General features: G+C 46.9%; 1 protein-coding gene across 4 annotated transcripts; it reads left to right on the top strand.

The window, feature by feature from the left end:
* Positions 1-10,020: 10,020 nt before the first annotated feature.
* Positions 10,021-46,739, top strand: XPNPEP1 (X-prolyl aminopeptidase 1). Of its 4 annotated transcripts, XM_054204580.1 has the most exons (21): positions 10,021-10,094; positions 11,470-11,565; positions 14,211-14,341; positions 20,048-20,115; positions 21,844-21,944; positions 22,257-22,349; positions 23,771-23,914; positions 24,310-24,405; positions 26,669-26,750; positions 27,687-27,897; positions 31,285-31,374; positions 32,675-32,725; positions 33,851-33,909; positions 34,603-34,680; positions 35,204-35,275; positions 37,061-37,121; positions 37,955-38,024; positions 39,182-39,355; positions 40,236-40,312; positions 41,042-41,140; positions 42,236-46,517. In XM_054204580.1, exons 3-21 carry the CDS (start codon positions 14,225-14,227, stop codon positions 42,359-42,361), a joined length of 1,869 nt encoding a protein of 622 aa, XP_054060555.1. In that variant the 5' UTR covers positions 10,021-10,094; positions 11,470-11,565; positions 14,211-14,224; the 3' UTR covers positions 42,362-46,517. The 4 variants fall into 4 exon arrangements, with proteins under 4 accessions (XP_054060555.1, XP_054060557.1, XP_054060556.1 ...); XM_054204582.1 differs by lacking the exon at positions 32,675-32,725 and having other exon boundaries at positions 42,236-46,739; XM_054204581.1 differs by lacking the exon at positions 11,470-11,565 and having other exon boundaries at positions 10,050-10,094; positions 42,236-46,522.
* The last annotated feature ends 23,833 nt before the right edge of the window (positions 46,740-70,572 follow it).

Below are 70,572 nucleotides of genomic sequence, written 5' to 3'. Positions count from 1 at the left end.
GAGCTACTTTATGGTTTTTACTCTAGCAGCAATAATACCCACCTTGCAGAACAAATGTACTGAGAAAACAATTTTTGCTGTCAACACTATTGGGAAAAAGCCAAAGTTCCCAGTCAAGTTACACCAGTACTGCCCAAGTTAAACAAATGTAAAAAATGAGAATTTTGTGATTTACTTTTTTTTTTAACTCCCTCCAAAAATGTGGTGTCTTTCTTGCATTACAGGCTAAGACATCCTATTCAGCCACATTGCTTTCTAATCAAACACTTTCCTTTACCTGTTGCTTGACATTAACCCACTGCTCCTCCTCCGGATCCTCTCCTCCATCGCCGTGCTCCCCTACACTTCTGCTGCTGCTGCGCTGTTTAAGTTAACATGACTTTCAAAAGTTCCGTTTTAATCAGACCGAGCCTGCTGGCACGAGCTGTCAGCAGTATTCATTTCTCTAGGCTCTTGCCTTATGTTGCATTGCCTTGGCAACAAGATTTAGCAGCAAGGCAACAGCCTTGAACTTGTCAGAGTCTGTTGCAACGCGCTGAGCATGTATTACTCTCCGGCACCTCAGGTTGCTATAACAACTACTAACAATAAAACTCATCTCCCAGCTTTAAATGCAGGAACTTTTACAGTCTGGTTCCTGGCAGAGCTGCGGCAACATTATGTGAATCCTGGCTGTGCTTGTTTTGTCTTCTTCTTCCTTTTTGCACGATGGCAGCCTCCGGGAGCCAGGCGCCGAGGCGCGGGAAGGAGCTCGGCCATGAGCGAGCGTGGGCGCTGCCGGTGCCGAGAGCGGGACTGGGTGAACAAAAGGCTGAGTGACCGCAGGGACAATGCGGGGCACAGAGCCCCAGCAGCAAACCCCACACGCTCTGGACTGCAGGCTGCGCCTGGCGATGTGCAGCGCCCATCCACACCAGGCTTTCAGCTGCGGCATTTTGATTTTTCCCCTGCTACAGCAAAATACACCCTGCACGGCTGGTTAACAGCATCCTGGGGAGGAGGCTGCAGCCACCAGAGAGGCACTTTAGGTCTCTCTCAGCACAAGTGTTTTCTCCCACTCCTGCTAATAGTCAGCTGGCATTACTGACGAGAATAAAGTAGCAGTGCTAGCGTGGAGAGACGTGCAAGGGACCAATGACTGTTCCCATGTCATCCAGCCCTGCTCAGAACAGGACGTCACGACACAAATGTCACAAACATGTCTGAATTACTGGTGTTAGGTATTAAAAAAAATAAATCTCTTAGCAGAGACAAGAAGGAGCCCTTTAATTAATGAGGAACATTTTCAGTCAATGGAAATGCAGGGGGGTGATGATGTAAATCAAGCCAGTGCAGCACCAGGAACTGTGGAAGTTTCCCAGCAGCTTGCCCCTGCCCTGTCACACCTCCTTCCTGTGCCTTCATTCATGTGGACAGTGCAAAGCACTCATCCTTTTCCTGTATGTCACGGCCATGAGTATCTCGTGCAGACTTAACATCATTCTCACTTTTCCATAGCACGGGTCGTATTTCTTCAAAGGGACAGAATTCGTAACCAGCGAGTCGAACAATAGGAAGGCTTGTTTAAGAATAACTCAGGATACAGCACATTTCAAGCGCGGTGAGGGATGCAAACAGGAACAGGAAAGAAGCAGCAGATCTTTCCTCCTTTATGAGTGAAGCTCAGCTCCGGCAGCCAGGAAGCACTTGTGGTGATACTGCACTTGGGGAGATGCAAGAGGAGGCAGAGCTCTGCCTGAGCAAAGGGCTGTTTGTTTAGACACATTTTAAAATGTAAAAATGGTCCTTTTCATTTCTCACCATTGCTGCCAGCTGAAGGACAGTGGTTGCAGGTGGCAGGAACAGTGGGTTAAACCAGGGGTATTTAGCTGGAGGTCTGGTCTCACTCTGCTTCCCAGTGACCTGCCACGCTGGGGGCCAGGGGCTGCGATCCCCCAAGGACCATGAGCACAGAGCGCTGCACAGACCCCCAGGTCATTTAGAGATGACGAAACAGGACCCTTGTGGGTAATGATTTCCAGCTGATGGTAACAGAATTAGTGCATGGCAGAAAAGTTGCAGGCAAGGAGCATCCCTGGATATGCACCATCTTTCTACAGGAACCCTTTGCATTGCTTCGTTTGCTTTTTCAGGCTCGTGCTTTCTCCTGCACTGAGTTTTGAGTAAACTTTACCCGAACTGAGTTGCTATGAGCCAAGGAGCTGACCTGACAGGGATGCCCCAGCCCACAAACTTCTCTGAAGCTCCTCACATTTCATGTTTCATTTGGAAAAAAATTCAGCCTGTTTTTTCTGACTCCTAATCTAGAATTCTGGTTTCACATATAAAAACAACCAATCAAACATAATGAGCCTTTGTTTTAAGGAAAACAGCTCATTTGAAAAGCCCAGGGCTCAGTTCTGCAGTTAGATCTTGGGGTGGCAGTGCCTGTAGACCTGAAATATCATAAATGGGGTCTCAGATGGCCTCAAACCTCTCATGGACATGGGCTACAGACCACCTTCCCTTGGGAATGGGAGTTAAAAAATGTGGCCAGGCACCGAACTGAAGCACTCAAACAGCCTGAGATTTCAGTGTAACATGCCAGGCACGCTGCAGCCTGGGACAGCCACGCGGAGACTGTGGGGTTCGCTCCCATAAGGCCAGTGCAGGATCTGGGCTACATTTTTAAGGTTTACAGTTTCTACGTGGGACATATGTAGAGTGTTTAATCCCAACTTTTCTGCTTTGTCCCGTTATCTGAGACAGACAGTAACCCAATACTTTGTGTCTGGACTCCTGTACCCACTGGAATAAACATCTGTTTCTTGTACTGTGATTCGTTTATTATATTGCGCAGCATGGGACGTCAAATTGTTTCAACACATTCAGGCCCAAGGGATTTTTGGGCAGGTGAGCGGGCCTCGCTTACAGGGGCGGTGACTTCGGGTGGGAGTTGGGGCTTGTAAAGTGTGGCCTTTATATATATATGTATATATATGTATTTACAAATAAATCTCTGCTATACTGCAAATGTTAATTAGAAAAAAAATCCACATCTGGTCCCTCACTGGCAATGCCAGATGCATCTCAAAGGTGTGGCGATGCAAAATTAACTATATGGCTGGGTGGTAATGGGCTTCCTAAGGAAATGAGGTTGTGCGCGTTACCCATATCCATTTGTCCATCACCACTTCCACAGAGACTCCTGAGCCCCTGAAACAGCCCCAGCCAAGCCTGGCAGCAGGACCGACAATGAAGAGAGACTCGGGTCAGTGTTTCCCAGAGGAGACGTGCTACTAACCCAAGCCCTGGCAGGAGCTCGCAGGGTTCCCGCTTGCCCCCCGAGGGGACGGGGAGAGCAGTGGGACCCAGCAGCGAGTTGGAAAGCGGAGGCCCTGGATCCAGGCCATGTGTGTGAAGACACCTGGCTCCATTAGTTTTATTGCCGGAGCAGATAAGGAAACCTTGTGTAATAGAAATGCTTCCCAGGTGTCAGGCCAAAGCACAGGTTAACAGGCCACTGCACGCTGTTAACGTTTGTGCTAGTGAAGACTTTGAGGAAGAATGGCATCATATGAACTGAATAAAAGCCTGTGTTGTGCAAGAAGCATGATTTTCATATTTAAATAGCCATAAATATATCCAATTCATCAGGTTATACTTCCTTAGCAGCACGAATTTTTATGCAAGCTGAACAAATGATCTCCTAAAGCACCTAACAGGGCACCAGTGACAACTGTGGTCTCTTTTCCATCCATGAGAGCTGGCTTTTCCCATATTTTTTCCTGCTAGAGCAGACAAGGGAAAGCTAAGAAGTCTTGGAAACTGCCGCAAGGCTCACGTTTCACTTGCAAACAGGCGAGTGCAGGTGAGCAGGGATGTGTGTGCATTGTTTAGTGTGAAACAGAGCCAGGCAGGGAACTCAGCAAACATTTCATTTTCATCCTTGTCATTAAAGGTTTACAAGCAAAGTCCTAACATCTGGTATTTAACTGAAAAGAGCAGACGTGGAAGTACTCCGATATCTACCTGGCCTGCTGCTGCCTCCCTTTCCTTTCCAAATGCAGCTGCTGGGAACCACCCAACCATGATCAACTTCCAGTGCTGGCTGGATAAATTGTCCTCCCAAGAAAAACTAAGATAAGATCTCAAGATATGCTTGTTCCTTCTTTCCCTGCTATCTTTTCCCCCAAACACACCATTTGTTGTTGCAGTTTCTAGTTTCAGTGTTTCCAAACACACAAAATTTATTTAAAATGTGATCCAAAAGGACTTGTGCCACGTGTTTGAAACCTCCATTTAACTCGGAGCTGAGAGCTTAAAATAAAAGCAATTTTCTGCTGAACTGTTCTCAGACCCTTTCCTTGCCTTGGCAAGTTACAGCGCTGCTGTTATATACTACCAAAATGCTGGCATTAGCTGTTAGGTAATTTTCTAAGGTGGAAATAGGAAGAAAACCGTAGTTAAAAGACTTGCTCTCTCCCACGTGGACACAGGCGTGCCTCCGGGCTGGGAGGATGTGACCTTGACGAGCCAGCGCAGAGGCATGACCGCCACCAAACTCACTGCCGGGCTTTTGTGAGTAAAATAACGTGAACGTGACAAGTTGCAGGACAGCCCGTGCCAAACACAAATACAAGTGGTTGTCTGGGTGATCCCGGCACTGTCACATGGATGGACAGGGCAGTTTGGCCAGGTGTGCAACCTTGTAAAAGCGTGTTTTCCCTCTGCTCCAGGGAAAGTGATCCCCCTCCCTGACTCTAACTCCCCATGGGTTTCCTAAAGGTGTTCCCTGGCTTGTAAGCAGTGCTGGGGCTGCTGTGAGACCATGGCAATGGGAGAGCCCAACAGTGCTGGCATCCCCAGTCCCTGTGGTGGGAAAGTGGGGCTGAGAGCATCCTTTCACCTGTCCGGTGTCCAGAAGATGTACCAAGCCACTGGCAGGATGCTGTGGTCCAAAAGTTGAGCCACAGCATCCCGTGTCCTCGGTGAGAGCTGTGCAGAGGCTCAGCCCCCTGCTACAAATCCCTGTTTCCTATTGCTGTCTCTCACAGCACCCTGCACCGTGAACAATGCTCTGGGGGGAAGAAAGATGCGTCCCGGTTGCAGATTGCTCCCTGGGTTGGCCTCCAACGCCGTGTTCTCACCGAGGCACCGAACAGCTCCTGCCATGAAAAGGCTGTGGGCTTGCCCTGCGGGCAGGGGGCATCTCGGGAGATTAGATTGCAAAACAGGAGTCTAAATTTCAGAGGTGCCCAACAAGAGAAGGTGAACAAAATGCAAGTTACAACTGCAATAAAGGTATCATGGGTAGAGGGAGGCTGATAAGATAACAGGTGTTCTTTTATGGCTTATTTCCTGGCCTTGATCGCTTGATACGGATCAAGATTACGACGAAGTTAATGGCTCTGTCACTTGGTGAGGATGGTCTCAGGCAATTTTGGTTGCTACTTGTCTCCTCTCTCTTTTGTAATCTGATGCAAATACAGCACTATAAGAATATAAAAGATAGCCCAATTAGGACAATTTAATTAAAAGCAAGGTATATTTAAGTGCTTTCATAAAACATCTTTGCAACAGAACTTGCACCATTTTAGTTGAGATCAAAAGGTGCTTAGAAAGGACAGTTTCATCTCTTTAAGCATTTCAGATTATATATCATAGACAGCACTGCCTGCTAAATTAATTATTAAAGTATTTTACATTATCTACATTGGCAAGTTCATTAGGGCCACTTCAAAGCTTCTCAGAGACCCAAAATACCCAGGAAACATGCATCAAACATTTTGGCTTAACCGGAAAGCTCATTCCACTTTCTCTTATTTAACTTATTAGTCATGTATTATTCAAATGAAATAAATAGTACTGCCTCCTGTGCTCATCCGGGCAAAGCCTATAGCAGCAATCCTCCGCTGGCTCGTTCAGCCTGGGCATCCACCAGCCTCCACATGGACCACGTCTCAGCACCAGTCCCCCATGCAACCCAGACCCCCCCAGGGCTCATCCACGGGCTTGACACGGTCCTGCTGGGTCAGGCCACTGGTGGTACTGGGATGCTCGCAGTGTTTAGATCTAGGTCTCTGCAGACAGACGGGACACCAGCCCATATGGCACTGTCACACCTCTACCTGTAAGGTGGCTGTTTACTGCAGAGGACTTGTCACGAGCATAACCAGGAGATGTGTGCAAAATACTTTCTGGCCCAAATACACCTTTTCTTACAAGACCATTCCTCTTCTGGAATGAGGTTCCTATGCAGAATACCCATCAGTTTGTTGTTATTAATTTTACCAGGAAGGAAAGGAAATTAGTCTAAATTTTAGTGCTGAATGAGTCAAAACCAGTTAGAAGTCACCTCTGGGTACAGAAGCCCTCACAACATGGCTCTGAAATACCAGGCACTCAATAGCAACTAAGATCTTGCAAACATCAATATTTACCCTTCTATTTTCTGCCTCCTTTAGCACATTTTTGGGAGATGGGAATGCAGACTTTTTTTTTTAACCTTTAATCTGTCTTCCTGATCTTGATCTTGATTGGGAAGACAGAATGGGGACACATTTTGGTCACCAAAATAGTAGTACGGTGTTTTCAGTGGTGTCTTAATTTATTTCATTTTAAAGTACAGAGAGACGTCAATATCACATTGATAGTCTGTCCGGAGCAGCGCTTGTTATTTCTGCTCTGAGCTGGGACTGAATTAGAGAAAGTTAATCAAATTCAATCCTCCTGGTTTGCTCCCCTCTTGCTCTGGGGCTGTAGGGTAACAAGAGGAGGCAGGACAGATCTGTTCTCACGCTGTAGATGGTCTCCCTGGACCGGCTCCTGACAGGCAGGATGGCATCTCCAGACCTGGAGCAATTAATGAGGCAAGTTTGATGGAGATGCTGAGCTTTCCCCTGCCCTGTCCTTCCCCTGGTATGCTGGGCTCTGTGAGCAGCCTGGTAATTTCATGCTGTGGACACTCCCCAAGTCATACTCCCACATAGGAGATGTATTTTCTTTCCTCCCTGTATTTGATGGCCACTGCTCCCACGGTCCGTTAGCTAACCCAAACTGATTTAATAATGATTCACTGGCAAAAAATAATCAAACAAACAATTTCACTAGCACAGGCATTAACGTTATCTCGCGTTTAGCCCCTGTGCTAAATTCAGCCAAACGGAAAGCTCTGCAGAGCAGGAAGGGACAAGGACGGACACCCTTAGCGCCACCCTGGGAAGACAGTGTGGAGCATGTGGACCAAGCCAAGGCGGGGTGTGAGTCTTCTGTTCCCTTGGGTACCACGTGCACAAGCTGGGAAGCACAGGGGAGGAAAAGGCATCCCTGCAGTGCAGCACTGCTCGGTGAGCTGGAAAGGCACGTGACGAACATTTGAAATGTTTCAGATCAATCCATCCCCTTTCCCCGGGCCACCACAGAGCTCCAGCAGGTGCAGCTCTCCACAACCCTTTATTAAGAGCCGCAGCCAAATGCAGAATCTAACCCCGAATTATTATTATGAGTCAGAGGAGGCTGAAAGGACCATTTCACAACCGTGATTGGATTCAGATGCAGAGTTCACCATTGGCAAATGATCTCCGTAATCATTGTGCCAATGTTGCAGTGCTTTTAAAATATCCTGACATGTGCTTCAGTATGAGCATCGCTGGATTCTGGCTGGTTTCCAAGAAATGAATCTTCTCAGCAAATATTCTGCAGGGTGAGCATAGTGTGGTCTGTAACACAAATGCAAAACACGGCTGTAGTTTAGCCTGAGGGGGACAGTGATGTGATGATGCTTTTCCAGCCCAGACTGCTGGGATTCTATAGGTCCCTTGTGGGCAGGGCTGGAAGATGGGGTGACAATAATTGGGAAACAGGAATCAGCTTCACCCAAGGAGATTAATGAGGAAAGAAAAGTCTTTCTGTTATAATGGTCGTGGTTACCAGCCTCCCCCTCCTCTCTCTCCCATCCCTCCTCAGGGACAGCCTGCAGCCCCATCATCATCCAAGGACCCTTCCCAATGCCGGGATGCTGGTTGCAGAACAGACCTTTTATTCTTTTCTGTTGGATTGCCAGCTTTGCTGTGCTGTGTTATGCCCTAGATTTTACTCCAGAAATGTATGAGATAGACCTTCACAACGTGGACAGCCACAGAAGGTGGCAGTTGCTGGCCAGGGCTGGCTGCAGAATTTGGGGATGGTGGAGAAGCTGGAATTGCTGAGCTTGAAGAACGGTCAGAGAGAAGAGGGAGCCAGACCCTTTCCAGATGTGCACAGCAGAAGGGCAAGGGGCAAGCTGCAATGAGGAAATTCTGCTTGGATACAGGGAATAATAAACCTTTTTGCTTCAGGGTGGTCAGCACTAGCACAAGCTGCCCAAGGAGCCTGTTCTTCTCCTCTTTTGGAGGTATTCAAAACCCAGCAGGACAGTCCCTAAGCAACCTGCTCTAGCTTTGAAGCTGGCCCTGCTTTTAGCAGGGGCTTAGATGAGAGACCTCCAAAAGCCTCTTCTCCCCTGAATTATTCTACATTTCTCTCATCCTGTTTTTGCTTCATGCTTCCCCTGGAAATAAATGAATAGTCAGGGAGGCCCAGGTGGTGTGGTAAAAGCCTGGCTTGTGTTGGCAGGGTAGATGCAGCAGCAAACATTTGGCAGTTTGTGGGTAAAGCTCTGCAGGCTACAGCATTGATGTGGACCGAGGGAGTGGAAGGAGGAAGGGCAGAGTAGCTGCTGGCTGTACTTTTTCTCTTCTGTAAAAATGCATGCAGACTGAGGGACCAGGGACCCAGGGACATGAGCTGGCCACGTACCCCCAGAGGCTGCTTTACCAGCAGGATGCCAGGTCCAGCGCCCAGCCTGTGCATCTTTATGGGCCTGGTCCCGAGCACCATGCAGCCAGCCAAGCATCTCTTCTCCTAACAAGTCATAGAATCATAGAATTGTCTAGGTTGGAAGGGACCTTTCAGATCATCGAGTCCAATCATCGACCTAACACTGACAGAAACCACCACTAAACAATGTGCCTCACCACTACATCTACCCATCTTTTAAATAACTCCAGGGATGGCGATTCCACCACTTCGCTGGGCAGCCTGTTCCAATGCTTCATAACCCTTTCAGTGTAAAAATTTTTCCTAGTGTCTAACCTAAACCTCCCCTGGCGCAACTTGAGGCCGTTTCCTCTTGTCCTACTGCCTGTTACTTGGGAGAAGAGACCAACCCCCACCTCGCCTGGGTCCCCAGGATGTGTGGGGAGGCCCTGAACTACGGTGGGTCCCACTGAGCACCACTTTTTCCTCCTCTATTCATCCTCTGCAGAGTCACGGTGACACTGGGTGCAGTGAGGAACCCCACGGAGGAGGGGTGGCTGCAGCCTTGCCGGAGGGTCCCTGGGGCACCCACTGCTCCAAGCACACCCCTCCGGCCTGGACGCAGTCACAAAGCAGCTTTTGTTTTGCTTTTGTTGTAGCCTCTCTTGGTGGTGATCGTCTCGTTTTTGCTGTTATGTGGCAGCCTCACGTTTTTGTCAACAGGGTTGACTTAAAGCCCACCTGCAAAGCGCCGCCAGGGGCTGAGGAGAGGGGCTGAAGGTACTTTCAGGAGGGAGCACACATGGCAAACGGCCAGGCTTCACCGCAGTTGCACACAGACCCTCCAGAAGTTCTACCCGACCCTCCTCCCCTCCAAGCGGAAAACTGGCGGTATTTTATCTTGAGAAGCAGATGGCGCCTGTTCTGCCGAGACACCCTCAGCAGAGCAAGAGGACGCCGGCACCTTCCCGCAGCCGCGCTCAGCACCGGGAGCAGCGCTGCGGGATACCAAACGCCGGCGGTTCGCTGCGGGGGGAGCTGCTGCGACACCCCCCGCGCCCCGGCTCCTTCACCCCCGCTACCCCCCGGCCTCGGCCGGCTCCGAACCACGAGCGACTCCCGGCGCCGGCCGAGCTGCGGCCGGAGACTGCGGAGCCCGCTGCCCGGAGCCCGCTGACCGGGGCCGGCGGGCACCGGGCAGCCGCTCCCGCTCCGCGCTCCCCCCGTGACGTCCGCCGCGACGTCAGCAGCGGGTGGCCGCGGCGGCCCACGTGGGCGCTGACGTCGCGGGCGGACGGCGGGCGGGCCAGCGGCAGGTGAGGAGCGGCGGGGCGGGGGCGGGGGCAGGGACAGGCCCCGGTGGGTGCTTCAGCCTTAACGGCGGAGAACGTGGAATGTACGCGGAGGGGCGGCTGTGGCACGGCCTCGGCCTGGCTCACGGGGTCGGCGGGGGAGGTCGGGCCCTCTCCTGGTATCCGGGTCCTGTTCCGGTATCCAGGCCCTGTAAACCAGGCCCTGTCCCGGTGTCCAGACTCTGTAGGCCAGGTCCTGTCCCGGTATCCAGACTCTGTAAGCCAGGCCCTGTCCCGGTATCCAGAGTCTGTAAGCCAGGCCCTGTCCCCGTATCCAGGCCCACTCGGGGTATCTGGTCCCAGTTGGGGTATCCAGGCCCATGCAGCCCTGTCAGCCCAATGTGGGGCTCGGAGAGGCTTTCGTCTCAGGGGAGCAGGCCAAGCTGGGGGTTTTGGTGAGTTTGGGGTGCAAGCGGATATTGGTGGGATTTGTGCCTCAGTGCATGGCTGCGAGTGCTTGGGCTGCGCTGCGTGTGGCCAGGCCAGGACGGAGAGGCCTGGTTTTGAGGTGATGGTGTCGCCAGTTCCTGGCAACGCAAGCTTACGTACTTATTTTGAACAAGTTTAGTCATAAAAGAGAAAACGAACAGGAGATTGTCAGAAGGATGGGCATGTCTGAAGCAAACAGAACATAAACGCTCAGGGTGATCCAGCAGCAGCCACAGGCCGACCCAGATGCAGCCTGACATCCTGGACTTGCGTCCCTTCCCTGCCATGGCACTGATGCGTGCCCCGACACAGCGCAGCAGGCCTGGTGTCCCCTACCCTCGCCATCGATGGTCCCTGGGATTGCAGCAGCCTATCACTCTGTGTCCCTGTGGGAGACAGGAGGTGGTGTCTGGTTCCTCTGGCAGCATTTTTGTGGTTGCTCGTTGCTCCACGTGTCTGATGGAGATGCTGTCCAGGCAGGATCTGGCCTGGGCTCTTGGAGAACTGACTCCTATGGTCTGAGTGAGGTGTAGATAATGTATGTCTAGACAGTGACAGATTTTGGGATCCAACCCTGACTGCCATCACGCTGCAGTGATACTTTGCGTGTTACTTCTGCTCTGCCTTAGTTTCTCCATATGTAAAATGGGGAGTGGCCTCTGACAGACAGATTGCAAAAACAAATTGGCATAAAACAGCACACGCTTGCAAGATTTAATCGTTAAGTCTTGACAAGCAAATGCCTGGCCCTTGACATTCTCTGATGCACCATGGTTCACCCTTGGTGCATCTCTAATCTTGCCAGTCGAACGTGGTGTTAATGCATTTTCAGCTCTTTGCTGGAGGATGAGAATGTTTTATGGGGTTCAAAGTTTGTTAGCTGTTTCAGTTTTGCCCTTTGCTTTCTCAGGCACAGTGGAGCTTATGAAGGCCAAGCAAAGAGCTGAATGGTATTTCGTGTAAGCAGAGGCAAGAGGCGTCCAGACGTGGGGAACTACAGAGGCAGGTAACACAGCAGTCCAATACCTTTGAAAAAGTTAGGGCAGGAAATGGAACTGTTTCTTACGCTGCTAAATCCACTACCTTCATTTCAGCTGTGTTTGGTTTCAATCACTGGAGTGATTAAATAATGACAGAAAGCTGTTTTAACTTTGTAGAGCCTTATAATTATGGCCAAGAAAGGAGAGGTCACCTGTTAAAAATTATAGGAGGACCACAGTAAATGACTACCCAAGATCTGGGAGAAGATGATTTCTCTTTCTCTGGAAATTGAAGGTGATTTTATGGGAAAGTTTGTAGAGGACTTTTTTAAAGTTATTTCTTAAACTGTAGGGTTTATCTAAAATAGGTGTCCTCCTTAATATGGGTTTTGTTGCCAATCTAGTTTAGTTGTGTTTTTGATATTGCAATCAGATCTTTCAACAGTTGAGAGTACTTTTTTAAATTATTTTTTTTGTCCTTGAGATAATCTCTTGCCTGCTAAGAAAACTGTGGCTTGTCAGCAAGGAGCTTTATTAAAAGGCAAAGCCTTGTCTTTCCTTGCCTATTTTAATGAGACTTTCAGGCTCCTGGAGACAAAACACAGGTCAAGAAAGGAAGCTGTGTCCTTATGAGTTTGTAGAAGGAGATTCTTTTCTGTTGGCTAGTCGCTATGTTGTTGCTCTGTCTGAACATAAATCAGCAGCAATGTTACAGCAGCTCGTTACAGAGGTCAGACAGAAACAATCACAGTATAATGAAGTTCTGTGTAGCTTGCAAACACTGTATAAAATGATGAAATTTGTCCTAGAAATAAGTCTGAATAGTGTAGTGTAATAGTGTATCTAGTGATGATAGTGTAATCTAATCCCAGTAAAGGCACTGTAGTCAAGATACCAATTTGAAGATTTAGTGTATGGTGCCTTTTGAGCTTGATTTGCTTCTTGTGGTCTGGGTTTTAAAACACAACATATCTGTGGGCAGACAGTCACGCAAAGTCTGGTTTGCTCTAAACTTCCTGTGATGAGATGTGTGAATGTTGGTCTTTGGTTGAGATTTTTACACCTAATAATGTATCAGATCTTGGTTCGGGTCCTGACTTGGTCACAGCGCTCCTGTGTGACCTTGTTCAAATCATGTCTTCCTATGGCTTGTGAAATGGAGGCAGCTTTTCTGCCTTTCTGTTTAGATGGCAAACATCACAGGGCAGGGACTGTGCCTTACTGTGCTTTGGCGTAAGAACGTAACGTCACTTGGGGCTCCTGGTAGTTACTGAGGTGTAAATAGAATAAGTGCCTGGATAAGCAAAAATGTTTGAGACTTGCATGCTATTTGCTTCTCCCATATATGATTTGTTTGTGGATGTGGCTGGGAAATGAGCTGTGAAATGAACTGGTCAGAATAAAATACTCCATAGCATGGCATTCAAGCAGCACAGAGCGTACCCACCATGCCCTGGAAAGTGACGGCATTAAAGTTGTAAGATCCCAGCACGTTCTTAAAAATGTGAAAGGAATGGGTAGAGAACCGGGAAGGGGATTATCCCACTTTGGACATATGAGTGAAGCAAAGATGGAGAGAACCTCTGAAGAGGTTCAGGTTACTTAATTTCCATAGGCTTTCAGGCCAGGCCTCCCCCACAGTTTAAGCATCCTATGCGGACAGCTGATGCCTGTCACTGTAGCCTTCGCTCATGCTACCGCAGCAGCATGGCCTGATGCATCACTGTGCGTGGCACCCACAGCGGGCCCTGGCTGTTGACAGTTTCTGGGTAGCAAATTGAGAGGCCAGTGTTCACTGCAATGACAAAGAGCATCCAGCCTTTGCCCCACTCCAGCCTGCCTTGTACCAGCTGAGATCTGCAGAGCATTTGCCAAAGGTCTTTAGAGACAGTTCTTTTAAGGCTCCCTAGTTGTCCCCTGCCAGTCGCTTGTGAGAGCTCAGTGGGCCGTTGCTACTGTTACAGTTGTGTTCTTGCAAGGTGAACTAACATGCAGCCCAGAGGTAATTATGGACAGTGAATGCATCCTTGTGTATGTCCTTGGGAGCAGATTTATTTTGTCTGAGTTAATCTCGTCACCAATCCATTATGAAGTCCTGGGCTATAGTGAAACTTCTAAAAATTGTATTCTTAACTAGTCCATTTCTTAGTTCCTGACATGCGTGGCTTGCTGTCCTAGCAGCCTGTGCTCCTGTGGCAAATAAGCCACAGTATCTCTGCCCCCAGGGTGAAAGGACTGAAAGTTTATATCTGTGCACGTGAAGGGTGGGGTTACTTCTAATCTGTGGGTACTTGGGACCTTCAACATCACATGCCAGGACCTTTCCTGCCTGTCAGAGGGCATGGCTGAGGTGCTCTACACATGCAAGAAGGGCTGGCAAGTGTGTTAAGCTTGTGTGTATCATCACTGCAGGGCATGCCACTTGCACCAGGTGGGAAAGGTCCTTTACAAGATAACCAGCTTTGACTCTCTGGCCTCAAACTGATCCCTCATTCTCAAGGAACACGGGTAAAGTGACAAGAGAGGAAAAATTCTGGGGTCACCTTCTGAGAGGGGTGACATTGGCACAGTTGTCCTCAAGGGGAGTTTCCAGTGGTGACAGCCTCCAGCCTGTGCACGTGGGTGGCCTGGGATGGCTGGAGAAGCCCTGAAGTTTTATGCTTTGTTTTAGTTGCAGATAGGAAGATGAGTCCAAAAATTACAACAGAGCTGCTGAAGCAACTGCGTCAGGTGATGAAAAGTCCTAAGTATGTCCAGGAGCCTGTCCAAGCCTACATAGTGCCCTCCGGAGATGCTCATCAGGTATGCACGGATGGATTATGGGAATGACTGGACTTCCATTCCCTGCAAAAAATATAAGCCAGAGATAACTAAAATCATCTTTCATTCACTTGCTTTAATGGTTCTAGCATAAAACCCAGGGTAACCTGAGAAACATCACGTTGGAAAAAGTTTATGGAATCTATTCAGTAGACTGAGGTTTTTATGTTCTTGTAACAAATCAGCGTTGATGTTCCACCAGCAACTTCTCATCAGATTGTCTCCAGGGAGCTCACGCTGCAGAAAAGGGAGCTTGCGAGAGCACTTGCTGTCTCCATCCTGGCTGTTGGGAAGAATGGATTCACTGGGGGAGGAAAAGGCATTATCTGAGCTTTAGTTTCTCCATTAGCACTTCCCGATCAACACATACTCTTACGCGAGGTGACGAAGGATTAGTTGCAGAGCTTTCCCTTTGCTAGATCCAGTTTTTGCTGGAATTTGCTGCCTTATGCTAAAGCCCTTTGGATCCCATGCAGAGGGGCCTTTGGAGAGGCAGGGAAGGAACAGGCCACAACACCACTTCCCTTTCGATGCTGTTCTGCGTCAGCTTGTTCTGTGTGCTAAAGAGGGGAGTCTGGGCCCAGGGTGGTGACCTGTGGTGGTAATTCTGTTACGTGCTGCTTCCACTGTTAAGATTTTTGTAGTCCATGACATCAGTTTTAAATTGCTGAACTGCCTTTTATCTCCCTTGCCTGCTCATATGCTAGTTTCACTCTTCTGTCTGCTCTGACCCAAGAACTGCCAAGGGTTTTTCCCTCCTCAGCCATTTTCAGGAAACAAAAGACCTGAAGCTTTCCTGGCTCACACCCAAAACTCTCTTTTACCCCAGGATGCATGAAAGCAAAATGCAACTGAATCGGAACCTTTGCCCTTAACTTGGCAGTGGGGTAAGCTGGGCCCAGACTTGCCTGTGCCCTGGGACCATATGTGCAGCATCATGTTTCCTCCTAGGGAGATCCAAACTTGGGCAGGTAGAGGGAAGGCGTTTTCTGCAGCTGCTATTGTGTGCTGCATTCCTGCCTCAAGCTGCATCTGTCCATATATAACTCTGGTTTCATTTCACTAGATGTTAAATGCTGTCATGTGAGTTGAAGAATGTGACCCTCAGGACTTCTGGGTTTTTCTGTTGCTCTCTTTTCCTTGACAGAGTGCAGTTAAGCAGAGAACCCCATGTTGCTATTTCCTGCCGGGCGAGTTGGTCAGGTTTCTCTGCAGACCAAATCTATCTGAATGGAAATGATTACTAAAAGCTGCTGATTCTGGCGCCTCCTGACTAGCTAGTGCAGGATTTTGTCTGTGAGGTTTGGGAATTGGTGCAATTTTAGGCATTGGCGGAAACCTGTTGATCCCAGAACAGGCTTACTGATTCCAGGTAAATTGTGATGAGCTGAGATTTGCAGCTTCCCCACATTCCAAGCAAGCATTTGTTTCCTCTACACAAATAAGAACTTTACAGCCCTGCAGTCAGACTTTGCTCTAAGGCAGCTCCCTCCATGACTCAGAAGACTGCAGTTTAATGATACCCAAGCTTTTGGTGGCTTGAGCCATTTCCTCCCCACAGCCTAAGCTACTTGTTGCTGTCCTTGCCTCTCCCAGCTGTTCCTGAGGCTGTCCTAGGATCCACATCAGAGAACATGTCGACAAAGAGGGCTTTCCCTCCTGTGGTGTTGACAAAGGGTTTAGATTGGGGGAAACTTTATTCCCTTCTAGGTTGCAAGGAACCCCTGGATTGGACTGATGCTGATACACCATGATGCTGCAACTTGCTGACTAATTTCTCTTTGTAACACTGGGAATGTTTGAGCTCTGAGCTCTGTGATGCTTTTAATATTGGTTTTCCTGCCAAGGCTAGAAGGCTTAATACTGCCAGGAGGCTTGCCACCAGTTGTATCCTTTGCTTTCCATGCTTAGTTGTGTAAGGAGGTGAAAGACTTGCAGAGCTTCTCAAACACATCTGGCTCTCACTCTGTCTTAACCAAGGCTGCTAATACCTTGGATTTGTGGCTCTTGCAGCCAGCCCTGAATGTTGGCTGCTTTGATTTTTTTGAAACTTTTGATGCTGGTGATAAGAAATTGACTGTTTCCTCGGAGACCTGGGTGGTCCAAAGGCTGGGGAGAACGGAGGGCAGTCCCAGCCAAAAGCAGGCTGAAGTCCATACAAAGAGCCCCGCTTTCTTTAATCAGTACTGGGTGGAACTTGTTGCTAGAGGTGTCAAAGGAATTTAAAGGGGTGAAATGCCATGCTTTTGGGAATGAGGCATCTAAGTCCTTTGTGGTTTGGGTAAAAATGCCTGTCTGAGCTTTTGGGGTGTTGCAGTGGTAAGTGCAGGATCCATTTTCATGTTGAGTAATCCAGTTTACATTGAATCTGGAGTTTGCCCATGGAGGAATATTCAGAGATTGGAGAAGCTTTGTTCTTAATGGGAGGGAATGATATTTGGATTAGAGCTTGGGTTTGGAGCCAGTCACAGCTTAACTGGGGCTGGCTTCCACCCCCAGGCCTTGACTCAGTGAAAACAAATTTGGTCAGATCTGGCTGGTCTTCCACATCAAGGAAGCACCTGCCCAGCTGAGGGCCCCATGTTTGGGTTGGCAGAGATGCTGTCTTCTGCTCGGGGTTGGCTTCTCTGACACATGCTTATTGGGAGCTGAGAAATCAGCAGAGTTATAAAGCAAGAGAGGAGACGGCTTGCGCACAGGTTGCACTGACCTGTTCCAGACCTTAGCAATGCAGTTAGGTTTTTGGCAGTGAATTGTGACCTCCCTCCAAGTATACAACAGTGTTTGTTCTTTAATGGCATCAGTGTCGTAGTTCTAAGGGCAGCGAGCTGCACTTCTCATTGCTGATCTTGGTTGACATTAGATTAGAATAAACTTTAACATGTTAATGGCCCAACCATGCAGGCTTTGGTGGTAAGCACCTGTGATTTTGGGGGGTTCTTCCTGGCTTAGCTGGGGGTTTCTGTGTTGCAGCCCCCAGTTTTGCCTGTGTGTCAAGGACTGACAGGTGTGGTGGAAAGCAGACATGAAAGGCTTGAGGAGGGCCAGGTTGAAGGCCATCAGAGCTGCAACACAAGCCCCAGGGAAATACCTTGTTCTGACTGTGCTGTGGCCTGTACTTTGTGTGGCATACACAGGTGTTTCCCTTGTAATTTTAGCTTGTGCAAAATATGGTCTCATCTTTGCACAGTGGGGGTTGCTGCATGGAACAGAACAGGTGGGTGTGCAAGAATTCAGGCTGACAGATGAATGAACCATCTTCCCCTCCAGATCCCTTGTAGTCCCTTTTAAAGCCTCTCTCTTTCATTGTAAACTCTTAAAACATTCCCTGGATTTGTCTGTGAATGGGACTGCATGAGATATTTCCCACGCAGTCAAGGTCTTTGTTAGTTTAGGTCAGCTTTTACCAGATCTAAAACTGATAGACTTCTTTTTTTTTTTTTTTTTTTCCTTGTAGATGAATTTTTTTAGAAAAACTTATTTCAATCCATTTCATTATTCTGTGCTGTTAATGCAGCTAGCTCAGTGTTAACCCTTCCTATGAATGTGAGATTGTTTGCACAAGCAAACCAGCCTGTAGTCTCTGCTGGGCTGATCAAGAGGAAGGGAAGAGAAATCACTTGTCTGATTTGATACATACTTAGTGATATGATCCACAATGGGATATTTCCAGCATCCCCTTTAAGTGTTGGCCCTTGGGACATGGTGTCTCAGCTTTGAGCTGAGAAGTGTAGGAGACAGGGAGTCGTAGCAGTCAACAGGTTGAATAGTTTTTAGGAATTGTTGAAATGGGGAATCCTCCTTAGGTCTGGCATCACTCTGCCTTCATGTTCTGTCCTGCTGCTGTGAGACCGGCAGCCGTGGAAACGGACGCTTGATTCTGTTCCCAGAACAACTTCTTCCTCTCTATCTGCTGATGTCTCTGTCATTATTTTAAGGGGGGTTAGTGGTGATGGTGCTGCTGTGGTGGGCTGAGGTGGATTCACCATGTCAGCTAGAGGCGTGCAGAGAGCAGTTTTCCCTTCTCCATACCAGGTGGGTATCTTGACCCCTCTCCTCCCCGCAGCTGCTGAGCATACGTCATAGCCCTGTGGGGTCTGTGGGGCTGGACAAGAAGAGGCACGGGGAACTGGACTGACTCAGAGATGAGGGCACACGTGGTCTTAATAGCCCCACTATTTCTAATGGCTTTCATTAGTGGTTGGATAAAATAGAGGATTTATTGTGAGCATATCACAAGGATCTTCCCTGGCAATGAGGACCAAAAGTTACTGAGCCAGATCCTCTTTTGCACCATGGGTTTTGCTGTCCCAAAGCTCAGCTCAGTTTCAAAACATTAGTGGTGAATGGTTGGTAGCTGCTGCCTAGGGTGTCTCCCAGGAGGGGAGAGACATAGCTGTTCTGGAGGGGTTTTGACCGTGGGGTGGTTGGGAGCAGAAATAAAAAGTTGATCCCAGGAGCTGTGATTTGTGCTTCTCACTCACTCCTGTGCTTTGAACCCTCTGCCTTCTTTAGAACGGTGAAGAGTAACAGATTGGAAGGGAGTATTTTCTAACAATCCGATGATTTAAAAATAGCCCTAGCCAAAGACAGGGAAATGCAGTATCTATCAAAGTAGGAACTAAAATCACCTGAGAATTGGGCTGTGATTTCAGTCCCCAAAGTTTTTTCTCTTGCCACAGCACAGCTGGGAGCAGAGGAACTTTATGGGCAGAGGAACAGACTTTAGTTTCAGACCATTTGTAAGGTACAAATCCAGGGGTTTTGCAGCTCAAACATCAGTGCTGTCAGCCTGGATTAAGCTGATTTGCTGAGTTGCACTAGTTAATTAACAGGCCTACTCAGCATTTCTGACCTCCGAACTTGCCAGAATGGGATCCCATAAAAATTGTGTGGGGGCCATTTCAAGGTACGGTTGTGCTTTTAATTTTGGCAGCTCCTGTGGATGTCAGGTATCTGTGCATTCTCAGGCTCTTCTGTAGTGCTGCCAACACATGTGTCCACAAACATAGGTTGTGATGGCTTTGAGATGAGAATGGACTAGTAGCCTTTGATTCTCTCTCACACACTAAACCATGGTCTGGTGGTTTCTGGCATAGTTGGATTTTGAGTAGGCAAAGAAGTGAGAGGATCAGCACCTAATTATGAAAGGTGCTAAGGTTTAAAGTTTCTACAGTTTTACCACCTTGATGATTTTTTTTTTCAATTGTCCTTGTGGAAAAGAAACTCTTAAAGGAATTCTTATAAATGCCAGTGAGGGGGCTTCACTGGAGATAGTGAGTTTTAGAGATTTTATGTGCTGATTACTCTGGTCCCCAAGATCAAGGGGTGCTTCTGGTTTCTCTTCCTTTCACATTGCAGCTTCAAAGGCAGCATTTGTTTGTTGCCCAAAGGGGAGGCTGAGTGTGAAATAAACATCTGCAAACTCTGAAGCACTTCAGTGTTTATAGACGTTTGTGGGAGAAAAGTGCTGCAGCTTAAAAAGAAAACAAACCCAGTTGGACATAAATACAATATAATCACAGATGATTATATGTTCCAGTGGAGTAGAGCGCAGGATTTTTTAACTCATTTCTTTCACTCTGTGGCGTTCTTTAGGAGAAAAAGCTTATCAAAGTATTTGTCATCAGCTGATTTCCCCACCTGGCCCCACTGCTATAAATAATTGCTGCCTCTTTTGTTTTCTAGAGTGAGTATATTGCACCGTGTGATTGCAGACGGGCGTTCATCTCTGGATTTGATGGCTCTGCAGGTACCTTTCCAGAACTTGGGTTCTTTCTAATATACATCATTCCCCTCTAAAGAAATAGTCTCATTCATGGCATAGAGGCAGCATGGAAAAGGAAACCCATCCAGCTTGTTTGGACTGTTTTCTTCCCGTTTCAGCATCTGCAGAATTATGTCTTGGCTACCCGCTGGAATTATGTAATATCAGAGTAATAACAAGTTTTCAGAAAATGTTTGACCCCTGAATGAACCGCTCGTAAAGTAAAATCCTGTTAACTCTTTAATGTGGTGCTTGTAACCTACAGTCATTTCTTTTGATGTATAGCCAGTACGAACAGATTTTCACATTGCCCATTGGGCTGGTGAATAGTAGATGGACTCTAGCTAGCCTTTCTGTTTAAACAGAGACAGGGCCAGAAACACTGCATTTGGAAACTGAACATTGTGGAAAAGTTTGCTTATCTTGCTGAGACAGGATGTTTTCTTGGCTGTAGGGTAGGTCTGTGTTTCAAGAGACCTAGTTTTTACCCTGGCTGTACCCTAAGTTCTGCAACTCACTCTGCTGTGTGATTGTTGGAAAGTCACTTTAGTCTGTTGAGGTCTTTTTCTCCCCTAATTGTAAATCGGTTTAATAAATACTGCTACCTATGTGTTTGGAGGGTCCATTCATCAGTTTCTATGAACTACTCTGGGACCTCACATAGAAGGCGATAAATCCAGGACTGCGGGCTGCTGTTAATGAATAACATGAATCCTGTATTAATTTCACGCCTTCTGCATGGCCTCTGCATAACCTTCCTCTCTACTTTAGGCCCTTGTTACATACTTGGAAGGTCTGTGTTCCCAGCCTAGCGCTCAGTGAGGTTTCGCACAGGATCTCACCGTGCGTTTCCTGCTTCATCTTTACAAGCTGAAGCAGCTTAAAATGGGGTTTGTGTTGGGGGAGTTTGGTAGAAGACAATGCAATTGTATTTGGAAACTCTGCTCTGCTAATCTGGGTTTCGGTTTCTGGTTACTGAAAGTATGGTCAAGATGCAGAGACTCAAAAGACTTGGATTCAGTTTCTGTTTGTGCCTTGGTTTGGTTTTTTTTTTTTTTTTTTTTTTAAATTACCAAGGGCAAGGCAGCTAGAGTGCCTTGCTGAGATGTCACTGCTCCTCAGCTGTCTGTTTGTATCCCTCCATCTGGAGTCAGTGGAATGGGGCAGACACTGAAATGAGCAGAAGTTTATGTTCATATTTCCTGTTCAGCCATCTCTGCTCGAGCTGTAGCATTTGGGAAAGGGGTGCAGCTGACAGCTGGGAGTGATACCCACGTCTCCTAGTGTAGTAACAGCTGTTTCTTGTGGATGGTCAGAGCCCAGGCTTCCTCCCATATGAAGATGGGATGAAGTCCGGGGATGTACAGTATGTGTTACTGTGACAACAGCCAGGTGGAGACCACAGTCTCTGTTACAGAAGGTTTGGAAAGCCCCATTTACCGAATTCCACTGACTGGTTGAGATATGCGTAAGTTGAATTCATCTGAGGCAATTCATTAAGCATACTTTTGCATACTCTCTTGATAGGATTTGGAAGGTCATAGTGCAGGAGGAACAGTGAATATCTCCACTGAAATGGGACTGACTTTTGAACAGTGAGCAGAGCTGCCGTTTGGGAATTGGTGTGCATTTCAAACACTCTCCTGCTGTCTGTGTCTCCGTCTGGTGGCTGCCCATCTCTAAATCACCACATCTTTCTGCCTTCCTACCTAGGTACTGCCATAGTAACTGAACAGCATGCAGCCATGTGGACAGATGGACGCTACTTCCTGCAAGCTGCACATCAAATGGATAACAACTGGACACTCATGAAAATGGGTACGTAGGAGGCTGGGATACTGCTCCACTGATAAAGAGGGAACAATCACAGGCTCACTTCACACATGTTACAGCTTGTGCTGTAGGGGTACACTATCGTGCAGGAGCTTAGGGACATCTTGGATACACTGCTGCTCCTGTTTTAGTGTCCTGCGACTCTTCTTGCCCATGGGTCTGGACATTCATTAGTAGATGTATCTGATGTGTTAGCTTGGACTTTTTGGGAAGCGTGGGAATGCTTCAGAGTGGCTGCTTCTTTGAACCTCTTTTTTGCCTTTTTTTTTTTTTTTTTTTTTCTTTAAATCCATGGAGGTCTGAAAGATACGCCGACTCAGGAGGATTGGCTAGTGAGTGTCCTTCCAGAAGGCTCGAAGGTGGGAGTGGACCCTTTCATTATTCCAGCTGGTTGGTTTTACTTTATTTTATTACTCTGGGTTGAGGAACTAGATTTTGCTTCCTTGCTTCTCTGGCTAAGCTGTTGTGTGATGGTATGTAGCTAACCATGTTTCAGCCCAGATGGGGTGGTGGGTTAAACTGTTACGCAAAAAAAAAAAAAAAAGGTTGGATTTTGGTTTTAGGCATGTATCATGAGAGCTCTACAGCAGTGCATCGACTCCAGAGCACAAGGGATGAGAACTACTGTCTGGGCTTGCAGTGACCTTACTTGAAAAGCAGATTCATAGAATAGTTTGGGTTGGAAGGGACCTTTAAAGGTCATCTAGTCCATCCCCCTGCAATGAGCAGGGACATCTTCAACTAGATCAGGTTGCTCAGAGCCCCGTTCAACCTGACCTTGAATGTTTCCAGGGATGGCACATCTACCACCTCTCCGGGTAACCTGTTTGAGTGTTTCACCACCCTCACTGTAAAAAATTTCTTCCTTATGTCTAGTCCAAATCTACCCTTTTTCAATTTAAAGCCATTACCCCTTTTCCTATTGCGACAGGCCCTGCTAAAAAGTTTGTCCCCATCTTTCCTGTAGGCCCCCTTTAAGTACTGGAAGGCTGCAGTAAGCTCTCCCTGGAGCCTTCTCTTCCCCAGGCTGAACAACCCCAACTCTCTTAGCCTGTCCTCATAGGAGAGGTGCTCCAGCCCTCTGATCCTTTTTGTGGCCCTCCTCTGAACCTGCTCCACTTCCTTGGAGCATAGAGTTCTGATCCACCTCCTTTTGTCTGTGCTGTGGTTTGTCATGGGCACTTACAGTACAAAGTTGCTAAGTGCCTTGGACAGCACGTGAGCCTGAACACCCAGGCAAAACTCAAACTGCTAATCCTGCTTGGTGATCTTGGCATCTCTGTAGCTCTCACTGTAGGAAGCACCTTCCTGGAGAAGGTACCATTTATATCAGATGAATGGGTATCCATCCATGCTTCAGTGCGTGGGACTCAATCCAAAGGTCACTGGAGGCAAGGGAAGACATTTGCTTGATTCAGATGGGCTAAAGGTCAGTCTTGTGGCTGTGTGGAAGCCCATCTCATCTCTCAGATCTACCATGGTTCTGCACTGGGGTAGAGGGCACCCTTACGGCAGTTGCTGGGGTGCCTTACTCCAGTGACTTCTGTCTCCCAGCTGGAGCAGCTCTTCAGCTCAAGCATGAGGCTCCAGGGCTGCAACGTTCTGTAGCTGCTGCTGGCTGTAGTGTCTGCATTTGTGGAACTGTAATTGCAATAGCTTCTGCTTTGTTTTTAAAGGGAATGGGAAGAAGGAGAGGCTGGAAGGAAAGGAGGAGACTCAGATTCTTGAGTTTGCTCCCTGTGAACAAGGCCATTGTTGAACCAGTGTGTGTTCTTTAAAGCCATCACTCTTGACTCTTTTTGCTTTGGCAGACCAGTGGAAGAGGATGTCCAAAGCCTTAAGAAGTGCTGGCCATGACCTTGTGCCTGTTAAAGAAAACCTGATCGATACAATCTGGACAGACTGTCCTCAGCGCCCCTGCAAGCCTCTCATCACGCTCGACCTGAGTTATACAGGTGAGAAGCTTAACTCCCAATAGACAGGGACTGTTTCTACTGCCCTATCCCCTTTTACTTTCCTCTTACGAAGCAGTGAGAAAAACAGTACTGCAGTGCAATATGATCCACTATGAATAGGTCAAGAAAGTGATCGGACCTCAGCTAATGACCCCTTTGTCCTCAAAACTTCAAATAACCATTTGCTAGAGGCTAGATAACTTCAAAACAAATCCATAGATGTCTGGAGGGCAGCTTCTTTGACATAGTTCATATCAATTACTAGAAACGAATGAGGAGCACGAGCCAAACACAGTGTGTTTTGGGTACCTCCAAAATCCAATGCATCGGTCTGTGTTTATGTCATCATCCCCAGTAAAGTTAGTGACTGTAGCTTTTCATGTTGCGTTTTGCAGGGGTCAGCTGGAGAGACAAAATTGTAGCCCTCCGTTCAAAAATGGCTGAGAGGAAAGTCCTGTGGTTTGTGGTAACAGCCTTGGATGAAGTAGCGTGTAAGTCTTTAAATCTACCTCCTCAGTTCTTCCTACAAAATAAGCATCATTCCTGCCTTGGAAAGGAAGAAGCCTGACAGGGTGGGAGGCACTCATGACAGCCAACATGTTTGTTAGAGGTCAGTTAACTTGTATCAAGTGCAGTGGTGATAACAGGTCACAAACAGTGAGCCTATATTTCTATAGAGTGCCTTTTTACACCAGTACAGCTCCTGAGTACATTTTTTTTCCCAGGAAATGCAGCAAATCGCTACGTTTGAAAAACAGCCCAGGCAAAGGGAAGAGAAGGTTATATATAAAGCCCGGGGCAGTTTGAAGGGAAAAGAAAGACCTGTGAGTTTTTCTGTCTATAAAACATCCTGATGCTGCCTCACCCTATGGGAAGATGGAGGCTGTTTTCTGCTGTGGAGGCTGGGCTATAAACAAAGCAACGCAACACGTGGCTTTGTATACATAAGGCCAGGGTGGGGTACACAGCATTCACAGTAGTCTTCCTAATTGTCACGACTTTTTAAGTTGGTCTCTACCTCTCCAGCTTTTGGCAAATGCTTTGGTTAAAACAAGTAAGTCGAGGCTCAACTTGTATTTCCAGATCATTTCAATGCAGGGTCCCACTAGAGAGTCCCCTCCACGTTTGGGGCCCCAGGATGACTAGGTCTCCACACCCTGGCTCCCAGCCCAGTGTGTGGGAAGGGAGAACGGCCAGAAACAGCAGTGGTTCTCCCAGGACTGTTGTCACTAGTGCTGTGTATCCTTTGTGCAGAAATCACCAATGTGCAGATTGGTGCAGTGGGAACATACTGCTGGCAGAGTGTGAGTGCTGCTAATGCCTGTGCCCTGCATCTGAGCTGAAAAGGTAGAAATGAAGGTGGCATGTTCCTAGCTCCAGCACTGCCAGTGCAACATCTCTGGCGCTGGGAGAAGCTGGCTTGCTGAGGTCTGTGGGCTCTCCTGGATCTGGGACACTGAGCAAAGAGCTTGTTTCATGAAAAGAAACACTTCTGAGAGTGGTGATGTGACTCCTCCCTGGGGAGGCCTGTGCGAGCAGAGATTGAGTGTCTCACCTTTTCAGGCGAATCTCCAATTAAATTAATGATAAATTGTTGCCCTGAGGTGGTTTCAGATTAAATGTCTCCAGCAAAGCCAAGCTTGGTTATGAATTGAGGGTTTTAAGATGGACCAGAGAAGGTCATGAGAGAAGCTTATTGCTGGGTGCGTGGTTAATTTCCTATCGTAAAGGGGGGAGGGGGAGAAGTTGTCTTTAATTTTATCTAATTCAATTCACTGTTTTAAACTCCAGACAAGATTGTGGCGACAGAAAGAGAGCCACAGAGGAGGCTGTTGCCTCCTTACTGCGCTGGGAGTCGGCTGAGCGAGGAAGTTTGTACCCATGCATTAAAGAATTCTTTGTGGCTCTTTCCTGCTTTCAAGTGACCTACTCCTTCCCTGGGGAGAATCAAACTCTATTTTTACTTTTGTGGCAGAATTTGCACAGTTCGATGAATACAGTGCTGGGTTGTGATTTAGGACATGTTGGTTCTTTTCCCAGCTGTCCTGCTGGCTGGCCTTATTGCCTTGAGTAACTCATTTCAGCTAGTTGGATACCCTGGGGTTTTTATTTGACCCTAAAATCAGGAGTTTGGAGATGCTGAACATCTGCTTCCCCTCTTGACTTTGCCTGGAGTTGTGAGGGATAAAATCTTTCTAAAAAAAGCCCCTAAGACTATGCAGCCTGAATCTGAGATGTTGGAGGCACCCAAATGAGAGGCCTTTTGGGAGTATTTTAGTCTTGCGTATTGTGTCTCCCTCTTCCCTCAAGTATCAAAACAAGCATTGGAATGGAATGATAACTTGTAACTTTGAAGTCTTCTGGCTGTTGAGAAGTGAGCTTTTATTGCAATTTCACAGACCAGAAAGGGGAAGAACTATTTTTTTTTTTTTTTTTTTTTTTTTTTTTACGTGTGTCCTTGTCTTTTTTGCCTGTACCTGCTTTATTGCAAGCCAGCTCTCCTTCAGAAGTTAAACCCCAATTTCCTTGCTCGGTGAGAGCGTTGAAACTGCAGTGCTGGTGCCATCTCCTGGCAAAAATTTAGGATTGCCGGAGAAGAAGCAGGCCGTGGGACAGCTGGGTGGGAGCTGGACCCGCGGCCTGTACCCATGACAATTCATTGTGTGACTGTGTTTTACTGAGATTATTTTTGACTTTCTCTAATGTTGCAAAAGATGAACCAGGACTGTGATTCTTGGCGTTCTTATTTTCCAGGGCTTTTCAACCTCCGAGGCTCTGATGTTGAGTACAATCCTGTGTTTTTTGCATACGCCGTCATAGGAATGAACACAATCAGGTGCTTGTATTCCCCTCTTCTGTCCCCCAAGATGCATTTTTCTGTGGCAGAGCTGTTCTAGCAAAGCATTTGTCTTTTTAAAACACCTACGTTCAGGCGCTTTAAAGTCCCTTCTGAGCACTTTTGTCTTCAACGTTAATTTCTCCCCTGATCAGAGATAGAGAGGCAGCCAAGAGCTCTGCTGTGTTCCTCAGTACCTCAGCTGACTTGCTGGGTGACCTGGGGCAGGATGGCTGACCCCTCTGTCTGTCACCCTGAGGTAACCTGGAGGGCCCTCTGAGCCCTGGGTGAAATGTGGGTAAGAGCCAACGCCTGGCCTCAACATTGGAAAAACATTTCTCTAATGTCATTGATGAGTCACTTCAAAACTGCAGGGACTGTGTAGGAAAGTTTCAGGGCTGGTTTATGATAGAAGGCTTCTTGCCTGCAACTGCCCTGTACAGTGAGCCTCAGCAAGGACAAGTCTTCTAGAGGCGTCTCCAAGCTGCTAGCTAGCAGGTTAAACCTCGCTGGGGGAGTACAGGTGGTATGTGAAGGTTGAGCTGAACTTTCAAATTCAGTGAAAGCAAGAATAATGTGGTACTTAGAGCTACAGTACCTTTTCCGTTTCCAGATGTTGCACTTTAAAAATAGAGAATAGCCATCATTTGCCTCTGTTACTCTCTCCTGCTTGACGTGCAGTGATGGGATGCAGCCATTTTGAATGTGTCATGTGACAAAACCATTATCAGCTCCTTTCCTCTCATCTTAATTTCAAAACAGGATTTAAGCTGTGTGAAGGCCAGTGGTTAAAACAATATAGAACGAAGTATAGCGCATAATTAACAAACTCCTTTCTCCCTGAAATGTCACCAGAATTGTTCCTCCTTCCCTCTTATACTCCAGCCACTGTCAGATGTGGTCCCACCTACCTGCTCTGTCTGTTTTGTTTCTAAGGCTCTTCATCGATGGTGACCGAATGATGGACCCAGCTGTGAGGGAGCACTTACAGCTCGATTCCACCCTGGAACCTGAATTTAAAATCCAAGTAATGCCCTATGGATCTATCCTGTCAGAGCTGCAGGCCGTTGGTGCAGGGCTCTCACCCAAGGAGAAAGTGTGGCTCAGTGACAAAGCCAGCTATGCTCTGACTGAGGCCATTCCCAAGGTTAGTGGCCCTTGCAAGGGAAAATACTTTTCTCTTTTCTGCCCAGCATTGTCAGGAACAGTGTTAATGAGGGCAGCTGGTCTCAGCTTCCCTTCTGCAAAGCATGATGCAGGCTGGAGGTTGTGCGGAAGGGATCCAGCCGTGCTGAGGTATCAAGGGGTTGTTAATCCTGGGGTTGCTCTCGCTGGAGCTGCCCTTCCAACTCGCTAAGCTGATTTACCCAAAGAATTGTCAGCTTAAGATAAGACAAGTGCAGTGAGAGAGGGGAGGGAGAGCAGGGTGAACTTGGGTCACTGTGCCCATGGCTGGAACATCAGCCTTATGTAGACCAACAGTAAGAGCTGGAAACTTGCAGAAACTGAAGCAGGGAAGTTGTGCAGGACCTTTAGGATGGGGCATTGGGCTTGATCTGAGCGTCTAAAGATGGTTTCCCTTACTTATTTCAGTGGCTTGAGGATATCAGGCAATTTGTGATGTCTGTCAAGAGACAGGGCGACGGAGTTGTTGCAGCAGGGAACCTTGTTAGGACACGGATAACCTGCAGGCACTGGTTGTCCATGCAGTGAGTGCATCTGCTGTGAGACAGCTGTAGCATCAGACTAATTTCTGTAGAGCTGTACTTGCTGTATCTTACCCTTGTACTTGAACTTGTCTGTCTGGGAGGCCTGCAGTCCACCTAATAATCCAATAGTCATGGAAGGAGATACTTAGGGAAGGACACAGCAGCAGCTATGGACAAATAAGCTGTATTCCATGCATCTTGTGTACATCTCTTGTTTGCTGCACATTCTGTGGAACGCTGTCCGGTTTACAGAATTACCTAGTACCGAACAGATACTGTGAATAAATATGGCTGTGAATCAGGGACCAATGAGTATTTTCCAGATGTTACCTTGGAAGGCCAGACCTGCTGAACAGAACCTGAGTTTGTGCTGGGTTACTAAACAGTCCAGGCTTCCCACCTGAGAATCGCAGGGCTCAGATGAAGGGGTTGCTGAAGGAAGAACTAAATTGTAAGAAGTGCTTGGCTGCAAGTTTGCATTTACCTGCCACCAGGTTTCTGCTGCCACCAGGTTTCTGCTGCCACCAGGCAGGCAGATATCTCCTGCCTGTTTCATGTACTGCTTGGTTGTGCTGCAGGTGTGTATATGATACAGCCATACCTGTGGCAACAGAGCTAATTCATGGGGCCTGAAAGCTCTTTCTGTATGCAGGAGTTTTAAGAGTAGCCTCAGATTTGTGTCTCCCAAAAGACAAAATCCCAAGAGCAGGGTCTGTCTGTGTATCCCCAGGCTGCCACAGTTTGATACCAGCACAAAACTCTGCTTAAACTCTCTTTCTCTAAAGGCCAAAATAGCAGGAACTATGTATTATTTTTCTCCAGAGATGACATTGACATATACCTTAATAGCTTCATTGCACTTGGTGCACCAGGACAGATGGTAAAACCAAACAGGTCTGGCAAGTTTTGTTGCTTTGAACGTATCCATTTAATACAGGATATATTTTTGTGCCTTTGCACTGACTTGAGCAAGATATACAGTCTTTTGCTCCTGCCCAGGGTTAAATCTTCTGACACCATCAATTCATTTGTAGGTGCAAATCACCTCTTAATACAGAATACTGATATTTTGCCCACTCTCTTTCATTCAGGGTAGCAGAAAGCGTAGAGTCTATGGAGCGTTCAGTATAAATTGTTGTTGCTCTTTTGACTTCAGAGTAGAATACCCCTTGCTGTAGCTGGAGTCAATGAACTAACCCCAGCTTGGGTAAGTTGCTGTAGATGATTTACGCAGAGCATTCCTATGGAAAAGTACAGCAGGTCTGGCCTAGCTTAAGGAATGTAATGAGTTGTAGTGACATTATTTACCCCTTTAGCACTGAATGTTTTGGCTGATCCTGAGTCATTGCAGTGCTACATGCCCTCTGTATGCAATGTGAGAGTCCCTGCCTCAAGGAGCAAACTCTGTTCAATAGAAAGCAGGGGAGGAAGGACTGAAATGTCTTGATAAAAAAAACACTGAAAGAGCCAAAGGTTTCCCGGTTCCTCATGCTGGGTATTTTTCTCTAGCTCTACACCACTTTACACTAGCTGAGCAACTGTCCTGGAGTGCTTTGAAGAACCACAGTGCTGGAAGTCCATCTACTACCTGTCTCCATCAAAGCCAAATATTGACATTGGCAAAAATCCAGTCCATTATTAAACACAGATCTGCAAACCCTTTATAGATTTGCCTACAGTTGCATGTAAATATACTTTTCACAGAAGATTAATAGAACCTACCAGTATCTGTAAAAGGCAAGCCAATCTAAGAATCTGACTGTTGAGAAGTTTTGTCTTGACTCTCATAAAAGGACTTTCCTGACTTTCTTGTGGCTTCTTCAGTACTTTAGTTTCTGCATGATGTAGTGTCTTGCTATTTTTAAGAATTTGGAAACTGTAAGTCTCTAGGATTTGTGTGAAATTGGTCTTTGCTGAGGGTCTACCAGGCCTTTCCCGTGAATTTGTGTGGTGTTTATTTGTATGCTGGTGTATTGAGAATTAAAAAACATGTTGCCTGGGCTGTGCTTATGTAGGTACTCATCCCATCTCCCTATATATAATGGGTAGAGCAGAGAACTGTGAGGCAAAAGACATCCTTTTTTATTCCTTCTTCTGATGCCAAGCGTGACAAGGCTTGGGCAAGTCACCTCAGTTGGTGAATTTCTGAAGACATGCTCAGAACCAGCCAGGCCTTCCTGCTAATGTAAGGATAGCTGGTGTTGGGGAAGTGCACAGTGGTAAGGGATCAGTTACTAGTTCTTAATGCGGGGCCACCCAGTCCAGGCATAGGAAAGCTTTGTCTCAAACCATTGATGTAGGCTCCTTTCAGAAGTGGACAGCATGTAAAGCTCAGATTTGCCAAAGGCCTCTCATGTTTCTTGGCCCCTTGATGTGTTTGTCAGAGCTGCTGATCATTAGAAGTGGTGATGCTCAGTGCTGGAGGAGACAGAGCCTTGGGAGACCCTCCAGGTTCGACTACAGTGCTCTGTACCGGGGATTGACATTTCTCATTGACTGTCTCTGGGCCTTTAGTGTACAGCAATAACAGGAAACCCATAGCTCAGACATTGGTAGATATGGTATTTAGGATATGCAGATCTTCACCCTGCTTCATGACAAGCTGTTGACCCCTTTAGTTCCTTGGATTTCCCTGTGGCTGGTCTTCCTTCAGTCAGGGACTGTTTCTCCTCTATTACCCAGTGCACTTAGCTGACTACTGGCAACCAGTATCTCACAGCACTTAAGGTTGAGAGAGACTGCCTTGTGGTCCAGGCTGAGTTATTAAACCTGTAGGATTATGTAGTCTGAGTAATCCACAAGTAATCCTTGTCCTTCTGCTGCAGGCTTACCGATACCTCACCCCGTATACCCCCATCTGCATTGCAAAAGCTGTGAAGAACTCATCGGAAACAGAAGGCATGAGAAGAGCACATGTAAGTGAAGCCTTGAGAGCCTCCTTGCACATGGCAAGAGGTTTGCTTTACGTTTAGGGAAAGAAATTACATTTTCTTTTCAGATTTAGTGTTTTGGAATAAAAAGCAAATAAGAATTTGGATGGCAAAATAAAAATGGCTTTCTGTCGGGCATCTACTGCTGTTGAAGCAGTTTTTGTGCTTGTTTAGCGTTCCCTTGGAGTAAAGAACAACATTTGTAATAGTGTGAAGAACCAGCCTTGCTCTGTTGGAAGACTGGGCAGACTTGAGAAGTGTTGTTTAGAGTAGGAACTCTCAAAGGGATGTTCTCTCCCCTTTGCTAGTTCTGTTGTCTTTCTCAGTGGAGTCTTCAAATTGTTATCACTTGAATAAACACAGCCTAAAGAATACAGAGAAATTCTTTGACACAAACACAGGCCAAGATGCTCAGAAGCAGCCAGCGGCCTCAAACCACTCTGTTTTTGTGTAATCATCACGACACTCTGGAAATGAGGCTGACTTCCCAGGAAGCTTCATATTTTCAAGCAAAGAAGCTGCCTTTAAAACAGGTTCATGGTGGGGCTGAAGTTTTCTCTTGTTTATTTCCTATTAATTTTCAAGCAGCAGTTTTCACAACAGGAGAAATGTGCCAGTTAAAACAGGGCTGGCAATTCTGTGCTTGTCCCATATTTTCTGCTAGTTTCTTGGGAACTGCTGCTTTCTATTTCAATGCTTTTCTTCTCTGTTAGTTAAGGGGAAATAAAAATACTTGTACTGAGCAGAGACACTTTGTCACCTGCCACCTGGGGACAAAATTGTGCCTTGCTCTTGTACACTTGTCTTCTGCTTCTTGCCCCTGCATGCTGCAAGCATGTAGAAAGAAGGAAGAAAAATGGGGGCCATCAGGCAAGAGAGGCGCCAAATGCTGTGTGACAGAGACTGTGCGGTGCCCGAGTGTCTGAAGGGCATGTTCTCCTGCCGCATCGCAAGATGTGTTGTGTGGTTACTTTCCATGATCCAAAATGCAAAATCTTGTGTCATGTGTGGGGTAAAGCCAGTGTTTGAGTTCTTGATAATTCTTCACAGTAAGGTACTTCCCAGCAGTATACCTTTATTAACGATTATTTAATTTTCCAGGTACGTTTCCAGTACTTGTATTACTTGCAGGATACAGAACCTGGAAAGACCTCTTAAATCATCTCTTAGTTTGTGTTTCTGAAATTTGCAGGTTGAATTCTTTTGCATCAAAACCAGCTTATACTGAGACTTGATAAATCTTTTTTCTTCTCAATTCCCTTTTCTTTTGCCTATTTTAACATAGATCAAAGATGCTGTTGCCCTGTGTGAGCTCTTTAACTGGCTGGAGAAAGAGGTAGTGTATTAATTTTGTTTAACTTGGAGATTTTATTGCTATGGAAAATTCTTCGTTAGCATAAACTTTTTGATAGTCTTTATAGTGCCTTAGCTAAAAGTGGGGAAAAAGTTGAGATTTTACCTGGGTTTTTTTTTGGGGAAATTAAATCATGCTGAATGAGTTTTTTTTTTTTTTTAAAAATGTACTCCTATTCATTTTGCACAGACCAAAGCCAGAGCAGATGAGAAATTACCTGAATGGGCTTAGTGTAGTGTTAATACTGTCTTGTGCTGGTTTGGTAGTGTAAATTATGAAATAATATCCAGTTTGGTGCAATACTTTGGGATTATTCTCATGATAATCAGTGTTGTCTGGTAGTATGGACAGATTTGGTGTTTATGAATGGAGAGGTGCAGTCATGCCCACGTGCGGTATAAATGGGATAAAGGAAAAACTACTCACATTTGCTCTGGGTTAGAAGTACACAGTGAAGGTGCAGAGTGCCACGTGTTACTCAGCGACTTACTAAGCTGTGCTCCTTCTCTGCTACGGCATGTCTAAGGCTTTACCTATGGAGGTGGCTTGATGACTTCCAGAAGGTGCCTTTTTACATGTTTGAGTACCTCAGGAAGTCTGCCACGGCAGTTATGAGACCTAGCTCTTGCTCCCCTTGCCTGTTGTCCGGTCATGGGGAAGTTGTGTCACAGGTTTTAATTTATCAAATGCCTAAAGTAAAATTTAGTGTCCTTTGGTTTTCCTGCAACTGCTTCCACTTCTAATTTAAAAGCATACAAATTCTGCTAATACCATGGGCTGTTGGAGAGAACTGTTTAAACTTAGTGTAACCTGTCTGTGAAGAGATGTTGCCTTGTGAGATGTTAACTTCTGTATGTATCTCAGTGAAGTTAATACCGCACTGACAGCACAATCCTGCTGGGACTATCTCTGCTTCCCGCTTCTCACATGCGCTGCACGGCGTTGCTAGGTTTGTGTTTGTCATTACTGAGGAATGAGGACAGAAAACCTGGAAAGAGGCCACTTCAAGGTTGGGTTTCGTAATGCACAGACGAGGCCCAGTGCGTAAGCATACAGCATTTTCTTTGCTGTTGGTGTACTAATTCAACCTTCATCTTTGTCCACTAGGTTCCAAAGGGAACAGTAACAGAAATAATTGCCGCAGACAAAGCAGAGGAGTTTCGCAGGTAAAAAGTAAATCCCCTGTGAGGATGTTTTCTGGGTGGCATTTTTATCCTTTGTTTTTATTTTATTCTTTAGAAATCCAGCTCACTCGCAGATATAATTTACCTGAGGACAAACTATTACTGCAGGATTTCTTTGAACAGTTGAAAGAGTTGGGGAAGAATTGGGTCTCTTGGGAGATACCAAGTCCCAGCTCACTGGATCCTATCTGCCTTCCTTTTCAGATAGCAATGAGGAGTGCTGCAGGTTAGGACACTTAAATACAAGACAGTTGATTTCTTACCACAGAGGACTTGATGTAAGAGTTAGATTTCCTCCTCTTCTGTTGCAGAATGAGCACCATTTGTATTGAGAAATACTCCCATGTGTACATCAGGAGAACCTCTAAAAATGCCTTTGAGTAAATAAGTAACAAAGAAGAAATTGTTCAGGACATCTCTTCCCTGGGTGGTCTGGGTGGTGAATTTTCTGCTTGTATGGAAAGGGTAGAGATGAAAAGCAGGTTTCCATATGGTTGGGAGGATAGAGCTTCGATCTGTAAAATTCTCCTACCTGAGTGTGTTTGCCCGGATGGCTTCCAAGGCTAAGGGGAAGGCTGAGGTGATGTGAAATTGAGGATGGGGCATTCCAGGTACCTCAGGTGCCTGGTGTGCTCCTCTGTTTTGTGCTGTAGTGATAACAATCTTTTCTTTCAGCCAACAGAAAGACTTTGTTGAATTGAGTTTTGCTACCATATCAAGCACAGGCCCAAATGGAGCCATCATTCACTACAAGTAAGAGAACCACAGCTTCTCCTTTCATCCTTCAGCAAACATAGTTGGAATGAGCTGTCTGGCCTCTTTGTGGAGTCACAACAGAGTACTCCAGGGAGATGTAGTCACTGTTGGTTGTCATCTTGCTTATTACACCAGAGCTTCCACACTTACTAAATAAAGATCTCTCCCTGCTGGCAGCATGTATGTATTATGATGGTGATCTGCTCAGGGGCCATAGAAAAGGGCTGGTTTTTGGGTGGAAGTCTGAGAAGGACAAGTATGAAGTGCAAACTGTTCTGAAATATGTCCAGAAACAGATGTTGAGGGTTTTGCTGGAAGCAACAAAGCTATTCTCTGTACTGTAGTGCTATTTACTGTAGACAAATACACTCCTCAGTATGATCCCTGGCTCAGCATGTGTGGGATTTCCATCACTGCCACAAGAAATCAGAGGTGACACATCCAAGCTTGCACTTAATATGATTTCTGGGCTGGAGACCTTGAAACTGTGGAACAAAAAAACTTGTGTTTAATTGAACAGGCCAGTTCCTGAGACCAACAGAACGCTGTCTGTGAATGAGATCTACCTCCTGGACTCAGGAGCGCAGTACAAGTGAGTGAGACGAATGGTGCTGAACTGCTACGTTTTCTGCTCCCAGTGACCACTTGCAGGGTCAGCTCACAGTTGCTGTGGTGAGCATAGCAATGTGTAGTTTTGAGCACAGTGCTGTTTCACGGAGAGCCTGCTTGTTGTATCCCCTCTGGAGGCAGTTAGTGGGATTCTGACTATAGCCAAGTGTATCAGTCAGTGGGTGACTGATCCATGACAGGCTCAGGACAGCAGACTAGGGCTGCTGACAAGCCTTATCTGGGGTAGGAGATCTAAAAGTGCAGTTCCCATCAGAGTCCCGTGACCAGTGTGATGGTAGCTGTGCTTTAGCTGGTGGTGCACGTTTCCATCTGCTGCAGCTCTGCTCACCTGGCGCATCGGTGTTAGAGCTGCAGGGAACAGGGAGCAGGCCTGACTGCCCTGGTTTAGCCTTGGGCTGCCTACACAACTGCCTGCACAGCCCAGTGAGGCACCTACCCTACCAGGATGCGAACAGATTTGACTGACGTTGAGGTCAGAAAAAGGTGGGGCAAAGGAGCAGGACAGTGCTGCCCTATGGCTGTTCTCTGCCTTTCCAGACAGAGACTCAGAGGCGGGGTTTCTCATCTCAGTGGCCACTTAGTCTTCAGGTGTGTTTTTTGGGAAGGCGTCATGTCTGTTGACTCACTCAGTGTATTTTTGACAGTGCCATTTAGTGACCTCAGTCTCTGCAGCTGTTTACTGTGGGTCTTTGACTCTATGGAAAATGAAAGAAGCGATGTTTTTAACCAGTGTAAATAGATGAGAACTGGCTTGTTCAGAAAGACGCAGGACAGACCTGGCTGCTCCTTTGAGATGAGCTTTGTCTTTGGAGCTATGCCTTTTTGTTGTGTCAGTCAGGAAAAGCTTTGAAAAGGAACCATACAGACATCCTTTGATAAGATTTTTACAAGGAGATCTTTTTTTTTTTTTTTTTTTTCCTCCCCTCCGATGGCCTAATTAACGATTTCCTTAGTGCCACTATGAAAAGCAGCCCTTTGAATACAATGTAAGCTGGACATCAATGGCATTGTGACAGGGATGCTCTGCTTGTCCCTGCTGAGAAGTTAAACCGTGAGTTCTTTGTGACCATGGCCTGTGCGTGCTGGGGAAGAGCGTAGGCACAGCAGTGTTTCAAAGGGAACTCATTATTTCAAGAGCCTCTCTGTTTTTGACAGCAGGTTCAAAATGGTATTTGTAGAAGGAACTTAAAGCCAGTTTCTGACGTCTCAGACTGACCCCTATCCAAATGCTGGATAACTTCTAGAGATCTTTGCACAAGACATCCTGAGGATGAAAGGGACACTCTACCCCCTTACACTTCCCTTTCCTGAGCTGGTAGCTGTCGTTTGTGCATAAGTATATATTTGTAAGTTGCTAATGAATCATTTTCTATGCAAATAGTCTAAATTTGGCCTTTTCTGTTCTGTTCTCAATGGGGTGGTACCAGTTGCTAAACCTCAAATTAGAATCGTTTTTATGAGCAGTTCAGATTCTAATTTGCGAGGAGCTTTGGGATGCTAATGGATGAAAGATAACATTTTGAATTGTAAGTCATTATTGCTACATCTGGGACATGTGTGTTCAGGATTTTTTGAGATTAGGAACTGTTACATCATCAGTCTTGTGTAGCACAGAGCAGATAACTTTACCCAGTTACGGGTTTGGTTGGTTTGCTGCTGTGTGACTGGGTTTTCTGTGCATTCTCACATGGATCTTTTTTTTTCCCCCCATCCCTTTGCTTCCTGCATCTTTGTTTGCCTCTGGAAGAGATGGTACCACAGATGTGACCAGGACAATGCATTTTGGCACACCGTCAGACTATGAAAAGGTAAGTTGGCATCTCAGTGTGGTTTGTGATCGCAGCCTTATAATTAGAGATACTTAAATTAGTAATGTGTCCCACTGCTATGTAGTCAAAGTGCTCTATCAAGTATCATTTATTTAATAATATGTGACTGCATTTTGATAAAGACTGAGAAGGAGGCTGTCAGACTTCCAAAATATGAACTAAGTGATTTAGAAAATGACACCTTTCCATCTTAAAATGCACACCTCTTATCTGCAAAGTGACGTGTCTCCTCTAAGAAATAATAAAATTGGCAGACTGAGGGTAAACATTACTGACTTGTCCAACATGGGAGTTAGGGAGTTTTATTTAGTGCAAAGCTTAGTGTCTAATGCAAGGCTGCAATAGTGGTTTGTGTCTAGTGTACCATATCAAAAACCGGTCTCAGACTTAACTGAGAAGGTCCGTGTTGGAAATTCAGCAATGTAATTTTGTTTATTTTAGATTGCTTCTTTAATTAAAACTAATTTCATCATTATAGTTCACTCAGTGATGAAAATAGGCTGTGGGGTATGCTCAGGAAGTAAAACTACAGCCACAAAGAAAGTCAGTCACGTAGGTCAGGTGAATCCTGCTGCTAAGCCTGCAGTCTGAGTTTGTGACACACTCTCCATAATTAGCAGAGAAAGATCTTCAGAGTAATTGAAACTCTTTCTGCTCATAGCTTGCTTTGACATTGCCAGCCATAGGAGATCATGAGCAAATCTTTCCAGATCCTTCAGAATTTGCTACTAGATGCAGTCTTTCTTTCCATTCCTGGGGAAGACAAAATGTTGCCTATCCCTGTTTACTTATGCCACACATTTCTTTGGCAGGAATGCTTCACCTATGTCTTGAAGGGACATATAGCTGTGAGTGCAGCCATCTTCCCAAATGGAACCAAAGGTAGGTTGTTGAGTTGGAGTGTTTTTACTACTGCAGTGACCTCTGAAGAACCATTAAGTGGTCTGAGAGCAACACTGTGGTTGACAGGTCCAGATGTGTTGTTGACGTAACTGTGTGTGTCTGTTTCCATCAGAACATTTTGGATTCTGGATTACTGATGCCTTCTCTCTTGGCATCAACTAGTGCTGAAAATTCTGAGGGGGAAAGTCTGAAGGGTGTTCAGAGTGCTCTGGTTGGTGATAGTGACTTTCATCAATGGCACTCTGACACATCTGTGCACTTTCTGTGCTTGGAGGTTGTCTTTATGCTTTACTCATGGCCCTGTCAAAGTAAGAGGTCACTTCCCAGCTTCAAAAAGACTGGCTAATTCTCTTCTAGTTAATGTGGAATCTCTTTTATGAGAGAGCAGCATGGGGAAATGACACACAAAGGAGCTGATTTTGTACAGGAGAAGCAGTGACATACACTCACCCCTGGTGAATTTGGTGCAGAACTATTTTCTCCCTGATCAGACACCTTACACAAAGATGCCCCTTTTTAGTTTTCTCCGGTTTGCATTCTTGGGTAAGTGAGGAAAAAGCAGCTGCATAGTGGTATGAGAAACCCCAACTGAAATTGGAGGGTTTCTGAACTTGGACATATGGGCTTGGTGTTCACATGCAGGCAACAGAAATTCTCTGCATTCTGGTTGAAATAATCTTAAATAACTGGCCATCCAGGCAAGAAGTCTGGCTGATCAGTTCACCCAATACAGTTGGCAAGTTTTCTGCTTTCGGTTCATTTAGTGCAGCTACCTTTAAGAAAGGCACTGAATTCTCTGTGGGAGATTTACCACTAGATTCTTTCCTGAAAACCTCAGTGGAGCAAGCAGCAGTGCAATGTTTCTGTTACAGACCATCTTCTGAAGAGCTGTGTAACAGGAAAGAGAGAGGTGGGCTCTTTTGTTGAGAAAGGGCATGAATGTTGGATGTGCTAAATCTGACCTGTAACTTCCAACAATCTAATGACTTGCTTTCTTTGGTTGTTGGTGGGCTTTTTTTAGGGCATGGTGGTGGGGTTTTCTGCATGTTTTCCAAGTTTGAGCCGTCAGCGTGATTATCAGCATCTCTGAGGGAGCCTGACTTGATCAAATTCTCTCTCTCCCTCTTGGCCTGCAGGTCACCTTCTAGATTCCTTTGCCCGCTCTGCCTTGTGGGATTGTGGTTTGGATTACCTGCATGGGACGGGACATGGAGTTGGCTCTTTCCTAAACGTACATGAGGGTCCTTGCGGCATTAGCTACAAAACCTTTGCAGACGAGCCCTTGGAGGCTGGCATGATCGTCTCTGATGGTATTTAGCATTGATGTTTCTCTCTGGTTACTGGGGGAGGACCCAAGCTCTTTAAGATGCAGAGGGAATAAATCTGACAATGGTGTAAAGGAGAGGTGGGATCGTAAGCTCTAGTCCTGCCTCCTAGTTTATTTTAATTGTCGTTTAAGCTCTCCACATAAAGACCCTCTGATTTTAGCTTTGACCTTCCATAAAGCACCCTTGCAGTCGAGTGCTACAGGCCTGCTTCCTGCTCTCTACAGCACAAACCTCAGCAGAGCTGTACTGCTGACCAGCCCAGCTCTGGCATGCTGCCTCCCTTTCTGCAGTGGAAGAGCTGGCTACAGTACAAGGTGGACACCAGGCTTTCAGGAGCTAATCCTGTCTTTGCTATGGGCTATTTGAGGCAGCTATTAAATCTTTACGTGCCTTATTCTTCCAGTAGTAAATTAACAGCCTGCTGGGGTTTGCTGAGAGACTTACGTTCCTTCAGGGCTGCAAAGTCCTCTCAGTGAGTCAGGGGAGCACTTTCTAAAGTAAGTATTTTGGGGAAGGGGTTACCCACCTGCCTTTCATAAAGACATTAATATTTTCAGAGGTTCTGGTATTTGGAACACATGTACTCTGTGTTCTCTCTTGATTTGGAAGGAGACTTTCTGAGCTCGAGGGCTGTCTGTCTTGTTTCTCCTCCCTTTGAGAACTTTTGCTGTCACCTTGCTCGGGGCTTCTGTGCAGATTAAGTTGAGTCAGAAATTTGTTTGCCTCTGTGGATGCCTGGTGTCAAGATTGCTTAGTGACTTCAGTGGACTAAAGCCATGGGGGGGAAGTCTGGCCATAGGGAATAAGTATTTGCTCACTGCAGCTATGTTGTGGCTTAGTTAATTACTGTCTGTTTCTGCAGAGCCTGGGTATTATGAAGACGGGTCCTTTGGGATCCGAATAGAAAATGTCGTCCTGGTGATTCCTGCCGAAACCAAGGTGAATGACCTACTCAAGATGCACCTTTCTATATGACTCACTGATTGTAAAAATTAAAGTTCTGGAACCTGAGGTGGGAACATGCTGCAGACAGTTGAATCCTACTCAAGACTCCTGGTCTCCAAAAACCATGCTTTAGTGAAGATTGATTCTAAGTCTCCCTTGCTTATGGGGGCACAGAAGACAGTTCTGCTTCTGCAGTTTCCATGGGTTGAAATGTGTATGAGCGCGCTGTTTTAAAATGTTTTCTGTCTGGATATCAAAGACCAGAAGCATCTTTATTCGGCCTCTTAGAGTCATTGCTCTAGAGTTGGTTCATCTTCTCAAGTCAGGATTTTCTTCTCGGATAGAGAGTCCTCAGTGGCAGTAGAAACAAAACTACAGACAGATTTTGACTTTATAATTGCCAGTCTGGCTGGGTTATGCTTTTAGAAATGCTAAACTGAAAATGACCATATAGTTGTCAATCTGAGTCCTATACAATTGTGACCTGGGACATGGCCTTTAAAAAGCGACCATTGAAAGAAAGAACTAAGGTTTATGTTGAGATTCTTTGCTTGAGCTGTAAAGAAAAATGTTATTTTAAGTTGCTACCTTCTCATCTGAATGTTACATGGGTTGTTACATGAATGTTACATGTAGCAACCACATGAACCAAGAAGTAAGTAAGAGCGATCTGGCCAGAGCTGTTTCTAAAAATTTACAACCCTGTTTGTCTTTCTGCTGCAGTACAATTTCAAAAACAGAGGGAGCCTGACTTTTGAACCCTTAACCCTGGTTCCAATTCAGATGAAAATGATTGATGTTAATTTGCTGACACAAAAAGAGGTAAGTGAAGCAGTAGGTTTGCATTGTCATCTTCGCACTAGAACCAGCTTGTTCTGTTCTGTTTACAAGAACCACTGGCCTCTTCCATTTCATAGATTCAGAGAGCAATCCTGAGCAACCTGGCTTAATTTTAAACTTGATCCAGCTTTGAGTGGGAGGGTGGATGAGATGAACTCTCCAGAGGTTCTTCCAATCTAAATTATTCTGTGATGAAGGCAGCAAGGACCCCTCTGATGATGTTGTTTTGATAGTTCCCTTGATATGGTATTTGCTGCTATCATCTCTCCTCTTTTCCTACTCCTTAATTTCCTTCTGTTGGAGTGTCATGCTGTCTCCCTGGAGACTTATGCTATTGACTGTCCTGTGTTGTCTATATCTACTTCTGACCAATCCCATTCAGCCACACCACGTTCTGCAGTGCATATGGACTCTGAGCAGACATCAGGGATATCTGCGCAGCAACATTTATTTACCAAATAGCATCATGCTCTAAACTTTCTGTTTAGGTCTCCCACTACCTTCACCGTGGTGTGTTTCATCCTGTTGTTCTACCATACCCTTATTTTGCCTCAGCCCATCCTCCTTTTCTGAATGATAATCCTGTTTGCATTTCCTTTTTCTGAAGAGGACTGTGACGAGTACCAAGGACTGTAGTAAGGTTACCTGTTCAGATCAATCGGGCAGCTTGTGTCTGAGGAGTGCATTGTTCAGTTACAAATTTGCAAAGGTATTTACTAGGCTGTGCCAAGGTAGCTGTTCTGATTTGCTAGAGGCAGTGATTTGCAGAGACTTCAAATACTCGTCAGCTGAACCGAACCTTGGCTCCTCTGAAAACCCAGGATGAATTGCTTCAGTTCCTACCCTCATCAAATTTACAAGTCACTTCCATTTACGAGAGGTCTGTCTCTTTAGGGCCAGATCCCGTTCCAGCCTAACAGCTCAATCCCAAAGAGCACAAGGGCCTACAAATTGTCTTTGGCTGTACGCAACTTGTTTAAAAAAAACAAAAAAAAAAAACCAAAAAAAAAAACACCCCAAAAAACCCAAAAACCTTCTGTGCTTATGCTGAATGTCATACCCCCTCCCTTTCTCTAGTGTAACTGGGTGAACGACTACCATCAGAAGTGCAGGGAAGTAATTGGAGCGGAACTGGAGAGGCAAGGCCGGCACGAAGCTCTTCAGTGGCTCATCCGGGAGACAGAGCCTCTCGTCAGAGTTTAGTAGCACCACAGTGTCTTTGGTGTGTGGAACATCAGGATCGCTTGGTGTCACAATAATCTATGTCTTCTTGGCCCTTGGCACCACTGGGAGAATGTTCTTCAGTAAACCTTTGGCAATCAGGAGGGGAATTTCATGTAGTGTTTCTCTTCCCCCAGCATGCGTGGGTAATGTTGGGGTAAGGAGGGTGACTAAACAGTTTTTCTGGGGGAGGGAAGGGGTTGAGAATAGAAAGCAAACAAAATAAATAAGCATGTTGCCTTTGAAACAGGGGTCTTATTGAAATAATTGTTCTAAGAGACAATACTGGAATATTTTATACTGTCTGGTTTTTCACTGTGAAAACTCAGTATTTTTGCATACTTGGGTTACAGTTAAGATGTTATCCACACAGCAGGACTGATTACTGAATAAAAATTTCCAACCCGCTGTTTGCTTGGTCTGCCTCCTCTTGCAGGCAGTGACGTGTTGGGTTTGACAACTTGAAGAATAGCAAGAACTAGATAATTCCACCTTTATGTGAGCATCCAGTTCAGACAGTTGAAGAAATGTGCATAGGGCTGCCCTGTGCTAGGCGCTGGGCAGATGTTGTGGAGGGGCCTGACAGGAGCCTGTGATAAAGCCCTGTGCTTTGTGACAGATCGTGGGAGGGATGTGGTGACACGCAGCAGAGGTTTCTGTGCGCAGAGCACCCAGGCCAGTGCTTCTGACTGTTGTTATGACTTGCTGAGTACTTGTATAACCCGTGGCAGTGCAGGATGCGTGGGCAGTATCATGGAATTACAGCTCTTCCTGGACACAAGGCAATTATTAAGTTTAAAAAAAAAAATGCATACAATGGACAAAAGAAGGCCTTCGTGCAGCTTTCGTTCAAAATCAGCCTGGCCTTGGCCACCAGGAGCCTTGCTCTGGAGTGCCAGGCAGCGCACGAAGACATCTAGTGGTTAAGTGAGCTGCTGAGAGTTAGGTAAGGAGAACTTCCCAGCCCCGAGCGGGAGTTCTCCGCTCTGCGGTCTTCTGAGAACCACTGTGTGCAGGTGCATCAAAGCATTGTCCGTGATGTTAAACGATGGGCTAGGACAATGTTTACTAAAAGAAGCCGTCGTTCTGAACGTTTACACTGAAAGCGTTTTGATCAAACTCAAGTTCAATATTAGATATGGAGCAACAGCGACTCAAATTCCTGATATTTTAAAGAAATGCTCTGTGCAAATGGAAGTGTTTGTGTTGTATGTTGTATTTTCTTCCCCCCCACCCCCAAGAAATTCTGAGAGGGAAATCTTAATCTCTGTTAAATGGCGTGAAATTAGTATTTTCCTTAAGAGTTAACGGAAGTTGGAAGCAGTATCAGGCAGACAAACAGAAAAGGACAGGGAAGAGAAACAAAGTTGCCTCCTAGCGATGTTATTCAAGGAGGTGATAAAGCAAAAGTGCAATAAGTGCTTTAAAAGGTCATTTTTCACACCCTGGCGTCTGCAGGTGGGTATATGTATTTGAAAATCCAAGTGGCTTCTCACCGCTGCCCGGAAGTTTTGGCTTTCATCTCAGCTGTGGCTGTGGGAAACCCAGCTCACGTCAACCCAGCCCACTGTGTCAGGTCTATGGGCTATCGACTAAGATCAGGGCAAACAGTTCTTCCAAGGTGCCCGTTGCCTCCGTAGGTGCTGACTGTGCCACAGCATCAAAGGGCACGCAGGGGCCTCTGAACGGGTTGTGCTGTGACGACAAACTGGCACTTTTCCAGCAAAAATTGATGTGTGTACGGTGAGGCTGAACGATGGGGAGCTGTCAGCTGAACGCCGCAGCCTCCCCGGCCGGGCGGGAAACCTGGAGGGCTGGAAGGTGGCTGCTCTCCGGAGTGATGGTGGTGATGGGGTGAAGTTCAAGCAGATGACTGCTGATCGCAAGGCTGCTGTGCTGCTGACCACAGAAGTTCCCAAGAATGGTGTCCCGGATGTCCTGGTGAAGACCCAGCCTGGGTAGGTCTCTCCTTAAACTCAAGGGCAAGTGTTTCCCATGGGAAGGCAGAAGAGGACGATTTCTACCAAACGGTAAAACAACAGCCAAGGAAGCTTTCGTCCTCTTGACCCAAAGCCACTGTGTTCGGCTTAGACACCTCCGTGGGGAGCGGGGACGTGACACCGAATGCAATTTGCTGGGTTTAAATGGCCTTATTAGACCTTTTCCTCACCTCGATTCCCTGTTTACAGTCAGATGCCACCCTGGGGCCCTTCCCACCCTGATCCCAGAAATTCATGGCTCTTTCCCAAAATCCCCTACAGTGCGCAGGGACAGAGGTGGGGCAATACGGACTTGTCTCCTTCTCTAGGCACCAGCCCTGGGACCCTCAGCAGATACCTTCAGCCCTTCACTCCCCAGCTTGTCCCTTCGTGCCACCTTGACCCTGTGGGTTTTGTTCCAGGGGGTCTCTTACTGCGTTTCGGTGACGGCTGGGCGATCTTTACCCCTTTCTCAGATTTTGGCACCTCAGCAGAGGGAGATGGGGTGTTTCCCAGGGGACCAGGGGGTGGCTGACACGCATTCCTAATTCTGAGGCGTTTCTCTCTCTCTGCCTATTTAGTAAAACCCAACTAATTTTTTGCCCTTTCCTGTCTGAGCTTCAGGTTTCCAATGGAAATTAAACTTTGCTTCTTTGTTTTTCCTTTTTCTTTCAGGTTTTGATTACTTTCATCAGTGCCTGCTTTCCCTGGGTGGTCTCTCCCTTAATTTCTCCTGGTGGAAGGAAAGAATTAAGGAAGAAAGGAACAAGAAAAAGAATGAACGGAAAACAAATTTCTGTCAGGTTTGGGTTTTATTTTTGTGTCAGTGCCATCCACAGAAATGACCATAAAATTATGCTGCTCAAGTGAAAATTATGATTTTATTTGATTTTTTTTTTAATATATATATTTTCTTTCCATAGAGGCTTTTTTCATCATTGTTGTGGGAAGGAAGGGGCATTTTCAGTAACAACATGCTTAATGGTTTATTTTCAAGCCATTCAGGTTTGCAGTATTTTTAAGCCAGTGCGTGTCTCACAGTTTTAGATGATGCTGCAAAGCACCTTTCTGCCCGTACGCAGTCCCTCTTACGGCGTGCTCGCTGGGGTAAGCCCGGCTGGTCCCGTCACTTCATCCAGCCCAGGAGCTCGGCGGTAGTTGTACCTCACCACCACCACCTGGTCCTATTTCTACCCACGGGACAGGAGTTCAGCAAACGCCAACCATAATCAAGGTCCTTATGACCACCCTGATTTATGTCATTAGAGCACACTTCCCTCACTGTCCCCCGCCCAGCTGTTTGTCAACGTTTGTGCTAGAAATCTCTAGCTATGCTGTTACTGTGTCTGGGGGCTATGAAATTCTCTGTTTCCCTTGGAATAAAAATGTTACAGCAGGAGACAGACCCTATTTTTCAGTGACGAAAATCCACGTTGGCTTTACCGTTCAATCACGAGTCATGACGTGTGCGTTGGCAATGTGCCTCCTGGTGTACAAGGCTTTTGAGGCAAATAGACCATTTCTCCTTGAGCAGAGGGATTCATATTCATTCATCACCACCAACAAATGTTCCTTCTCTTCATACGGCTAGTGACTGCCTGCCTTCTCCACAGCCACCCCTCCTTCCTCAGTCTGAGGGTACTACCTTAAGTGTGCCTGGCAGCAGTGAAATCCAGTAGTTTTTTAACTTAAATGGCTCATAACTCACCTGTAATGGAAACCCCACTACTGTTCGCGTGACTATTAAACCCATCGCTTTCCACGACAGCTACTGGAGCAAGTTTTTGATTTACAGCCCAGCCTTAGAAAGAAAAAGAAAACTTCTGAGGACATCGCTGCTGAGGGCCTCCTCAGCAAATCATCAAACCTGCCTGATGTTTGAGCTGCACACAGTGAATTAACTGCCCAGAAACGATGAGGGGCTGGGGTGTGTTGTGGGGTACAGGTGCTTATTCCTCTGGTTCCTTCAGCAGATAGCAACAGTGAGAGCCAGGTGGTTGGAGCAGCCAAATATTAAAGCTCTCCTGGGGATCAGGAGATGACATCTTTCCTTTGCTACTCCTCTGTCACATGGTGCTCTGAGGGGTCTCCTCTGGGCGGTGTGTGGCTGAGGATAGCATGGAGGACACCTGCATTTTGGAAGATGCTCATGAGAGGCTGAATGAGGCTCCTCAGTCATTCAGGCAGCTGTCTAAAAAACATCTGCTTCTTGGCACCCAATGCCAAGAAGGGTGCCAAGAGAGGACCTGTCGTTGTCCCACACCGTCTCCTTTTTGCTCTCAGCGGGGGTGGGTTGGCTCCTGGCGCTATGGACTATTGCCATTTATGTTTGCTGACTTGTCGCAATTCACACCTTATTCCCAGAGTCCTCTGTCTTCTTTTTGGTGAAGGAACTGCAGGCCTGAGCATCTGGTGGAGGTGTCTGGAGATCAGGAGTTAAATACGTTGCATGGTGTCACTGCCCTCAGCTTGTTTTACATGATTAGGACAAAACTCCCCATGGCTTTGGATGTAATAAGAAAAAAAAAAAGAAACAAGAGCCTCTGGAGGGTAGAAATATGAACTGGGTTAGTGCTTAATTAAGTTGCCTATTAACAGTTGTGTAGCAGCCTGGAAGAATTTTAATGTACCAATTAAAGCATGGAGCTATCTCCTCGGCTTTCCACCACCTCTGGGGATGCTGTCAAGAATGGGGAGGCTGCAGATCAAGTGCTGTTTATTTTGCTCCTTCCAGCTTATTAAAAGTCATTCTAAATTTGGGATGTGGCGGATGCCCATGGACATGTTTGCTTCCGCAAGGCAGCGGAGTGACGTCTGTCTGCTGAAGATTAGCATGGGAAAGAAACGGGACCATAATGCCGTCTGATCCCATAAACCCCCTCCTGTTTCTTAACAGTTTCTGTGTTGCTGCACGAAGAGGAAAGGGTTGGCAGGGTGGCTCCGTGCTGATGGTGGGGTGGTTGGTTTGGGCACATACAGCCTGGACAGCCGGTGTGGGCTCACAGCACACGTTTGGAAGGGACATGATGAGTTATCCTGCCTGTCTGCTGGCTGTCCCGTCACTGTCTCCCACCACCCTTCAGGAGCTTGTCCAGCTCCATTGTAAGCAGCAAGTGTGGGGGTGTACCCCATCAGGTGAGGTGGTTGGAGAGCATTGCTGCCCTGATGACTAGGAACCTTCTGATTGACAGCCAGAAGATACTTGAGGCCATTTTAGAGCCATTTGCTCAAATCGCTCTTTTTCCCTGGTTGTTTACCCCCCTGAGCACGCTGCGGAGGAGCAGTTCTACCTCCTCCTTCTGACCAGCCAAACAAGCTGACCTTGTCTGATTGCTGCACCCGAGGCCCTGCTCATCCTTCTTCCTCCAGGAGGAGCTTGTGAGAGGACTCATTAGCAAAACCAGATAGGCTTTAACCATGACATTCCATGAGAGCTGGCTTTTTGGAAGAAGAGGAAGAAATCTAACCCCAGGGTTGGTATGTCATGTTATGTTCTTGGTCACATGTAACGTATCTTGAATTGGGACAAGCCAAGCTCAGCCACAGTGCACTAAAAAGAAAAGACTGAGCAGAAAGGGCAGATGAAACCTCTCTGTCTGGTGGAGAAGGGGCTTAAGGACAACAGGAGCCATCAGCCTCCTCTCTTCCAAACAGCACATGGTCTGGATACCCCCATGGTGTCTCTTGGAGAAGGGGGAAGGCTGCAGAGGGAAACGGCTCAGGAGCGTGCCCAGGAGGAGGGGAAGGGCAGCTGGATTGCTTCAGCCCTCAGCAAGATGTCAGGGTGATGGGGCCTCTGTGGACACATGTCCCTGGCACTTCGGATGGGAAACAAACAGCTTTCCAGCCACAGGCCTTTGCGATGGGCTTGGCCGGGGTACAGGGACACTGGTGGGATGGTCTGAGGGAGATTCATGGTGAACAACCCTGCTGATGGACAAGTCGGTCTGTGCGAGCACCTGTCTTCTGCTGGCTGCTCAGGCCAAGGCTGCAGGCAGAGGGCAGGAGGGGCAGTAGCAGGGTTTAGAAACTGGAGTCAGGAAAATGTAAAGATGGGGGTCTGAACTCCTCCAACAAGCCTTCAGCCTGATGAAGAGGGGGCCCCATCCCTCCCGACTCCCAGCCCAGGGCTTGATCCAGGGGTGAATGTTAGTGCACGTAACACTGATGGTGACCCTGACCACAAACACGCAGGGAGCACACAGACCCGGCAGAGAGCAGCCTAAGTAATATCAACAGACAGAAATAAACCCTGGTTTTTTTTTTTTTTCAATTTAAATTTCTTCAATTTCACCGGCCTGAGGGCTGGTGAAGGCTGCAGGGGAGTTTGGTTCCTCGGGGCTGCCCATCACCAGCTCTCCTGGGAACACGGGCTCCTGGCACACGGTGCTGCCCTGCTCCCGTGATGCACCATCTGCAAAGCAATTTCCACGCTCAGATGGCCTTTGAAGAAAAAAAAAATCCAATCTCATCTTTCATCCATTTTTCATGTACCTGCCAGGGGCTTGCTCTGGCTCCTGGTGTTGTGGGAGCCTTTTGCCCGCAGGGCCTGAAGGTGGGTGTCCCCCCCATGCATGTCCAGCTGCCAGCCCTTTCTCAGCAGTCTCTGGGGCAGTTGGTAGGGGCTGGCAACAGGCGAACACAGAGCCTGGTCCCTGCGACTGATCCTGTTTAAAAACCGGTCTGGGGCCAGCATGTTGTAAACATCTCCCAAAACAGAGCATTAACCAGCTAGAGAGGGTCTACCGTGAGCTTTCGATGTGCCCCCCATCCCTTCAGCATCATGACAAGCAGCCCTGGCTGGGTGTCTCCGGAGCTGGAGCAAGTCCCTCTGTGCCTCCTCTCTCCCGCGCAGCTGCTGCCCTCCCCTCCGCGGTGGCAGGGGACACGGCGAGCGTCCTTCGCTTCCATTTGCATTTGGAGCACATCTTCCGATAAACACCACCACGTTCCTCTTGAGGTTCGAATAGAAAATGAGCTGGGGAATTTCAGATGAAGGTAGCGTTAGCTCGGAGTGCCACGGACTTCTAGGAGGGGATTTAAGGAGCTTGGAGTGGTAGTGAGAATATCTGCTCAAATCCAAACAGGCAGCTCGGTAAGTGCAAAGTTGAGGAAAGTGTCCTCTTCCCCTTGTATGCTATTAATATTTAGGGCCGGGCTTCAATTATTCATTCCTTCAGGGTGTGCTTTTATCATCTCAGTGCTATAGGATTAGCTTGTGCACCTTCTCTGGGCACTCAGAAAAGACCTTTTCATAAGATTTGCGAAATTTCATATCTGAGAGGCCTTTTGCAAGCAAAATATATGCCGTGCCATTAGTCAGAAAAAACACATTCTTCCCCATCAGCACCTGCAGCTTCTTTAAGACCCCACAGAGCTGAGCCTTAGTAGATGCACAGGATCAGGCCTTGGCTGGAGACAGGATAATCCAGCGCAGCTTGACGAGAGGTTGGGCCCATTCTTTCTTTTTTTTTTTTTTTATACAAGAACAAGGAGACATTTAATGATATTAGATAGACCCAGACCAGCTCCCATACGCATCCATGGCCCTTGGCACAGCCGGCTTGTTTGTCTGACCTGTGGACAAATTAAATACTCCAAATTATTGACATCTGCGCTATAAATACCTGACTTGTTAATAGCCCCCCTTCCTGCTGGGTCGCAAAGCCTGGCAGTCAGTTTGCTAAAATGGGAATAATCAGATTGCATGTTTCTGAGCACAGCTTCATCAGGGCAGGGGCTGGGAAGAGTTCTATTTTATTTGCCCAAATATTCTTTTTATTTCATTAAGTAAAGCCACCCATGGAATTAACGTTCCCTTCCTCCCTTCAGGAGCCCGAGTGCCTCCGGGAGCTCAACACCGCAGCAGTCACTGCGATTTCAGAGTTGGGCAAAACAAGGGATAAAGAAGAAATCTTCTTTTTTCTGCCTTTAGAAAATATTTTGTGAGGTTATTTTGTTCTGGGGTGAGATGATAAGGCCGTGATAAGATCATGAAAAGTTTTGCTAACCAAAAGCCTGGAAAAATTATTGAGCCAAAAAAGTGACATCCATCAAACCACTTAATTTTCATTGTTTTAGAAGATGTTTTGTAAACACTGGCAATTCTAGTTAAACTTAAAAGATTGGATTAATTTTTAAAGCAAAAAAAAATTAAGTGGAAGTCGGGAGTTTTCCATTTAGAACTTGTTGGAACAGGGCAGTATGACAATTTTTGAAACTGTGTTAAAATATTTTTTGACATAAACCTGATGAAACCCGGTCCTAATCCCTTGTGCAGATTGCAATTTGAAGAACTCGAATTTTTCAGATAAGAAGCACAAAACCATAAAAACCCCCCGAAGTCAAGCATTTTGCTGAAAAACTCGTGCTGCAGTGATTGCACTTCTCCCGAGAAACAGGAGTAGCAGCTAAGAGGCGTTGAGCTGCGTGTTCATCCCATCAAACAGAGCTGATGCCTGCTGTTTGCTCTCCGTAGGCAGTGGAGAGACAGAGGTGACCCCAGAAATGACGTAGCGTACTTGTGAGGTGGAGTGTCCTTTTGGGGTTAGGTCCTTCTCCATTGACGTGGCAAGCACAGAGGGCTTCTCTCTCAGCCACCTCAGGCACTTGGTTACAGCTGGGTGGAATAAACCCGTTTGCAAGTGGCAAGGCTCAGGATTGACGTGCCAACCCCTCCTTCACTTTGGGCGATGCTTCCCACTTAGGACCTTGACTGACCCCCTTCTGGGAGAAATGCTGCAATCACTTCCAAAGCGATCACATCATTTACAAAATTCTCAACTATTTGGATATAAAAAATTGTTTTGAATCCAAACCGACGGCACTGGGCAGGGCTGAATCAATCAGATTTTGAACACAGCTGGATGAAAAATGCTACGGTAAGCATGAGGTGAGCAGCTTGGTGGACCACACTGGTGGCTAGTGGCCATTTGGGCATCCTCACTGGTGCTGAGACCTGCTGTGGCATCCGTGGGCAGGCAGCACTGTAGTCCAGTACAGACTAGTGAGCAAACTGCATCCCACCTCTGCTACCCACCGCCGAGCTATGGTAACATGTGTTTCTTTAACCTCTTGTCTAGATTATGGCAAGGCAGTTTAAAAGGACTCGCTGCCCGGGGCAGGGACGTCAGGTGCTGTTACTGTCTTTGGGTTTCCCACGGGGGAAGGAGAACAAGGGTTTCCACTTGGCAGAGCAAATAACCCCGGACATTGACGCTTTTGCGTTTCCCTCGCTGAAGGCCATGGGTAGCGGTACCTGGGCACCTTGCCGTGCGGGGGATGTGACAGGGATGTCTCGTGGAGTTAAGTGCTCCTCGCCGCTCGCCAGTCAGGTGGCATTGCCTTGCTCCTGCCGCAGAGCAGAGGTGACAGGAGGCAGGTGTCTGGGCTGTTGCTTAAAAAATAGCTGTTCTCCACAAAACCACTGTCTAAAGATGCTTTTTATCATTACCACAGGAGCAAAGTTGGCTGTTTCCATAACACCGTAATGCAAACATCATGTGTTCTGTAGAATCATAGAATGATTCGCATTAAAAGGGACCTTAAAGATCATCTAGTTCCACCCCCCTGCCATGGGCAGGGACACCTCCCACCAGACCAGGCTGCTCAAAGCCCCATCCAGCCTGGCCTTGAATACCTCCGGGGATGGGGCAGCCACAGCTTCTCTGGGCAACCTGGGCCAGTGTCTCACCACCCTCACAGTAAAGAATTTCATCCAAATATCTAATTTTTTGCTGTTTGTCCCACAGCAAGCAGCGAGTCAGCAACACAAGCTCCTTTCTGGGCAGGAAACAACAGGTAAGACTGTCGCTATTTTGGGATAACCAGGCCCTTCCGAAGCCAGGCTGAAATGTAACGTCTGCAAAAAGCTCCCCTGAAAGCATTGTTAGTTGTGACAGTGTGAGCAGCCTGACGGAGAGACACCCAGCTCCCTTGCCCTTCCCCGCAGGGTCTTTCCACCAAAAGCTGCAGACCCAGTTTATATTAAAGGCTCAGCATGGCTACAAGGAGGCTCAGTAGGACTCAATTTTTAATTGTGAAATAGTGATAGAGACAGCTTTTTTTTGCGCTCTGCCTCTTGCTCCTGCAGCACCGGTTATAATTTCTTATAGACTCTGGATTTTGCGGGCGACCCCAGCTGAGCACCAGGGAGGTGCTGGCATTAAAGAGGGGGCACCACATGTCCCGAGACAGGGGGGGAGAGCAGGAGTGGTAACTGGCAGTAAATCCTGACAACCAGAAATTAATGTTGCTTTTAACTGTCAACTCCCAGTAAAAATAAACCTTGAATCCTACCAGCCCCAGCTGTAATCTCACACGGACCTTGCTTTAACCGTTGGCTGAGCGCACTGCGCTCTGCTTCTGTCTGGAAGAGGACGGCGTAACGCCTGTCTGCCTCATTAAACCTGGTGTGGGCTGAAAGGTGGAGATGATGCGAATCCAACACTCTATCAAGGGACACCGGCACTGCCAAAGTGTGGGCTGTCCTCAGGGAACAACCTTGGCCGGGACCAACCCCACTAGTATCAACGTGGTCCTACCACTTCTGTCCTGGGATGGAAGATGGGCTCCAGGGCAGGGTTCGCCCACCTGTAGTCTCCCTCCTGAGTGGTGTGAGCCGTCTTAAGAAGAGCTGGGACACCCGTCTTTTCCTGAGCCTGAAGATATGAAGTTATCTTGCAACACGCAGGCTGTTGTGCGTGATCTGGATAAATGGTAAAGCTCCTGAAAAAGCGGGATGCTTTTCTGCAAGGGCAGAAAAGTACTAATAATAGTACGGAGGGGGCTCTCTAGAAGAAAGCGTTGTGGCTCCATTTACTCAGTTCTCTGTGTACGGAGGGACATCACTCACTTGATCACAGGTCGAACCGTCTTTGTAGGTTGAAATATCCGGGACACAGTTAGACCTACAGCAGGAGAAGGGGGTGAGTTCCCAACATAGGGTGGAAGAACTGTAAAAATCCAGAAATGATCCAGCTGCTGAATCACGAGAAAGACAGGCAGTGGCACTGGAAAAGCCGCAGTCACAACTAAGCCGGTAATGACCCTGCAGTAGAGCAGGTTCCCATTACCTTTAAAGAAGAAAATAAGTGAGCTTTATGCTGCTATGGTCAAGCATTTAAAAGTGCATTTCATAAAGATAGAATTTCTAATACAAGCCATCCCACCATTAATAACAGTCTGCCTAGCGTTAGCAATTGTACCGCAGACGCATGATTTTGCCAGTTTTGGAACATCAGCAAATTTAGTTTTAATCTGGTGTAGAGCTAGAAATAGTCACTGTAAGGATGATACTGTTTTGCATTCATTGCACTTATTGACATGAGGAAACTAGCAAGCATTAATTTAAAGTATTTAATGCAGGAACATGCAAATGCAAAGGCTGTACGGAAGCACATAAACCATGTGTTGTAGAACTGGAGTTTGGTTCCTCGGTTTCCCTGGGTTCCCTGGGTTCACCACCTCCCAGCAAGCCTTCTGTGCACAGGGAGAGAGGACGGTCTGAAGCAAAACTGCTGGTACCGGTGAACAATCCAAGATGGGTTTGGGCTTGGCACTCAGCTACCTGGGTGTCAGAAACCCAGCAAAGAGGGAGACCTACAGGTGGTGGTGGGCAGTGGGCAGGACATGAGATCCTGGCCAGGTGGGTCAGTGTGGTCCAGAGACTTCATAGAATCACAGAACAGTTTGGGTTGGAAGGGACCTTAAAGATCACCCAGTTCCAACCCCCCTGCCCTGGGCAGGGACACCTCCCACTAGCCCAGGCTGCTCAAAGCCTCATCCAGCCTGGCCTTGAACACTTCCACAGATGGGGCATCCACAAGAGGCCTGAAACATCCTACCCAAAGGGAGTGCAGGGGGGCTTCTTGTATGAGGAAGGCAGCGTGACCTACCCCTGCTCCATACGTTGCACATTAAACAAGACTCTCAGCTACCCGTGACATTTTGCACAGCACTTGACAGTGTGAAAGTGCTTTTAAAAGAGAGGGAACAGCCCAGGGAGATGAGCCTTTCCACAGCTGCCCTCGTTTGCTGGAGAACGGTCAAGGGACCCATGCGAGCTCTGCCCTAGTGAATGGGGCAGGAGCAGATTCAAGCCCAGCACAAATTGCTCTCAATTATCGCCTCTCCCCCAGGCTCAGGATGACTTTTGGGAAGATGACAGCTGTAAGGCCCCTCCGTCTCACTGGGGAGCCCCCACAATGCTGCCATAAAGAAGCCACTGTAGAGATTTGCTCTCCCCTTCGGAGAACCAAACATTGGCTTGGTCCGTAACACACACATCCCAGCTGGCAAAGACAAACTGCATCATTAAGACAATAGAAACAGTAAGTGTACAGAGAAACATGGAAAAATGACTCCGAGATGCGCTCACATTTTATACATTTACTGGGATAAAACCTCAGGTCTATAATATTAAATCAGAATGTCAAAGAGATAGCTTATGCTAATTTAATTAAAGGCAGCATCCTGGTGCACATGGGTGAGGAGCTGAATTAATATTGTGCACCACCCACTAATTTTGCCTGCTGTGGATGTGCTTAGTCTGGGACATCCTGATGCGCTCACGGCTCTATTTGTTTTTCTGGACAGGACGAGTACCCCAGCCCACTCTACGAAAATTTGGCAGGGGCAAATGTTACGCTTTTCAGTCCCAAAGCTGGCAAACTCTGTGTAAGTGTCATCTCTGGGCACCCGGGCACCAATTCATCCATCTGTGCTAGAGAGGTAGGAGTCCTTGCCCGCGTTTATTTCCCACGGGGAAGTAAACTTCAGTTCTTCTTTCCCAGCTTGGGAAAAGGGAGAACAGGCAATTAAAACATTGTTGGGTAAAACCTGGTACCAGTCCATGATATTGATTTCACACTTGGATTTTCAAACCCTCTCACAAGAAGCTGTTTGAATGCTTTTGCCCTCTGCAAATCAGGCAAGGAACCTGCGTCCATTGCAGATGGAGCTACACAGTTTGGGGCTGAAGCCGTAGCCTAAATTTGAGCCCGTCAGAGTCAAAGGCAGTCTGTCTGTCTGTCTGTTCGCTTCAGCGGGGCGCCAGCTCTCTGCTCCAAAGTGCTCGGTGGTTAAGGGTGCCAAGAAAGCGGAGAGTTTCATTGCTAACTGGGGATTGTGGAGGGAAGCGCATCTCTGAGGGGGTGAGGATTGCCTTGCTGCGGAATCAGGCTGTCATTATAAGCAGGACTGGATGCAGTTTTAATGTGAAGAAAGTAAAATAGGAATAAATTGCAGCGCAGAGTTTCTTCTTAATGCTCTTTTTCCAGGCAGAGGAAGTGCTAAGCACGAGCGCGCTGAATGGGCAGCGGAGCTCTAACACTGCGGTAATACCTTCTGCTGGTGAGTAATGAGAAGAGAAAAGCATTCGCTGGGCGGCACTTGTAACTTCTCGCTGTTAGGCTAAAAGCGGCATATGGAGCGTGTGAGTGCCTTCGCGAAGAAAACTGCTTGTGTGCGGAGGTGTCTGTGTTCTGCAGCACACGCAGGCGCTTGGTGATGAGGCCAGCTCTGCCCGTTAGCGATGAACATACCCAAAATAGTTCTTGTGGGGCAAAAGTACCCAGTCCCACTCGAGGTGACAAGACTGAGCTCTTAGAGAGTCCAGGTGTCAGGGAGGAGGAAGGAGCATTGCTGCCACCCGGGATATTCAGACAGGACCTTTCTGGAGCGTGTCACACTGAAACACAAGCAGCTCCGTTGGCGTGGTCTGTATAAAAGGTGCTTCCACCGAGTGTGCGGAGCCACCATCCTCACTGGTTTATAAAGGGACACCGTGCTGCTCCCTCGTAGCGCCGGTGGAAAGCTCACGCCCTGCCCTCTGAAAGGGGGAAGCTGCAAACATCTGTATTCTGCGAACCGCAGGACTGGGAGGCAGACTTTTCTTCTTCCATTAAAGCTGAGCTCCGCAGATGACAAACACCTGTTTACGAGAGCTGGGAAAAACTAAGATGCCAAACTAGGCATGAAATCTGCAATAGTTAGGACTTGGATTTGCACTTAGTTCTGCTTCTCGCTGAAGGGCATGAATGAAGCAAGTTAATAACTTACTTGCCTGAGGAGTATGTCATGTCAGACCCCCAGAGGAGTTGGAAGGACTGCTCTCACCCCTTGAAATTTCCCGCTGGCTACCGGGTATTCTTTTATCATCACACTTTAAAGTGAAAACACTCTACATTTTTTCTCTATGACTGTATTGCGGAACAAGACTTGGGAATGACCTGAATTGGAAGGTCTGACAGATTGCTTTTTTTAAAGGCTCTTTAGGGAAAAAAGCAGACATGACCCTCTACTAAATTACAGCTGTGTTAAAGTAATGCATTGCCGCTGCTATTGACAGCATCACACCTGGATAAATGAGCGTGAAAGGAGTACTGGGACCAGCATCGCATTATTTTCCACTTAGCAGAGCTGCTACAGTCTCTCCTGAGCCCAAGGGTCCTAGAAAAACCTCCTTGGATCTGACCCCCTTCCCCCAGGTTTGGCAGGTCATTACAGACAAGGAATCAGCCATATCTTCAGTCTAGTGATTTGGGGCACCTGAAATGTAAATAGTGGCTGGATTTCAATTTCTAAATAAGATTTCATTATTTTGGACTATGTCAGTGGGAACACGCTGTAGGTGATTTGTGAGAAAGGTATTTGAAGCCAATTTGTTGGGTACAAGCTGCTGAACTCCAGTGATCAGAAAATCACTTTTGGTCCGTCCTTTTGACCATTTCACGAAGATCATCCGTCCTTTCGCCGTTCTGTCTTTTCTCCTCAAAATACTGCACATGTGGGAGTTTGAGTTATGTGACTGTGTCCCTGCTTTCCGTGTTGTGGGAAGGGACTGTAGACTAATTTCCCTAAGCCCAGGGAGGAGTAGTATTTCTTGTTCATTAAAGTTATGACTCTGTTAAAAGACAGATTATCTGGCAGCCTGAAAAACCGGAGTGCAGGCAGTGCCTTGTTTTGCCTTTGGGATGTGACTTGCTGACCCCGTCCCTGCTCTGAGGTGGAGCAGAGGGAAGGATGCTGTGGGGCTGCACCGCATCCTGCACCGCTGGAGGGGCAGTAATCCTGCGTCCCCTGACGTGGGGTTTATTAACATCGGCCAGGTGCGATGCTGCCCGACTTGCCGGGCTGCACCGGCGCTGTCAGGGTGTTATGGTTTGAGGAACTCACAACAATTTTTTGTCGTTTATACAATTATTCTATCACCTGATGACCCATCCAGTCAGTGGAATCGGGGTAAAAACAAGGAAACCCGAGGCCTGATAAACAATATATACATATTACATGTATGTATATATGTATATATACATCTGCGTATACACACACATAAATATAAACAAATTTAATAGAATAAGACTAAATAATTAACATTAATAATACCAAAACCCAAAATTGATCCCAATACCAATATAAAATATACAAGGATTGTACTGAGCCCGTTCCACCAGCAGGAAGCCGTGCACTCCCACCAGGGGACAGCAAATGTGGGACACTGTGAGCGCTGCGGCTTCGGGAGGAACGGAAGGGCTCAGGGGTCTGGCACCGGGGCAAGAAGTTCTCAGGATCGCAGCCATCAAGGAAGAGAGAGAACTCCTCAGCGAACTTTCTAATTTATATTGAATGTGACATTCATGGTATGAAATAATCCTGTTGGCTCGAGTGCCCGGGTCTCGCTCCTCATCCCCGCACCGGGCAAGGCTTGAAATCACTGAGACCTTAAAGCCTGCACACCATAGCTGGCTCTAAAGCAAACATTTTCACAAATTCAGACACTAGAGTCTTCTTAAAGTGCAGTTTTCCCTAGCATTGGGAAAGACCTTACCCAAAAGTAAAATCACTGCCAGAGAAATGAAGCCGGTGTGGCCCAAACCCGTAGGAAGAGCATCCCGGGGAGGGACGGGCGCCCGGCCGGGGCATCCAGCGGGGCCGGGAGCTGGGAGCCGGGCAGGCCTGTGCTCCCCGGCACACAGACCGCCTGGTTCTCCGTAAGGAAAGAGCAGGAGCATCCCCGGCTCCGCTGCCGGCCACCGCCGCTTCCCATCACCAGAGGGACCCCTCGCACCGGCCACGGGGTCCCGCAGCGCGGCTGGGCTGGGGAGCGGGTGGCAAGTGGGCCAGCTCGGGCAAACAGCGGGCTCGGCAGGGGAGTGTCCCACAGGCTGGATTCACCTCCCTTCCCCCGGCCCCGTGCCCGGCCGAGCCCGCTAGGAAAATCTCCTGATAACTCCCCAGCGATGCAATGAGTCTGAGAGCTTCGCAGGGACCCGGCGCAAATCACCCGCTCTCTGCCGCGGCCAGTGAGCGTGGAAAAGAGCCACGGCTGAAGGGAAAAAAAGATGGGGGGAAAAAGGAAGAAGAGACTAATCAAGTCTTTCTGGTCAGCTGCGGTTTCCTTGTCACTTTCTTGCTGCTGACAAGTATTTGAAATTATGAAGGTAGAGCAGCCTTGATAAAAATTAAGGCCTGTGGCTACCGAACCTATTCTGTAATAGTCTTGTTCATGATTTTGTGGGCACTAAGACACAAATAGGGGCTGATTATGTGTGGTTTTAGAGCACTGAGAGCAGAACTTTGGTTTCTTTTCGTGGGGGACGTCATACGCCTCTACGGCTCAGCATTAGAGGGTGAATGTCATCCCCCCCTTCACCCTCCCCTTCCAAAAAGAAAGAAATGACCCATGGATTTTTCTTGACAGAGTCATGAGGGTAATAAATTAGCAACAGGAAAAAAGCAGAGTGACCAAAGGGCATCTGCTACATCCTAAGAAACTGCTGGGCTCCAGTATGCTAAAAGCTGCAATTATTAATGTAACAGACAACAGGATTGATTTGAAAGCTTAGTGAAGTCAGCTGTGGCGGTTTTTTTCGCCCTTATCAGGGCTAAAATTTGGATTAGGGCCTTGCAGAGAACAGTTTTCCCCAAAGCGAGCGCAGGCTCTGGGTTTGAAGGAGGACACAAACTCCCTGTCCTCCATTCGCTCCAAGGGAACGGCCCTTGGGAAAGGGGTTTGCTGGGCGTCCGCGCTGGCAGTGCGGCACGACGGCTGCCTGCTCGGGCTGCGCCCAGGGCTCCCTGGGCACTCCTATGAATTCTGCACTTGAAAATGCTTCAGAAAGTTCTTGTCTTTCTGTTGCCCTTCAGAAACTGCCAGCTGGAGGGGGAGGACGTATTAGTGCATTGATCACGGGTTTTTTTTTGTTTTTTTTTGTTTTTTTTTTTGGAAATCAAACACTTTTTTGTGTTCGGCACTCCTTTCGTTTTGCAAAGGATTTCCTTCCTTTCTCAGTTGTCCAACGTAGTGCTGCGGGAGTACCTGGGAGATGCCAAATATGGGTAGACAGACCTCAAGCCTGAAGCTTTATACCCAGCTGAAGTGGGAGGACGGGTCCCTGCCCCGGCTGCTTCAGTCATCTGTATTCATCTTTGCTGCAATAATCCTTCCTGCAAAGCCAGCCATATGCCTTCGGTACAGCTGCGTGACTAATCCTTAAGTAATCGTTTATTTGGGGAATGTCACCTCTGGGTGTGCTATTTGTTGGTCCATAACGGCGCATTTTGAAGGGAGCAGGTTGAAATAATCCAATCAGCGTTTCCTGAAGGGGGATATGACCCCTTCCCCTTTTCTCCTTGTCCCCAGCAGAGTACAAGAAGCACATGGTGTGCATGTGAAGAGATGGGAATGTGAGTCTCAAAGAGATGAGGGATGTCTGAAGGCTGATTGCAGTGTAAACGGTAGATGTGAGAGGAAACACAGGGTAGAACAATTCCAGAAAAGATGCTTTGCCAGGCTGTTGGAGCTGCCTGCTGTAGGGCAGTGGAGTCCCAGAGCACTCTTTGAAGACATGGTGGAAACCATAGCACTGTGCCTTGTGGTGGGATGCTTTAACATCTGGGCTTCCATGTCTGAGGCCATGTCACGGGCACACTGTGCTGTATGAGTTACAAGCAACACAAGCACTTCTAGTGCTCCTGAAATATCCAGGTCATGATCCTCCAGGGTGCAAAGTTCTCTAATGCTGGTCCCTCATGAGCTTTGGTGGGCTGGAGGAGTGTAGTTGAGGTTAGATGTTTCTCTCCTGTTACAAGCTGATATGTTGTGGAGGCCACAGCATAGCCAGCTGTTCTTTAAGGGTGCTGGCAAGCCTGACAGCTAGGAAGAATGTTGTATCTGGAGTCATATCCTGTCCCAGCAACCTCCATGGTGTGGAGAACCTGACTTCTCAATGGTTGGCTCTTGAACATAATGCTTCAACTTTTGTGTACTGCTTAGCTCCAATGGAAAGAACATTTTCAGTCCAAAATCCTCCTGGTTTTTCACTTCACATCTTTTTTTCCTCATGTAAGTCAACCCAGGAACTTGGCAGCTTGAGAGGAGGGTGCTGGCAGTCCTGGAAAATTCAGGGAAAATCCCGTCACTCAGGGAAAATTCAGCCCATTGCAGGACTGGTTGCTATGACACTTTGTAGATCATCATATCGGGAGCTACTGGTGAAAGAGTAGCTTACATTCTGCCTTGTGCCTGATTAAAGCCTTTTTGACAGGAACTCTATGTGTTTGGCATGAATATAGAGGATTTGGGCTTTGCAAACCAGAAAAATTTCCATCCATCCAGTGGTGACAAAGGATAACTCCTGTGGGACAGTCTGGGTCATTATGCCTTTTAAGGGATAAGTCAAAAAATAAAGCTATTTTTTATTCATCCGTTGCTTCCTTTGGTGATAACACTCATCACTTGCATTTTGGTATAATGATGAAGAATTTTTAGGTGAAAATTTGATTTGGAAAGTCAGAGGAAACGCTGCTAAAGAAACTGATTCCCACAAAATGAAGAGAAGAGTGGGCTGGCTTTTTTCCTCCAGTATAAGATAAAAAGGCCAAAACTGGGCTGAAGGTACGTTCCTGCCCTGCTCACTAAAAACTGGAGATGGTCAATGGGACATTGGTCAGTTGTCCCGGGGGCGTTATACATAGGACATCTTTGGTAACTTTCAGTCAACCTCCGTTGCACCACTGCAATGAAGGAAAAAAAAGCTGGTTCAAATGAGACCAGACCAGGATCTGGATGTCTGGTTCCAGGAGTGTTTTTAAGGCAATGCAAATGTTTCTTAAGGCTATTTTTTTGCATTCTAGTTCAAACTGCTGTCTAATCCTGTCTAGCATCTGGCGCTTCAGAGGAAGGAAGGGAAGAATGAAATGAAACCTCCCTGTAGACCCAGAACATTCAAGTAAGCTGCAGTTTTTCTTGTCTTAAATAAGATTAGCGATCATTAAAAAAGCAACTCACAGAAGAGCAGTGCTGGGTTATGGCCATTTCCATGAAGTTATCAATATGTCCTTAGGCATGAAGTCTTCGTTTTCAATGCCTTGTATTAACCACCAGCTCAACAGGGTCACCAGGGGGTCGCTGACATTATGTGAATTGGTTACTTTTCCCAGCTGATGCTACTACCTATTTTTAGCTTTGCCCTTTGGCTTGCCTTTGGCACTTGAACTGTATTAACCGCTAGCGATATGAATCGGTCCACGGGACTGACAGTCTTACAGCCACTCAGGCAAGCTGGAGATGTGCCGAATAAATAATCAAAGCTACTAATGAGGCTGCATAACGCTGGGGGCTTGCAGGGAACTTTCTTGCAATGTGGTCGTGAGTGTCACGGTTGTTTGACAAGGAGAGGGAAAACATAACGTTTGCTACAGCAGAGAGGAAATCCGACTAGAATATTTTAAGTTAAGTGAGTAGCAGCTACGGAGTTGTTTAGATTTGCTTGCTGCACGGTTGAGTATCTTCATTATTTACGATAGCATTGTCGGAGCTGCAAGCGGTATAAGGAGAAGGGCAAAATGATTTTTGTAAGGAGAAGTAATAGCTTTTGGTTGTAACAAAAGCTATTGCCGCTATCTGAAAAACCTTTTTTCATTGTTGCCACGTAGGTGCCCACATCTGGGGAGTGATCATGCAAGCTGCAAGCTCTGCTTTTTTGGCTAGAGGAATCGTTCATCAGAGCGCTTGCGAGCTGTAGGCTTAGCTCCTCCAGGAAATTCCACGTGTTAATCAGCTGGGGCTCGTGGCAACCTACTGACTGCCAGGTCCACTAAGGAACCTGCTGCGTCTGTGCCTCGGCTCTACCGAAAGAGAGCAAAGGCGGGCGATGCAGAGCCCACATGCAGCATCGGGAACGAACCGTAGCAATCCTCAGCAACCCTCAACGCTGGAACCTGCTGTCCATCTTTCCCGATGTGACGGCATACTTTATGTAGGGCAAACATTACCCAGTCTTACTACCACAAGCTGCCCCTGAGCATATCTTTCCTCATCTGGCCAGCCAGCTAATCTCTGCCTGGCCTCGGTTGTGTGCCATCTTGCTGCAGGTCATGGCCAGGGGAGGAGGAGGGAGTAGGAAGCGTGTCCATTTCTGGCCCGTGCTGTAACATGTATTTATAGCCTTTTGGTTCCTCTCTCCCCTAGAATTAAAGGGGAGGGTGGAAAATCTGATTTGATAGAGGTAACTTGAACAAGTATCAGGTAAAAGCCTATGGGATCTAAAAAAAAGCAGAACTTCACCAGTTCTCTGCAGGAACTTCTCATCATATTTTGAATATTTCCGAAAATACTTAGCTCCTTCTCCACCTTTCTGAATGCTGTGTTTGGAATTTTTAGCCCCCCTTCCCTCAAAAAAAAAAATTGTGCGATATTGTCCCTTCTCTCAACCTCTTTCATTTTGCAAAATTTTCCTTCAGTCACAAGGGCCTCCGTCCCTCCTCGCCCACCCTGCTGGGAGCCTGCAGGGAGCCTGCTGCAGCGCCGTGACCGCTAAATCCGCCTTGGTGTCCCCGTGTGTGGGGAGGGGATGGGGGACGTGGCATCTGGGACAGCATCCTTGGTGCCTCGCAGACCTGGTCTTGGAGGACCTGGATCCATTTTGCCTGGCTGCCCCAGGACATGCTGCTTTCGGGGACACCTTGCGTAGCCCAGGCGAGTGAGGCAGAGCTACTGAGGGCTTTAAAATCCTCGGACTTCTTATGCAGAACTCAATTCATTATGCCCCAGCCTCCAAAACCATTAGTCAGTAGTGGCCATTTTTTTTTTTTCAATTATGGGGCTTAAAGGATTACTGGGTGTCACTACCCTGAGGTACCGATATCCGCATTGCTCCTGAAACGGTTCAGGTGAGGAGGTGGTACAGCACTGCACCCAGGACGCCGGCAGCTGGGAGCGCCACCCTCTCTCTTAGTCTCCAGAGCAGAACTGAAAGGAAAACGTGCCCTTGTGTTAAAAATTCAACTCATTCCACAAGCTTTTCACTTTGTCTCTCGGGGGGTCAATTAAAGCTTCACGGTCTTTCCTGCCACACTGGCAAAAAAGGATCTTCATCTCCCCTTCCTTTGATTAACTACGTTGTTATAAACAGACAATGCAGCACAAGCAAAAGAAACTAATATGCTTTCCCCCCTCGCCAAGGCCCTTGTAAATGAATCAATTAATTTAAACCCATGCACCCCTGTGTTCGGAAAGGCGCAGAGCTGGCACACAGCTGAAATCCTGCTGAGGTCTCGGTGTCGTGGGGGGCCAGTGGCCTCAGATATGGGAAGCCACCCCTGCGCACACCGACTTCACACACGCGCTCAGGCGTGGGCCTGCTGAAGCTGTTTGCTGCCGCAGAGCCCTCCCCCAGTTTAAGAGATTTTCTTGGCCTCTAAGTTCCACAAAAAAGAGGCTCGTAGCGGGCATTTAAATTTTTATGAAGTGCTTGCTTTATTATCTTAATAAATCCTTGTTTGGTTTGCAGAATGCATCCCCATTGAAGTTAAGAGTTTATATGAAAATTAAAATGGCACTATATCTTCTTAATTAGACAAATGTACAGATAAAAAGAAACATGTCAGCTGGCAGTGGAATTTAGCTTTGCTGGGAGGGCTCTTTTTATTTCTCTCTCAAGATGCTCGCCGAGGTTATTGCTGGTGCTGCAGGCATTCCGAGGGACAGCAAAGCTGCCCCTTATCAGTAGGCAAAACACGGGCGCAGCCCGTTCTTCTGTGTTGTGCATCTCATCCTTGCCGAATTATTTACTTCCAAAAATAAGTTACATAATTATTATCGCATAAAAATTAAGCGGATTTTATTTTTCGCAGGTGAACAGCCAAGTCTGAGCCCATGAACTCTTTGCTCTGGCGTATTTTTTAAGGTACACTAACTTGCAGGCTTAATTGGTGAAAAATGGTGGGAGAATATTGATCAATGAATTTTTTATTTAGATTGTTTTTGGCTTTTGGAAGCAAGACATTTCAGAGGCAGGCCACTGTTATTTCTTACGTCTTCTAAAGACTATAACAGTAAATCAAGAGGACCCATCCGATGTTCTCTACAAGACAGCTGGGTTTTTTTGGGAGGACAAGAAGCAAATTTTAGCTGAAGTGTGGCAATAGTTTAGTTCTAGCTCAGAGCTGGCTGCAGGGCGGACCTCAGGCTGCATTTGCTCTCTTAGCTACACATGGCAGAAGAATTTCTGGTTCTCGTCATGAAATACAGTGGGAGAAACTACTGGGTTTTAAAGTAAACTCTTGCAGTTGCTGGCTCTGATGTCCAGGGTTTTGGTAATGGGTTTTGTTCCGTGTAATATGTTGGGAAAACTGCTGCTCTGCAGCAGGTCTCCTGCAGCAGAGACAGTCCTGGCTATAGGGCGCCTCATCCTCTTTCTTGTGTTGAGGTGGATGGAGGCTTAGCAGGAGACATCAGCCTGGGGATCTCCTGCCAAGGTGTTTCAAGAGAGATCCTGTCTCTTTTGCGACTGTAGCATCACTCGCTGCAGCAGCTCCCCCCCCCCACCTTTTCTTAAGCAGAGCAGCACACATGAGAAAGCGCCTGCTTTGGCTTTGCGAGGACAACACTGGTTTCGGAACCCTGCCCTGCAGCGCCGCGAGTGAGACCCGGCAAAGCTGTCACCACAGTGGCTGGAACAGGGGTGGAAAGCCGAGGAGAAAAACGCGATACAGATTTTAAAGATCTCTTCTGAAAGCAGATTGGGTACTTTCTGTTTACTGCACAGCTTAAAACACTATTGCCAATGAACTTTGCTTAAAAGGTTTTTCATCCTGACTTTTCATGCTTCTTTTAAAACTTTGTAAGTTAGGGAATTTGTTCTGCTTTTAAAGGGAACACAACAGATTCAAGAAGACTATCACACTTATCAAATGAAACCAAGACCATCAAAACAAAATTCCTAGGTCGGGGCAGTCCTTTTGTCTATGGGGAATTGCCGACGGGAGGCTTAAAGGAGTGCTGGTATTGGCAGGGCGGGAGGAGACTCGAAAACCTCCCTGTGCCACGAGGTACATCGGTAAATCATCAGCTTTTTGGGAACTGGGACCAATTCCACAAGTGCTGTGAATCTGTGGGCACATCTCACTAATGTGCCGGTGTCTGGGTGCCCCTTGCTTTGCTGATGGGCTCAGTCGCTGCCGAGTGGGTGAGCAGGGGCTGGTTTCTGCTGTGCATCGGCACCGCGCTGCTGCAGGACACGCCGCGAGGCTTGGTGTGCGTTTGGGTGACAGGATAAATGTACTTCAAGAGATTTTTTTTGCAGGAAAACAGCCCTGCTCAAATTCTGAAGCATTGAGCTGTGACCGCTTGAGATGTGGGTCAGGGCTGGGCAGGAATTGAACTTATTTGCTGCCTGGGTTATCTGAACTTTGTCTCCCCTCGGAAAGGCAGGATGGGACCAGCAGGCTTCCGAGGGAGAACAGCCTTTTGGGGGAGAATTCCTCTCCCAGGCACACAGCAGCAGCCGTCATTAGTTATGTTGCGAGTGTAGCTTCCAAATGCAGAAATCAATTCTGAATATTTTATGGCTTTAATTACACCACCCTGCATGTGCTGCAGAGAATGGGTTATTAGGCTGCCGGATGCTAATTTTCTTCTAGGATGAGTTTTTTTTTTCTTGTGCTTTTCCTGCTTTGGATAGCAAAATATTGCATGCAAGAAGGCAAAAGTTCATGGCAACACTGAACTAGTAGTCAGGCTCGAAGCAAGAGCTGGCAGAGCAAAACATCTCCACTCTTTTCCAATACAACTCAATAGCTGGGCTATCAGCAGCACATGGATCTCAAAGGGCAGGCAGGGAGCATTTATCAGAAAGTCTTTCATGTCTGCTGCCAGATAGATCATTCTGCAGTTTGATCAAAAATTCCTCAGAGTCACTGGGATTTGGCCTAACAGGCGGGATGGGTGTTTAAGGGCAAGTAATTCAGGCCAGGGGTGTTGCCTGGCCCTTCCACGTCTGGTTCAAAGACAGGGATCAAATTTACTGCTGTGGTGTGCCGCTAGACTCACTCTAAGTGAGCACTGTCAAAGCCTGAGTGTCAGAGCTACATGTAGGGCTTATTTTCTACCAGTGAAACAAGAGCAGCGATATTACAGCTCTCGCAGACTGGGTCTGGACTATCTCTTCATGCTTTCCGAGCTCACCTGCAGGCAGGTCTGTCTATGCAGGTAGGTCTGCGAGACTTTGAAAAGTCAGGTCTAAGGAAACAACCAAGACACTGTGAGCACAATTCAGAGCCTTGAAGAAGAGTTTGGCTTCTCCCATCTAAGCCATTTGTCTGTCTCTCCCCTGGTATCTTTTACCAGTATTGATCTTTCCAAGTCATTTGTTTTGACAGTCTGCATGATGACATGGAACAACAGATGCTGTCTGCTCCAGCAAGTAATGAGTTCAGATGTTTTGCTTCGTATATGGATGCAAAAGGCCATTGCCCTCAGGTCGTAAGGCCTTGGCCTATCATCACTCCAAATCTCGTAAATGAAACAGGATTGAGCTGACTTCATCTAGCATCTTCCCGGGGAGCAGGTCTGGTGATGGAAGGAACCATACAGTCTCTGCTGAAAGTGAATTCCAGGTCCTGGGCATCCTGAGAGAGGCTATGCAACCAGTGGCATTTGTTCTTAGATTTCCAGATATTAAAATATATCCATACATCTTTGGGCAAACATGGGCTAGGGAGTTAACTAGGTAATGGTACATGTTCTTTGTCAATGTGTGAGTGCTTGAGCTGCTCTTCTCTCTAAAGCAGATCGTGCTGCTGTACTGCACTGTTAAAAACCACATGTCCTGCCCCAGCAGAGGCTGTATTTCAGAGGGCATTGCTTTCAGCCATGAGTTGCACTCGGCTGAATTCAAAGGAACTGGTTATAGCTGGAAAATAGCTCTCCTCAGCTCCATCATTTATCAATGACAGAAAGTACACACATAGCACTTATCTTCTTTGGGACTGGATTTATAGTCTGAGAAAGTCAATGGCAGCCTCTTCATTGACTTAAGAGGATTTTTGGGTTAGTTTCTCAGTTACCACCCGGTACAGTGAAAGTATACTGCCTTTGCAACTCAGGGAAAAATAATCCATCTCACACCAAATTTGACTCTCCTAAATGGTCTGTATTCCTTTTTCCCATATTTCCCACAACTATGCTGTCTTAGGAAGTCTATTTCATTATGGTGCAGAAGAGATAATTATCTTTTTCTCCAAATAACTTCCAAATACACCTTTCAGTTGTGTTTTTGTGTCCTCTTCTTTTTTGTGCAACTGAAGGTTTAATGCGCACCAGCCTTTAGCAGATCTGCCTGTTAAAGACCTGTCTGGCTTCCTTTGTGAGTATTCTTGTGGGGCAAGGAAACGACACTTTTCTTACATCCCTTCCCATAACAGGAATTTCTCTGAAGTGTGGGGTTCCTTTCCCCTTCCATTAAACCAGTGTGTCCTTACAGACCCCTGCGAACACTGAGAAATTCTGTGCATAAATCAGGCATTTCTCATTCACCCCTTAAAATCCTCAGCCTTTTTCTTTTTCCAAATAGTATTTTTTCAGGAGTTCTTGACGCTCATGTGTGAATTTGCAGTGCATTTGGAAGGTGAGGTGAAAAGCTTTTACTGAATAAATCTCTAACAACTCCCAGTCTGAGGTTCTCATCATGGTTACAGTCTCACTGCGGGTAGATTACAAAGAGTGTTAGCGGAAACCTGGGAAGTTTTCTGAGAAGGAGCCTGAACCAGTCTCTTCCTCCCATCCTTCATCGTACCTCCATAGGGCTTGCTGCTTTGGAGACTGTGGGAAAGCCCTGGTTATTATTTCTTGCAAATTGGGAACCAAGGCAAGAGGGTGGTCTGGCAGCATTCCTCATTCCCGGAATCACGCAACTTCTCTTGTGTGTAAAATAAAAGATTGTCTCTCCCTATAACTCTTCCCCCCCGTTCATCGATCTCCTGTTGTACAGCGGGGGGAGAGGAACAGCTGCCTTTGCACTACTACAGATCATCTTCTCATCTTGAAGATTTTCCCATCCCAGCAGAAGAGATGATCTCCATCTGCGTTTATCTTTAATGCTATTCCATTGCTTATGCTTCCTTGTGTGATTTCATGAAGTGTACCTTATGCTTATCTTGGAGAAATTTAGAAAAAGCATGGAAAGATCTGTGTGATGAAAAGGCGATGAGAAAGTGCGCTGTACATAGCAGGTAGCAAAGAAATAATGATTGCAAGATATGTGAATGCTATTGCTATGGGGGTCAGAGTTAAGGTTAATTAAATGTCTTCAATGCGCATTGTCTTCCCCTTAAGGTGTTTGAGAGCCTTCTAAGAGAACCATTAACTCTGAACAGCCAATGTTTTTAATGAATATTTTTATCGATTTTGCTTGCAACAGGTTTGCACTTCACTTACCTACATGTACTCTTCATGTATTTTACCTTGAAATTATTCAATATTACTAACTGGAAATTTTTTAATCAGATACAGCATGTAAATATTCCTACTTTTTAAGACAAAGCCATCAAAGTACATATAATCCATTCATTCTACAAACATAATATGAATAAAATAGCCTGAAAATTACATGCAGCTAATGTGGCTCCTACTGAACTAGGCAATTAAACTATCTGAATATGAATGGCTTGGTTAGATGGAAAAGGATATGTTTTAGCATTTCTTACTTTGTACAGGATTTAAGGTTAAAAAGAACATTTTTGCCTCTAGATAAAGATCTGAAAATTGTTAGGTCTCTTGTTTATAACTCGCATGTTAGTGTGAGATATTTAAACGAATATTAAGCATGAGCACTTGTGATTCATTCCTTCTATATGTATGAGCCTTTCCTTCCAACACGCCTGCTTCTCAGCTTGCATGAGAGCTACTGTTTCGCTGCCATGGAAATGAGAAATTGTGAGAGTTAATGGAATGATGAATCTCCACTGCTTGAAGACTTTCAATCAAGGCTGGCTGTCTTGGAGAGTTATTGTTCTCATTGCAGGAGGAACTAGAGGAGGTAGTGACCTATGTCTTTTTTTTAAGGCCTTTTTCTGGCCTTAATATGATGTTTCTGATGCAAATTGGTTTTTTTATACTCAGTCTAGCCAGATCTTCTGGAGGTCTCAGCTCCTGCTGATGAGGCTGAATGAGTCTTTGGGAATGCTCTTGACCTGACACTGGTTTGTTTAGAGTTCACTTGGAGCAATGCTATGGACCTCCGTGATATTTTGTTTTCTCACTTTCTGCAAATCTTCAAGTGATTGTAGCTTGTGTTTGGACTGTGCGGCAGCTGATCTTCACAGAGGTCTCCGAAGTCGTCGTCTCTGATCCTCCAAACTGGGGATCCAGTTGGCGCATCCCTCCTGGTCTGTGTGCCTATTCAAAAGTAAACTGGACTGCGGGTCAGGGAGAGGTAAGTGTTGCGTGCTGTCAGAGAACTGTGGCATAGGCTGGGAAGCTCTCCTGAGTGCCCCAGTTTAGTCACAGTCATGACTTAAGAACACTGGTACCGTGTTTTCCATGAAGTGGTGGCACCTTTTCTCCCTGGGATTCAGGGTGATGGAGGCAGCTGCATGCGTGTGTGGAGTGGATCTCAGGACTGGGGTGCTGCAGGGGGCATGTGCTACACAGATATGTCTCTTCCCCACATACGGATGCACCTGGATGTGCAAGCAACTTAGTCCTCAGGGAAGATCCTACCACTCATAGATGGGGAAGCTTACTCAGAGATGTAGGGGAGATAGGTTCTCCTACCCACACCTTTCCGCTTGGGCAGGGTGGAAAACCCAGGCTGTTATCTGGGTGCCGGAGGAGCCCTTGGAAGCTGGTAAGTGTTTACTGCAGGGTCAGCTGGTCCCTCTACCGTCTGCAAGAGACTGTGTCAACTAGGCTGAAACATCTCATGTGCTGGT

This window comes from Rissa tridactyla, chromosome 6 (genome assembly GCF_028500815.1).
Source record: "Rissa tridactyla isolate bRisTri1 chromosome 6, bRisTri1.patW.cur.20221130, whole genome shotgun sequence".
NCBI lineage: Eukaryota > Metazoa > Chordata > Aves > Charadriiformes > Laridae > Rissa > Rissa tridactyla.
This window is presented reverse-complemented; position numbering and strand designations above follow the sequence as displayed.

Coding starts and splice junctions, on each gene's coding strand:
- XPNPEP1 (XM_054204581.1), top strand. CDS start 14,225: ATGAGTCCAAAAATTACAACAGAGCTGCTGAAGCAACTGCGTCAGGTG. Junction 22,350..23,770: donor CCCTTTCATTATTCCAGCTG/GTTGGTTTTACT, acceptor TTGCTTTGGCAG/ACCAGTGGAAGAGGATGTCC. Junction 35,276..37,060: donor GACTCAGGAGCGCAGTACAA/GTGAGTGAGACG, acceptor TGCCTCTGGAAG/AGATGGTACCACAGATGTGA.